Here is a 69,251-nt window from a genome sequence, read left to right as displayed (position 1 = left end):
TTAAAGGTCACCAGGGGCCACACTAAAGGCCACCAGGGGCCGCACTAAAGGTCACCCGGGGCCGTACCTAAGGCCACCAGGGGCCGTACTCAAGGTCACCAGGGGCCGCACTAAAGGCCACCAGGGGCCGCACTAAAGGCCACCAGGGACCACACTAAAGGTCACCAGGGGCCACACTAAAGGCCACCAGGGGCCGCACTAAAGGCCACCAGGGACCACACTAAAGGTCACCAGGGGCCACATTAAAGGTCACCAGGGACCACACTAAAGGCCACCAGGGGCCGCACTAAAGGCCACCAGGGACCACACTAAAGGTCACCAGGGGCCGCACTAAAGGTCACCAGGGGCCGCACTAAAGGCCACCAGGGACCACACTAAAGGTCACCAGGGGCCGCACTAAAGGTCACCAGGGGCCGCACTAAAGGTCACCAGAGACCACACTAAAGGTCACCAGGGGGCCACACTAAAGGTCACCAGGGGCCGCACTAAAGGCCACCAGGGACCACACTAAAGGTCACCAGGGGCCGCACTAAAGGCCACCAGGGGCCGCACTAAAGGCCACCAGGGGCCGCCAGTGACCCGCAGGGCCTTGCAATGAAGAGCACTGCCCGAGAAAGAGTCTTGAGACTCCTCTTTGGTTATTTCGGTAAAGTCACGTAGGTCTCAAATAAAATCAATCGCGACGTTTCGATCGCAACACAAGCGACCGTCATCAGGTGGAACCGATACAGCAGGAGAACTGCTCAAGTTCAAGTTCATTAATTTATTAGGTGTAGCCCTGTGAGCCATTCGGCTCTTGAATCGGGTGCAACCGCAACAAAAAAAACATGAACAAGAACATTTTTTTTTTTTCGCTGACTACGTTCTCCTGCTGTATCGGTTACACCTGATGACGATCGCTTGTGTTGCGACCGAAACGTCGCTATTTGTTTTCTACCGACGTGATTTTACCGAAAGAACCAAGGGTATAGATTCCTGCAATCACGAAAGCTTCACATCAAGATTGTCTTGACACTGGCTAAACGTATCTGAGGTGTGCCTCCTAAGTTGCGGAACGTCAGGTTGGGATACCTCTGCAACCGCCTCTCCCGTTCCATTCGTCGCATCTGCAAAGTGACTTTGGGGCTGATTTGTTTGACCTCTCGCGAGACATCAGCAGCAGTGGCAGGCTTCGGCGACCCGGTGTGTCGCCAGACGTTGCTGGGCCATCAGCTCCGGGGCCTGTTGCTGTAACACAACGCAGGACGGCGACATGGTACAAAATGTGTCTCCTACTCATCAGCCATGATCTATCCACTGCTGCATGAAGGCCCCCCCCCCCCCCATAGCGACGTACACACATGTTTTATGTTTGATACATACCCGCGTGTGCGTTGTTCGCGTGCACACGGTAATATTTTTCAATTTCCCAACGGAGTGGCGCTTCCATTTAAAGGTCGCCATGTGCCAGGCGTCCGATGAACTCCGTTATTTTATTTGATCGTCATAACTGGCATGTTTCGGCTTACATTAGGCACCGGGCTGCCGTGTTGTGGTGGTAAGCTGCAGTGAGTGGCCCTTCGATTCGTCTCAACCCACCCAGCGGTCTGCAGTCATTCCTCGTTTAAAGCGGTTCGACGCCCTCCGGGGAAAGCACCGCGGTTTAAGCGAAACCCGCGTTACATGCGGAGTGACTGGACACTGCTGACTGGCTGCACCTTGAACTAAAGTACGAGTTAACCACACATATTTGTACCATCTTATTTGGCGGGTACTATTCTACTTTACCGAGTGTTGACATCCCCAGCGTTTAACAGTACTGCCTTTCTTGTATTTGGATTGTCAGCCAACACTGGTTACAACCCCGAGTTGAGGTGCACCGATTGTTCTCTTTTAGCCCCCCCCCCCGTTCCATTCCCTGGCTACCACATTCAGATAAGCCCCTCCCCCCCCTCCCCCTTAACTTGTATTTAAGAGCTTGTCTCTTGGATTTTTCTTCACTTGATACGGTAAATTTAGCTGTGACGGTCCCACCTGATGACGGAGACTTGTGTTGCCTCCGAAACGTCGCGATTTATTATTTGATTTCTATTATTATGTCTATTATTTCTATTATTTATTTTTACCTACGTGACTTTACCGAAAAAAACCTAAGAGTTATGAATCATTGCAGTCACGAAAGCTTCAAATCTAGAATTTAAAAAAGTTCGAATTACTTCCCGAGGCGTCTGACCAACGTCAGAGTGGCGGCCAAATAACCCTGAAGCGAAATCTAGATCTTCTTGGTTCTTTCGGTAAAGTCACGTAGAAGGGAAGTAATAAAATAATAAAAATAAAACCTAATAAAATACAATTCTCACGACGCTTCGGCCACAACGCAAGCAGCCGTCCTCATGTGAAGACAGACCTGCGTTGTGGCCGAAACGTCGTGAGAATTATTTTATTATGTTTTATTTTTATTATTTTGTTATTTCCCTTCTACGTAACTTTACCGAAAGAACCAAGAAGATGAATCCCTGCAGTCACGAAAGCTTTAAATCGAAATGAAATCTTGATTTGAAGTTTGGAACCCTCAAGAGGCTCACGTGCCGCACTACGAACCCGGGGGAGCCGACCACGATTTCCTGGCACGCGGCCAACAACAGCGGCGAATATTTGAACCGGTGCCGGGCATCGCCTAGGTCAACTCAGCCTTAAACGAGTACTGTAACCTGGAGAGACAAGGGAGGCACGGGGCGTGGTGCTGGCCACACCACCCCTTCGCGTGTGGAAGTCATCAGCGGTTGTACAATGGGGAGGTCTAGCCCACGCCATGGGAATGTGGAATTTCCACCGCTGTCTCAGGGCTGTAAATGGGAAATGGTGACTGTGACTTTGATATTTTGTGGACTCTGACCGAATCACGCGGAAGGAGCCCCGGTCCCGACAAAGTTCCCCAGGCTAAGCAGTGTTTGACGGTGTCGACTGTTGGGGCAAGTGCTGCAATCGAGTACGGTGCTCGGTGGGTGTGTTACGTCCAGCGCCACGCCCGGCCGCCTTTGTCTCTCTCTCTAGTGCTGATGTTTTACACGCCGCAGCAAGTCCAGCACAGGACTCATTTATGGCCGAGTCGGCCTTATAGGGGCGCACCCAGGGCCGGTTCGGTTATTATCACTCGCCAATGATGGCCGGGAAATCGATCTCGGCTCGTCGGGTTTAGTCACCGCGCACTGCGCTCACCGCTGCGCCACCGCTCCACCCACCCACCCACCCGAACACAAAACAATATCCCCCGCATAGCCTCAAAAAGGCTGTTTGGGGCATGTGCTGTTGGTGAGTCCATCACCTATGAAGGCCGCCTGTGTCTCCCTCGCGACTGGGATAACAAATCGCAGCAGCTACTCATTGGCGGTTGAGTCAACCTAGGGGAGGACCACAGGAGCGGTTCAGACGATCGCCACTTGTGTTGTTAGTTGGCCGTGAGCGGGAATCGAACTCGGCTCCAACGGGTTCGTAGCTTACGTGCGGTGTGCTGACCGCTGTCCCACCACTCCATGCCCGACTCTTTGCTCATGTACCAGCTTCACATTCCCTATTGCCGCACAAACGCTGGAGGAAGGGCCTTTGCTGTTGAGTCCCCCAGGGTCTGGAATTCAATTGCCAATAAACTGCAACTTGAATCACTACCTATGAGATCTTCACTCAAAATTGCTCTAGAGGAGTTGTACACCGCTAGCTGCCACTGCTGTTCAGCGGCCTAAAATCAAATGTACGATCTTGTGTTTTGATTTAGTGTGCTGATTTTTAAAGGTGCATTTGAATTTTTTTTATACTCCTACTGATGCTCCTGCTGTTGTGGAGTGACTCATGCAGCCAGCTATGGCTGCAGGGTTTGTTGTTTATGTCGTTAATTGTGAAATTTCGGTTCCTATGATCACTGTTACATTGCTTTTATGGCTTTATTATGGTGATTTCGAAACGTTTTTTGGTTTGGCCATGTTTGTTTGTTGTCGTACGGAGTTAGAATGATGGCTTTAATCTAAGTTGTCTTGTGGTTGTTGTTGTTGTTGTTTGACTTGCATCCCACTGGGACTTTTGCACAGCGTTGGTGTACGGTGCTTTTCTGGAAGACTTTGCAGTTTTTTCCTGGATTTTTCTGTTTGCGCAAAGTCACTTTAAGATGTTTTCTTGTTCATGTTTTTGTTTTTTGTTGCGGTCGCACCCGATTCAAGAGCCGAATGGCTCACAGGGCTATACCAAATAAATGAAACTTAAAAAAAACAATCTCCCACCGGACACATCAACCTTTAATTACGTGCAGTTAGAAACCCGTTTAATAATAATAATGTGCACGTATTACCACATGCGGCGGTCACGCTTAGCCGAACCTAATCAGGGGGAACCGAGCGGGTTGATGTTCCAAGAGAAACAGCATGTGAGAAGTTCATTAAATGAGCAAAGCATCCACAGGCACGCCACGTAAGAGAGTGTCAACGTCTCCAGGGGTTGTGTGAATTCCTATCTCGGGCACAGAGAACACCGGGGAACAGCGCGTGTCCCACGTGGTGGTTCCAGTCCCTGACGTATCATCATGCGCCACGGTGGTGAACCATTAACTACCTCGCCTGGTATACAGGATGGTCGTGGGTTCGATCCCAACCCTGACGCCTGCTGTAAAATTGGAGTTTGCGTGTCTCTCTCTATCATCATCACGTTGGCTAGGAGATGTTAACTCCCTCGCCTGGTGTGCAGGAGGTCGTGGGTTCGATCCCAACCCTGACGCCTGCTGTAAATTTGGAGTTTGCGTGTCTCTCTCTCATCATCATCATCACGGTGGTTGAGATGTTAACTACCTCACCTGGTATGCAGGAGGTTAGTGGGTTCGATCCCGATCGTGATACCGGTTGTATATTTGGAGTTTTGCGTGTCTCTCTCTCTCTCTCCCGTGGTCGCGTGGATTTTTCTCCGGGTCCCCGGAGTTTCCCCATGCACATTTAGAAACGACGGCATCCGTTTAGAGTGTGTGGCCTGCTTCAAATGTCCACGTGATGACGAACCAACGCCGTTCAGCTACCATTCGTGGCCAGGCCGCTTCAGAGAAAGAGCTACGCAAGCTCAAGTGGCCTCTTACACCCGCTGAAATAAAATGTATTTTAAAAAACCTAGTTTGTTTAAATACTAGTTTTTTTTTATACGAAGGTATGAAATATTACAGTTATCTTACGTACTGGAATCGATTCCTCTGTCGGCTATCGGTTCAAATACTCGAACTGATCAATTGGATAGCACATTCCCGCGTGTGCCGCTGGACGGGAGGTGGATGGGCGTGGCTTTTATGGGGTGGGGGGGGGGGTTTCCCGCCTTCGGGAGGCGGGATGTCGTGTTGTTATTGGTTGCTGTTTTTTAAAGGAGACCGAGCCATCGACCACAGGAAGCAGTGGATTACACAAGACAATGTTTTCGTCGATTGATCGATTTTGGCCGATTGGTGGGCCTGGCTCCCGTGAATTCCACGCGTTGCCACCCTGAACAACCAGCGGCCTCGATCCTCACCGTTAACATTTGTATATATATATACACAGACGTATAAACAATCGTTCGTGGGGAAAAAAAAACCCCACGATCGATTATTTACGAGTCGTTCAAATACCGTGCACGTTTTACGTTTGTAACGATTACAGGGGTGGGGGCAAAGCAAAATAACAAGAAGGGAAATTAGTTTTGTCAAATTCGGTTAAAAACAAATAAACGCTCAATATTTCAAGAGGCTGCAATGCGCTGTGGTGGTGAATACGAGACACGGCGGTGGGTGATTGGGTCCTTAATAAAATAAAATAACGTCACGAACAGCATCCAGTTCCCTGCCCGATAGACGAAACGACGCAGGCGAAACGAGTGAGGGGGGGAGTACAAACGAGACGGACGATGCAAACATCACCGACAACACGAATAGGTGTTGGCAAGACCCTCTTGAAAGATAGTCTTGAGACTCACCGATGCTTTCGTGGGTAAGCAAGCCTCGTAATGAAAAAACGGTGATAATGATCGTGTTTATATTATCCATGATAGAAGGGGGGGCTGGGTTTGTTGGATTAGATTTCGTAAATATATACATGTTGAACTCTTCTGTTCTCTCGGTAAAGTCACGTAGGAAGAACTAAAATAAAACAAATCACCACGTTTCGGAGGCAACACAAGCCTCCGTCATCAGGCGAGAAAATGTATAAATGTTGTGTCGTTAAACCCGCCACCACCCGACGCAGTCAGTTGGTAAGGTTTGTCACGTAAACAGAAGATGCCAATTAGTTATTAGTACAGCACTAACCGGTGTGTTGGAGGGTAAATCCGCGAAAGCGAAAGCCCACGTGTTCATCTGACTCGCGTCTCGACGTTACTACGGGAGCGCAATCACCAGCACGAGTCTCGGGCAGAGCGCACGGACTGCGAGTGGCCGTGACGCGGAGCTCCGCGTGGGGGGCACGGAGCTCCGCATGGACCCAGCAGCCACTCAGCACTCACCCAGCACTCACTCACTCACCCAGCACTTACTCACCCACACACTCACACAGCACTCACCCAGCCAACACTCACCCACCCACCCACCTACTCACCCACCCACTCACTCACCCACCCACTCACCCACCTACTCACTCAGCACTCACCCACCCACTCACCCACCCACTCACCCACCCACTCACTCACCCACCCACTCACCCACCTACTCACTCAGCACTCACCCACCCACTCACCCACCTACTCACTGATCCACTCACCCACCCACTTACCCAGCACTCACCCAGCACCCACTCACTCACCCACTCACCCACTCACTGATCCACTCACTCACCCACCCAGCACTCACCCACTCACCCACCCAGCACTCACCCCCGTGTCTACGCGTCTCTGCCTTCGCCTCGATGCAGAACGGAAGGGAGGGAGGGAGGAGACGCCTCGAGGTCGTCTGGACTATGCTGCTCTCGCTCGGCACTAGTTCTCTCAGCGCCACTCCGCCTCCTCCTGCACGCGGAGACTCCCGGATCCCGCCCCGTGCCCCCGTGACACGGGGGGGGGAGGCGGATTCCAGTCCCACGATTATTTATTTATCATCCCTACTGCCGCCACCGTTACTTCTCTTGCTGATGCTGCGTCTGTGCGGACGACGCGAGACTTGCCCTGCGAGCCGGAGGGCTTCGTCGGGGCGCTGCCCTCGAGAGGTTGGGGCTCGTCTCTGTCTCCTCCTGTGTCTCCCTGTCTGTGTCTCTGTGTCTCCCTGTCTGTGTCTCTGTGTCTCCCTGTCTGTGTCTCTGTGTCTCCCTCTCTGTGTCTCCCTGTCTGTGTCTCCCTGTCTGTGTCTCTGTGTCTCCCTCTCTGTGTCTCCCTGTCTGTGTCTCCCTGTCTCCCTCTCTGTGTCTCCCTCTCTGTGTCTCCCTCTCTGTGTCTCCCTGTCTGTGTCTCCCTGTCTGTCTCTCTGTGTCTCCCTCTCTGTGTCTCCCTGTCTGTGTCTCCCTGTCTGTGTTTCTGTGTCTCTCTGTGTCTCCCTGTCTGTGTCTCCCTGTCTGTCTCTCTGTGTCTCTCTGTGTCTCCCTGTCCGTGTCTCCTCGTGTCTCCCTCTCTGTGTCTCCCTGTCTGTGTCTCCCTGTCTGTCTCTCTGTGTCTCTCTGTGTCTCCCTGTCTGTGTCTCCCTGTCTGTCTCTCTGTGTCTCTCTGTGTCTCCCTGTCCGTGTCTCCTCGTGTCTCCCTCTCTGTGTCTCCCTGTCTGTGTCTCCCTGTCTGTCTCTCTGTGTCTCCTCGTGTCTCCCTGTCTGTGTCTCCCTATCTGTCTCTCTGTGTCTCTCTGTGTCTCATCGTATCTCCCTGTCTGTCTCTCTGTGTCTCTCTGTGTCTCCCTGTCTGTCTCTCTGTGTCTCTTTGCGTCTCCCTGTCTGTCTCTCTGTGTCTCCCTGTCTGTCTCTCTGTGTCTCTCTGTCTGTCTCTGTCTGTCTCTGTGTGTCTCCTTGTGTCTCCCTGTCTGTCTTTCTGTGTCTCCTTGTGTCTCCCTGTCTGTCTCTCTGTGTCTCTCTATCTCCCTGTCTCGCTGTGTCTCCCTGTCTGTCTCTCTGTGTCTCCCTGTCTGTCTCTGTGTGTCTCCTCGTGTCTCCCTGTCTGTCTTTCTCTGTCTCTCCATCTCCTCGTATCTTCCTGTGTCTCGGTATCTGTGTGCGTGTCTCTCACCGTGTCTGTATCTCCTCACGTGCTCCCTTCCGTGTCTCTGTCCCTCTCTTTATTCTGTCTCTCTGCGTCTCTCGAATGCTCTCCCCTGCGTCTGTCTACCTCGCTTACTCTGTCGTTCCTTGCGTCTCACCGCGTCTCTCTGCGTGTCTCTCTCCGTGTCTCTCACCGTGTCTCTCTCCGTGTCTCTCTGCGTGTCTCTCTGCGTGTCTCTCTCCACGTCTCTCTCCGTGTCTCCCTCCGTGTCTCTCTCCGTGTCTCTCTGCGTGTCTCTCTCCACGTCTCTCTCCGTGTCTCTCTCCGTGTCTCTCCGTGTCTCTCTCCGTGTCTCTCCGTGTCTCTCTGCGTGTCTCCCTCCGTGTCTCTCACCGTGTCTCCCTCCGTGTCTCTCTCCGCGTCTCTCTTCGTGTCTCCCTCCGTGTCTCTCTCCTTGTCTCTCTCCGTGTCTCTCCGTGTCTCTCCCCGTGTCTCTCTCCGTGTCTCTCCCCGTGTCTCTCTCCACGTCTCCGTGCGTGTCTCCCTCCGTGTCTCTCTCCGTGTCTCTCTGCGCGTCTCTCTGCGTGTCTCTCTGCGCGTCTCTCTCCGTGTCTCTCTGCGTGTCTCCCTCTCCGCGTCTCTACATCTTCGTGTCTTTCTGCATCGTTCGCCGCATCTCCCCGTGCCTCTGTGCCTGTGTCTGTCTCGGGGAGCGGTGGCGCAGCGGTTAGCGCTATGCTGCACTGCGAACCCGGTGACCCGAGTTCGATTCCCGCTTACGGCCAACACCGGTGACGGTTATCTGAACCGGTGATGGGCCTCCCCTAGGTCGACTCATCTTCAAATGAGTATCTGGTGCAGTGTGTAAACATCACAACCAGGGAGACAAAGGCGGCCGGGCGCGGTGCTGGCCACCCACCCCCTCGTGTGCCGTGCCGGCCTTCATAGGTGCTCGCTAACAGCACTTGCCCCTACAGTCTGTCAAAGCTACACGGGAGATCGTTGTCTTCGTGGCGTTTCCCCCCGGCGTGTTTATCGTCTCAACTTGTCCCTTGGACCACTTGTCTAAGTTGTCTAAGTCGTCTAAGTTGTCTAAGTCGTCTAAGTCGTCTAAGTTGTCTAAGTAAGTTGTCTAAGTTGTCTAAGTCGTCTAAGTAAGTTGTCTAAGTTGTCTAAGTAAGTTATCTAAGTAAGTTGTCTAAGTCGTCTAAGTCGTCTAAGTTGTCTAAGTAAGTTGTCTAAGTTGTCTAAGTAAGTCGTCTAAGTCGTCTAAGTTGTTTGAGTAAATTGTCTAAGTAAGTCGTCTAAGTCGTCTAAGTTGTCTAAGTAAGTTGTCTAAGTTGTCTAAGTAAGTCGTCTAAGTCGTCTAAGTTGTTTGAGTAAATTGTCTAAGTAAGTTGTCTAAGTCGTCTAAGTCGTCTAAGTAAGTCGTCTAAGTTGTCTAAGTTGTCTAAGTCGTCTAAGTAAGTTGTCTAAGTTGTCTAAGTAAGTTATCTAAGTAAGTTGTCTAAGTCGTCTAAGTCGTCTAAGTTGTCTAAGTAAGTTGTCTAAGTTTTCTAAGTAAGTCGTCTAAGTCGTCTAAGTTGTTTGAGTAAATTGTCTAAGTAAGTTGTCTAAGTCGTCTAAGTAAGTCGTCTAAGTTGTCTAAGTCGTCTAAGTAAGTCGTCTAAGTTGTCTAAGTAAGTTGTCTAAGTTGTCTAAGTCGCCTTCCCCGTGTCTCTGTCTCCAGCTGGCACTTTGGCTGCTCTAAGAACCGCGTCTCTGCTCAACGACATCGTCCTCGGGTTACCCCGAGTCACAGAGAAGTCTCTCCCGTGCGTCCACTGCAACCAACAACAACAACAGCAGCAGCAGCTCCGATTAGCACGGTTGGCTACGTACGAGAGAAGTTCTACATACAACAGCAGTTGCAGCAGCAGCAGCAGCAATGACACCGAGACAGCAACAACAACAGTAACATCAACAACAGCGGGACACCACCAACAACATTGAGACAGCAAGAACGTTGGAATAGACAACAGCAGCAACAAGGCCGACCACAGTGGCACAACTTGTAGTGGTGGTGGTTGTTGTTGTTGCAGCCAGCAACCTCGACCCAGTAAACGGAGGTTCATACGGAGACGATAAAACACATCACCATCACACCATCATCAACATCACCGCTATAACCATCATCACTACCACTATAACCATCATCATCACCACTATAACCATCAACATCACCGCTATAACCATCAACATTACCACTATAACCATTATCATCACCACTATAACCATCATCATCACTACCACTATAAGCACAATTATGACCGAGTGAAATCATAACCATCACCAAATCGCCCCGGCAATATTGCGTTTGTGTTCCACTATCATCATCATCACTGTCACCACCATCGTAATCATCACTGTCACCACCATTGTCATCATCACTGTAAGCACCGTCATTATTATCATTGTCCAATTGTCGCTCTAGCAAATACCCGTATAGCATTCGTCATCTTCATCACCACCATCATCATCATCATCATCGACCACGGATGCTGACACCACTGATGACACCACTGACGGTGATGACGACGATGATGATGGCGGTGCTGTCGAGTGCGTCACTAATGACAGATGCCACCTCCACCCGCCGTGTTGCCCGCTAATGTTTCTTCTCGCAACTCCGACTGAGATTTTCGACGGCGGTCCCCTTCCTTGTCGGAGCCGGCACGTGGCGCACAGCGTAGACCCCCTTCCGTCTGCAGATAATACACAGATCCACTCCCAGTGCTAGAGCACAGACGAGCAACGCATGCGTATCTCGAGCCGTGCACAGACACACACACAGCATGGGGCAGTCGTCGTGCTTGATGGAGCTGGTGGTCCCAGCTTGACGTCTGGCCGCTTGAGCGTCGCACTCGGTTCACTGCTGCACCGAGATCGTGCCCGTGTGTGAGTGGCATTGGGCCGATTGCAAGCGAATTATATTTGTATAATTGTTGATGTTGTTGATGCGATTAGTATTTGAATTATGATGGACACAAATCAATCTCCGCTCTCCGAATGTTTTTCGCGATCACATTTTTTTTATTTTGAAAAATAATAATAATCATCGGCTTTCGGGTTTTACTAAGTTGTAAAGAATGCTGATCGGATAATCATCTTATATACACTAAATGTGTGTGTGTGTCACAGTGTTTACCTCTCGAGTCCATTCGGAAGGTCATTTCACTTCACATTGTCGGTCGTAGCGGTCAGCGCGCCGCGCTACGAAGATTGCGACCCGAGTTCGATTCCCGTTCACGGCCACCAACACCGCTGACGATTATCTGAACCGGTCCTGGGCCTCCCCCTAGGTCGACTCAGCCTCAAATGAGTAGCCGGTGCGGTGGTGTGTAAAACATCGCTACTCGGGAGGCAAAGGCGGCCGAGCGTGGTGCTGGTCACCCACCCACCCCCTCGTGTGCCGTGCCGGCCTTCATAGGTGCTACTCGCTAACAGCACTTGCCCCAACAGTCTGTTAAGGCCACACGGGGGATCTTTGTATTTGTGCAATACCCACTGGGGCAATACGTCCTTGGCAGCGAGAGCCTTTGTAACACCGCTTCCAACGCTAAGCGATACATCTCCAGAACTTAACCACACTATAATTAGACTTTTCTAGACCTTCCCATTTGGCAAACGTCCAACACTTAATTATAATTAGGCTTCCACCATTGCTCAGTAGAAGATTGACGGAGTGGGCGTGGTGGCTCTGCGGAGTGTGTGAGTGTGTATATCACACACACACACTACACCCACGACACACACACACGACACACACGCAGGAGAATCGAGTCACTGATCATCCCGTGCGCACCGCAGATCACCTCCGCGAAAGGCATCTGTGGGTCTAAAACATCTGCAACTGAAAGCGCATCGCCACTCGTCAATCAATCAATCAACCCCACCGCGCTCCAACATGTGGGACATTCTCAACAACAACTCCTTCACAACCACCACAACAACAACCACCACCACCAACAACAACTTCTGGTCACCCGCTCACGACCTCACCACCCTCCTCAACTGGTCGAGCACCGCAACTCCGGACGCTTCATCAACCTCCTCCTCCTCCTCCTCATCATCATCCTCGACGCCATCCTCCTCCGACGCCGTCGCCACGGCGGTGATGGCCACGGTGCTCTCGCTGCTCTGCGTCCTCGGCGTGAGCGGCAACGTCTACACCCTCCTCGTGCTGCGTCTCCTCTCGCGTCGCCGCAGCAGCCGCAGCAGCCGCGCCTCGGGCTGCCGCGGCGGGGTGGGGTCCTCCGGCACCACCGCGGGCTCCGTCTACTGCTTCGTGCTCAACCTGGCGCTCGCCGATCTCGCCTACCTCTCCACGGTGCCCTTCGTGGTGTGCACCAACGTGGCGCGCACGTGGTTCTTCGGCGACGCGGGCTGCCGCCTCCTTTTCGGCGTCGACCTCGTCACCATGCACGCCATCATCTTCCTGCTCACGGCGATGAGCGCCGAGCGCTACGCGGCGGTCGCGCGGCCCCTCCGCCACTACACGGGGGGACGCTGCGACGCGGCGTCGTCTCGACGAGGCTGGGCCGTGGCGCTCTTCGTCTGGGTCCTGTCGCTGGCCGCGGCCGCGCCCAACATGGTGATGGTCAACCTCGGCGAGCTGAGGCTGCGCGGAGGCGGCGTGGCGCGCATCTGCGTGCCCAGCTGGAGCCCCGGCGCGTTCCGCTGCTACATCACCGTGCTGTTCGTGACGAGCGTCGTTGCGCCGGGACTCATCATCGGCTGCCTCTACGTGCGACTCGCCGTCAAGTACTGGCGCTCGCAGACCGCCACCGCCGTGGCCTCCACGCGCTCCCCGAGGGTCAAGGTGCTCTACATGATCCTCGCCATCGTGGTGGTCTTCTGGGCCTGCTTCCTGCCCTTCTGGGCCTGGCAGCTGGCCAACCTCTACTTCCGAGACCGCCTGGGCATCTCGCGGAAGGCCGTCTCGTACATCAACCACGCGGTCACGTGCCTCACGTACGGCAACAGCTGCGTGAACCCGTTCCTCTACACGCTGCTCACCAAGAAGTACAAGGAGTTCCTGGCTCGCAGGAGGACGCCGCGTGGTGCGGTCGGCGCGGGCAGGGCGCTCGGAGGCTCCAGGGGCTCCACGTCGTCGCACGACGCGCCCTGCAGGAACGTGCGCATCTCCTCGCGGCGGTCTACGATGACGAGCGCTTAGAGGATCTCGGCTTGAGAGAGGGGGACATCTCGAGCGACAGAGAGAGAGAGACATCTGGAGCCAGAGAGAGACACATTTGGCGACAGAGAGAGAGACATTTGGAGCCAGAGAGAGACACATCTGGAGCGACAGAGAGAGAGACATCTGGAGCGACAGAGAGAGACATTTGGAGCCACAGAGAGATACATCTGGAGCCACAGAGAGAGAGACATTTGGAACCACAGAGGGAGAGACATCTGGAGCCACAGAGAGATAGACATCTGGAGCCACAGAGAGGGAGGAAGACATCGCGAGCCAGAGGATTTCTCAAGTCGGATGACGCGGTGAGGTCAGAGGACACATGAATGGAGGTCATGTCGAGTCAGCGGATCGAATGAATGTCAGCACCACGGTGGTGAGATGTTAACTACCTCGCCTGGTATACAGGAGGTCGTGGGTTCGATCCCGACCCTGACGCCTGCTGCTGTGTATTTGGAGGTTGCATGTTATCCCCGTGGTAGCGTGGATTTTTCTCCGGATCCTCCGGTTTTCCCTCCACATGTAGAATAAACACGCGTTTAGAGGATTTGCTTGCGATAAATTTGCACATGTTAAGCCACTGAGTTGAGCTATCATTTGTGGCCAGGTCGTTTCTGAAAAAAACAGATACACGGCTTAATGGACCTTACACCTGGTGAAATAAAAACACATCGTTGTAGTTTATTGTTTTATCTCAAAGGTCAGAGGACATCCGAAGCTCGCGTGACATCTCAATGACGCGTGCTTACATGACCTCATGCCGAGAGACACGTCTCGAGCGCGAAGATTTCTAAATCCAGAGAAATAAAACGTCACGGTGACCAGCGGCAGTTTTTGCTTTTAGTGCTTAGTCCGTTGCTCTCTCCCGCACCTCCGTTGAGCACGGTCAGATACGTACGGTGCGAAAGAAGTTCAACGCACAAACACTGCTCAAGATTGACAACCGTTATATTCATCACCAGCAGCACGTCTTATCAACACCACCACCACCACCATCATCATCACGAAATAACATTGTATCAATGCCGTCATTGCGCTCAAGTTAATACTACTAATAATAGTAACGATGCTATATATTTTACGCGAACAATATTTCACGCACATCGCAAACGATCGGCAGCTTCGAGGCGTCGAGCAGCGTTCCGTGTGGCTCGAACGCCAGGCGAGAGAGAGAGAGGGAGAAGGGTGAGAAGATGATGGGCCATGATGTGTTAGGACGCATTCGTCAAAATAGGCACGCAGATCCGCGGAAACACATCGCGCGGGATAAATGCCCTTACCCAGGAAAGCCTCACAGAGTCTCGTGTTTGGGAGGAGGAGGAGGAGGGTGCTGTCAAGTTTTCGCTGTAGCGGAAGTTGACGATTATTGTTGCTGTTGCTGCTGCTGCGGCTGTGTGTTTCAGTTTTTCAGTTTCATTTATTTGGAATAACCCTGTGAGCCATTCGGATCTTGATTCGGGTACAACCGCAACAACGAATAAAATGACAAGATACATTTAAAATGTGTGATCCCAAACCCCGAGTGCATTTGCGGTGAATATTTAACTTTGTTTAAATTTGGGGGGCGAATGTACTCACTCGTGTAGTGACATCGTCTATGCGATCGGTGTTAAATGTGGTTGTGGTTATTGTTGTGTGTGTGGAGAGAGAGATAGGGATGTTGACGGGTTTTATAAGAGGCGACGGGTTGATGTTGAATCAACGCTTTCAAAATCTGACTGTGGCCATCATCATCAACATATTCATTATCGACATTATTACCAACATATTAATAATTTAATTCAAAATCATCAACATATAAATTATCTAAATCAACATAATCAAGATCATCATCAACATATTAATTATCTAAATCGATATCATCATCAACACATTCATTATCTAAATCAACATCATCAACACATCCATTATCCACATCATCATAAACATATTTATTGTCTACATCAACATCGATGTTATCATCAACATCATCAACACATCCATTATCCACATCATCATCAACATATTGATTGTCTACATCAACATCGATGTTATCATCAACATCATCAACACATCCATTATCCACATCATCATCAACATATTGATTGTCTACATCAACATCGATGTTATCATCAACATCATCAACACATCCATTATCCACATCATCATCAACATATTGATTGTCTACATCAACATCGATGTTATCATCAACACATCTATTATCTACATCATCATCAACATATTGATTGTCTACATCAACATCGATGTTATCATCAACATCATCAACATATTCATTCATCAATATCGTCTACATCAACGTTAATCATTGGTACAGTAATGCCGCCCGTCCACATCATCAACATCAACACCAATCGCTGTTGTAGCAACATCGTTAATGTGTTCCCATCCACGATGTTGTCACAACAAGACCGGTGTGTTGACATCACATCCAAGATCATCGTCAAAAATCACTCTTACGGCATTCCCGTTACGGCGCTAAGACATCATCAACATCACCAACATCACCATCATCATCAACATCATCAAAATCATCAAAATCATCACAGTCAACTCATTTCTTTAGAACTGCTTTTTGTGTTTAGTTTGTTGTCGTTCATCAGCACCTCCGATTAGCACCACGGTTGGCTACGTACGGCGCGAAAGAAGTTCCACATACGTACCAGCAATCACTTCTACAGCAGTCCCGTTGCAGTGTCAAGACGTCATCATTGTTCTGTATTCTCATTCTCCGGATGGCCATCATCAGCATCACTGCGTGTCCGGGACGTCTGTGGCATCTGTAAAAAATAGAGCTTCATAGCTCATCGGATTCCTCCACCTCCAGTATAAATAAACATTCTGATTCGGAACGTTCGTTACAACGTAAGCCCCAAAGTGTCCGCGTGTCTCTGTCCCCCGCCGAAGATTCGCGACTCGGCCACCACGACCCCTGGGATAGCCACGACTCTGATCACGCACGGATCCCGCACGCGCCTTTGTCTTCCTCGATCGATGCAAACCACGTGTGCGCTTTCTGGCTCTTCGGGTTTGAAGCGGCGTGTTGTTCGGCATGATGTCCGACGTTTCGCTCGATTTTTTTGGTGCAACTGTTTCAGCAGAATTGAGTTTATTTTCGTTATTATCGCCGTTGCACGAGCGCACAGATGCAGTGATCCAAAACCACCAAGCCGGCTAGCGACACACGCGTGTGTTGTGTGTGGTGTGTGTTGTGTGTGTTTTGTGTGTTGTTTGGGTTGTGTGTTGTGTGTATGTTGTGTGTGTTGTGTGTGTTGTGTATGTGTTGTGTGTGTGCGTTGTGTGTGTTGCGTGTGTGTGTTGTGTGTGTGTGTTGTGTATGTGTGGTGTGTGTGGTGTGTGTGTGTTGCGTGTGTTGTGTGTGTGCGTTGTTTGTGTGTTGTGTGTGTGTGTGGCCGAACCCGGCGACCCGAGTTCGATTCCCGCTCACGGCCACCAACACTGGTTACGAGTATCTGAACCGGTCATGGGGCCTCCCCTAGGTCGACTCAGCCTCAAATGGCTACCTGGCGTGGTGTGTAGTAAACCTCGCCACTGCGGAGACAAAGGCGGCCGGGCGTGGTGCTGGCCACCCACCCGGCCTGCAGAGGTGCTCACTAACCGCACTTTGCTACACGGGGGATCTTTGTCTTTGTATTTGAGGGTTCGCACGTAAATGTTGACGACTTACTTAAGTTCATAATCAACGTTTTTGAGTTTAGATCGCGTTATTTATAAATGTGTCGTAACCCTCCACCACCAGACACGGCCAATCAGTAAAAAAGTGTCACGTTGACAAAAGACAAATAGTTCACTGCTTTAGCCCACCGGTGTGTTGAAGCGTGAAACCACAACATTTACAATTTGAGTAGCACGACGTTTCGCTGGTAATTGCATCCAGCATCATCGGGCAATTCGCCAGAATTACGACACATTTATAAATAACGCGATCTAAAACCCAAAAACGTTAATTATGAATAATATTGGTCGCGAAAGCCTACGTGTTAAACTGACTTATTTAAGCTTACGCGTTAAGCAACGAATTAAAGTCGTGAAAGACGAGTTGTCACAACAACATCAACAACACATTCCGTGTTAATAGCACTGTGGCCTGAACATAATGTAGATATATAATAGGCGACGTTTCGGACAATGTCCCTTCTTGAGGGCAACATATTGAGGTCACTCTACCGAATGGGACCTTTTTGCCGGCGTCAAAGTACGAAACAATAAGAATAGGTTTGTCATGACACTCTACCTCGCTGGCAACTTTACCTACTGCGAAGGACCATTGCCCGAAACGTTATGTGCTTGTTTTATTTCCGAGGCCAGAGTGTTGTTGTTGTTGTTGGTAGTGTTGTTGACACGGAATGCGTACAATGTTATCTTTGCTGCTTGTGCACCACTGTCCACGTAGCAGCACGGACTATTTTGTCGTTGCAATCGTTGATACCTAGGCCGTAATTATAATATTCAAATATGCTCAAAATGTCCCCCCACCCCCAATATATTGCTATAAAAAATATTTTAAAAAATAATAATTGCGATGCTAAATTTCGATTTAAAGCTTTCGTGACTGCAGGGATTCATCTTCTTGGTTCTTTCGGTAAAGTAAATAAAAACAACAATTTGCTAAACCTTGGCCACAATATCTGGACTTGTCTTGATATAACAACGCATAGATTTCTGTTTATATGATTGTGGTTATGGTTGTGCTTTATGAATCCCTAATCTCTGCCATTACATACAATGAAACAAGAAAAGGTAAAAAAGAAAAAAAACAGAGCAATGTAATACAATACATTATTAGACATTATTGTTAAAAAGAAATTAAAAGTCCATCCTGTGTGTTAGTGACTTTTTTAATATTTTAGGCAGAAAATTTTCAAATTTTTTCTTTTTTTCTGGGGGGGGGACCCCAGACCCCCTGGAAGATTTGGTCCCCCCCCCCAATGTAGACTCCATGGCTACAGCCTTGGTTGACACAAAGATTCATTAGTTTATTTTATCTATAGCCCTCCGCTGCCCGACAGAGCCAGTGAAATTGAAGGGTGATAGTGATAAAAAAAAAGTTACATTCCGCTTGCACGATGATCTAACCGAAAAGAAACGAACTCTGAATCATATTGGTCGTGAAAAGCGACGCGTATTTTAAAAAAATCTATAGAAATAGTTAATAGAGTCGGACGGGATGTCACAACACGCAACACAACTTAGCAGTAACACGCAACACAACACAACTCAACAGCAACACAACTCAGCAGCAACACGCAACAGGGTACACGCAGTGTCTGTAATGAACGTGGATATGCAGGCGCGTGTGCGTGTGTAGACGTGGCGCACGTGTACGGATGCGCTGCGTGTACATTGCACGCGTGGTCGTGCGTACGGACTCGGGCACGATCATACGAGTTGGGGTGTGCACGCTTGCGACTGACCACGACGATGATTGCAGGCACGAGACCATCCTCCCAAAGAGTAATTGCTAAAACCTGTGTAAAAAAAATACACGCGCTGTATTTATATACGTGTGTGTGCATATACATCTGATTTTTTTTTTATATAAAAAAAAAACTACTGTAAGTAGTCATTTCAGCAGATGTACAGGGCTATCCATTTGTAGACGCCCCACTAAAATAGTGCGATGCAGCCGCGTGGCCTTTGCAACGCCGCATCGCCACCGAAGTCCGTGGACTCTTCTAGCTCGCCCGCCCGCTCACTCTCTGCCATGCTCACGCAATGATCACTCTCTGCCAGGTGAGCAAGGCCAGTCGGGATGCAGTCGGTGGAAGCTGCTGCTGGTGAAGATTCGTGTTCGGAGTCGGTGGTGCCATGAGCGCAAAACAGCGACAAAACATCGCAGCAAACAGCATTGCCGCCGCGACTTTTAAAGGACAATGGATCTTTTTGTTTTTCATTGCGAGTCTGATTTCAAGAAATGATCACGATTATCATCATCATTAATCATCATCATCACCATTATCATCATCACCATTATCAACATCATCATCACCACCATTATCACTACCATCATTATCATTATCACCATTTTCATCATCACCATTATCATCATCACCACGATCATCAACCTTGATCATCATCACCATCATCATCACCATTATAATCACGATCACCATTATCATCATCACCATCATCACCATTATCATCAGCATCATCACCATCATCGTCATCACCACCATCATCATCGCCATTATCATCATCACCATTATCATCATCACCACGATCATCACCACGATCATCATCACCATTATCATCACCATCATCTACCCTTAACACAGAAGGGCCATGACGTTTACTTTGCAGGGCCACGGTGTTATTCGCGAATGCGTTGAGGTTTGTGCGGTTCGTTACTTTTTCTTCTTCTTTGGAGAACCAAGAACGTGAAGATTGGGCGACACAAATCGACGAGGCATCTGCAAGAGGCTCGCCGAGCAATGCCGCAGTGAGCGCGGAGAGCGAGCGGAAGACCTTTCAGAAGACTCAAACTCTTAGTTTTTTCGGTAAAGTCACGTAGGTAAAAAAATAAATTAAAATTAATAAAAAGAAAATAATTATTTATCATTTTTTAATTTTATTTTTATTAATTTTAATTTCATTTTTTACCTACGTGACTTTACCGAAAAAACTAAGAGTAGGAATCCTTGCAGTCACGAAAGCTTCAAATCTAGAATATCAGAAGACATTTCACACCGCGCCGATCAAGCACCAGGTTCGCGTTGGGGACACTGGCGGTGCTGGAAGTGTGCGGACCACGGGGGAACGGTGGCGCAGTGGTTAGCGCGCTGCGCCACCAACCCGAAGGCACAGAGCGCGGTGACGTAACCACGGCGCTCGTGCCAGGCTAGGTGCACGTTGAGGCCGTCGCGCGAAGTGTCGAAGGCTCGCTGCTGGCAGGAGGAGGTCACACGGGCACTGACCCAGCAGGTGCCGTGGGTCGACTGGAATGAAGAAGATGCACCACCAGTTGTGCTACACAATAACAACAACCGCCCTTCGCCACTAAGTGGCGGTGACGTCACCACAGCGCTTGTGCCAGGCTAGGTGCACCTTGAGACCACACACACACGGATAACCCTTGCCACCCCCTCCCCACGCCGCGCGGGTCATGGGGGGGGGGGGGGTTAATTGACCATACTTCACCACGCTGGTCAGTAGTTATATAACTATGTACACTCTAACCCGTGGTAAATAATGATTGTGTTGGTCACGGACGAGTTGTGTGACCATACTTCACCACGATTGGACAGCGTGGCTCGGTGAAGGACGGCGCCTCGATTCAAGACACCACTCGCTCCGCTGCTGCTGCTGATGCTGCTGCTGATGATGCTGCTGCTGATGATGATGCTGCTGCTGATTATGATGCTGCTGCTGATGATGATGCTGCTGATGATGATGATGCTGCTGATGATGATGCTGCTGCTGGCATGGAATTTGTAGCGCAGTGGCACCAACCACTGGTCATTGCAGAAGCCGAGCACGACCTCCATCAGGTGACCAACAATAACGCGGTTCGAGTCCTGGCCACGGCTGACGTCATTGCACCAGCCCGCAATGTTTCAACACTCGAATGTGGAAATAATCACTCCAGGCGTTTGGCTTGTACTGAATCAACGCTGCTGAAATTAGTCGCTCGGAGAAGGAACGTGGGGCCGATGTGGAGAGGAATTGACACAATAAACTACACACTATTTGAACACTGTAAGCTGTGTTTTTTTCTGTATTTTATCAGGTTAGGCCCCACTGAGCTATGGAGATACTTTTCAGAAGCGATTTGGCCACAAATGACGGATCAACGAAAGAGGCTTATCACGTGCACATTTATAGCAGCGGCCAAACACTCCGAACGCGTGGCGATGTTGTTTCTAAACGTGGAGGGGGAACCCGGAGGACCCGGAGAAAAATCCACGCGACCACGGGGAAAGAGAGACACGCAAACTCCAAATTTACAGCAGGCGTCAGGGTCGGGATCGAACCCACGACCTCCTGTATACCAGGCGAGGTAGTTAACATCTCCTCGCCACCGTGGCGAGATGTTAACTCCAAAGGATGCGTTAGTGCCAGCTTGTTTATCTCGTTATTTATATTGTCCACAACGACCCGAATAATGATTTCGAGCATGGCCAAGGGAACCCCATGGCCGACACGGCGTGAGGAGGCCGTCCTCTACCAGTAGATTCACAAAGTGGTGTAAACTCGGCACGATTACTGGGCAAATGTAATTGTCGTCAAGTAGCCTTGGGCAAGCTGTCCGTACAACATTCGGTCTGACATAGTTTCGCTGTTTGTCCAACAGTGTGTGTGTGTGTTGGGGGAATGGTCAATCTAAATTGGCCCTCCTCCCACGGCACTGCCCACCACAGCGTTGCCGTCCGGCACCACGAGGAGGTAGGGGGTTGTTTTTGCCAGACATCACCGCCACTTAGTGGCGAATGGCGGTTGTTGTTGTTGTTGTGTGTTGGGGTTGTGGGTAGGGTACTATGTTTGCAAAACAAAGTACCTGCCTGGGTATTTGATGTCATCCAACACTCACCTCCCCACGAGTGACGGGCAGTTGTGGAGAGAGTGGAGGAGTTCCCATACTTGGGCAATGTGCTCACAACGAGTGCCGGTTTTGGCAAGCGGAGGTCTCACTCCGAATCGGTCGAGTGGGATTACCATTCCATCGGTTGTGTAACGCCGTGTGGAAGCGACCTGCTCTGTCGCTCCGTACAAAGCTCCGGGTCTTCTCGACCAAGAGTTACGCCCTCCCTCATCGATGCTTGCGAAACGTGGATTGCCCTTAAAAGGAAGATCGGCGCGGTTTTGAAACATTCCGGCTGGTCCGTCTACGATCCATGCTGGCTGGGTTCAACCAGCCTGGATTGTGATTAGGAGATCCTTTAAAGGGCTGGACACAAGCATGCCCCATCGTTGAGATCTTCCCTTCACCACTCTGGTCAGTACGAGGAGCTAAATAAACGACTATTTTTTTGGTTTTACCAGGTAAGGCCCACTGAACTATATCGCTCTTTTTCAGAAGCGGCATAGCCACAAATGATAACTCCACGAGGTGGCTTGTCACGTGGAATGGTAGAGCAGTCAAATGCTTTAAAGACACGTTAATTCGAGATGTGGAGGGAAAAACCGGAGGACCCGGAGACCACGGGGAGAGAGAAATACAAACTCGAAATATACAGCCATCAGGGTCGGAATCGAACCCACGACTTCCTGCATACCAGGCGAGGTAGTTAACATCTCCTAGCCACCCTGATGATGATGAGAGAGACACGCAAACTCAAAACATACAACAGCAGGCATCGGCAGGGTCGGGATCGAACCCACGACCTCCTGTATACCAGGCGAGGTAGTTAACATCTTCTAGCCACCGTGGCGCACAATCAAACGTGCTAAAGTGACGTCCTGCTCGAATGAGCATTGAGGCATTGTTCGTGCTCATTCACTGTGTTACCAGCCATCCTGAGCCAGTGGTGGAATTTCCACGTTCCTATGGCGGGAGGAGGGTAAGGAAAGTTTATTTATAGGACGTCCGCTTGTTGACTTCCCCCACAAAGTGGTACTCATTGTATCGACCCCGGAAGGATGATGGGCTGAGTCACCCCCCCTCCCCCCACCGCTCAACCAGGATTGATGAAGTAATATATAATAAACTCGCACGAAATCTGTGAAATTTCTGACTCCAAAAATAGTTTCGTAAGGTTTGGAGCCACGCCACCAAGATGCACGTACGGGTCGTGTTAACAAACCATCTCATGGGCCCCAGGCATCCACTCTCATCCCTGCGCGCCTCTCCCGCTCGCGAGCTCGGGTTACCCACGTGTGTTGACCACGTGGCATGGGAAGTCTGTCCCAACGTTGGCCGCTGCTCATCTTTGTCGGCAAAAAACAGGGCAGCCCTGCAAGTGCTTGCTCGCGGCCACTCCGGGCGGAGAGGGAGCCCTAAGACGCGTCGAGAGAAACCCTTCTTGACGGCCTATTGATCTGTGGGTGAAGGGCTCTGTAGCTAATCGGATTCCTCCCAGTATGAATACATTTTCTGATTCACGCTGTCCAGACGTCTTGCAAGAGGCGGGAGTTACCCACATTTTACTCCACCACACGCGACCTGACGCCCATCTGCCAACGTCAATGGACCCCGTTTATAAGGCGGCTGCCGGGTGGACAGAGGCGGGGGCAGGAATTGAGACACGTGCCCACGTTTTAATCGGTGATCTCTGGAAATTCCATATTCCTATGGCGGGTCTGGACTATTTACCGCAAGCGATGTATTATCGCCAATGTGGTACGTATTTTATTGGCCCTGATAATTATGATGATTGATCAACATCATCATCAGCAGCAGCAGCCTTGTTCATCATCTCACGATCCTGTGAGGTTATTATTTACATAGCACCTGCAAGTGAGCTGGTTTCACTGCTCCATCTCCTCGGCATTCATTAGCAAGAGTGATGAACATCGATTTGCATCGTGAGATGAGCGATTTGCCAACCGGTGCAATCCATTTTGCAAATGTGCTTCAAAAAACTAAAATAAACACGAATTAAAAGGAGAACATTGGCACCGGTATAAATCATGAACTTACAAAATAAACATTTGGAAAAAATAAATATAATAATCCCAGGGTTTATCTTTCTCCGTGTTGAGGATGAATGTTTATGGAAATTCCATGGTTGCAAGCAAAGTCAGACGACATTCGCTTGGAGCAGGAGTCGGCAATCAGTGGCAGCTCTTTAAGGACCGCATTGCGGCGCTTGAAATATTGAAAGGCTTTTCTTTTTTTACAAATTAGAAACAAAAAATGGCTTTTCTTGTTATTTTGGCTGCAGACCCCTGACCATGGGAGTTCAGTTCACCATGGGAGTCCAGTTTACCATGGAAGTCCAGTTTACCATGGAAGTCTAGTTCAGCATGTAAATCCAGTTTACCATGGGAATCCAGTTCACCATGGGAGTCCAGTTTACCATGGGAGTCTAGTTTACCATGGAAGTCCAGTTCATCATGGAAATTCAGTTCACCATGGAAGTCCAGTTTGCCATGTGAATCCAGTTTACCATGGGAGTCCAGTTTACCATGTGGTTCCAGTTCACCATGGAAGTCCAGTTCATCATGGAAATTCAGTTTACCATAGGAATCCAGTTCACCATGGAAGTCCGGTTTACCATGGGAATCCAGTTTACCATGGGCAGGAGTCGGCAATCCGCGGCTCCGGAGCCACCACGTGATACTTTAAGGACCGCTTCGTGACGTCATTTATCAAGGACCACCACCGTGTCTCATATTCACCCCACAGTGCATTGCGGCCTCTTGAAATATTGAGGAATTTTTGTTACCGAATTATAAAAAAAAATGTCTCTCGTTATTTTGGTTCCCGACACCCCCGGCTTAAAGTTATCGGTGAGTGGGAATGCACGTTAACACCTTGCAGTGTTACCGCAGAATCCTCGAGCAGTGCGCTAACCACTGCGCCACTGCTCCCCAAAGACAAAGACCCCCCGTATGGCCTTAACAGACTGTTGGGGTAAGTGCTGTTAGCGAGTAGCATCTATGAAGGCCGGCAACGCACGTGAAGGGGATGGTTGACCAGCAATCACCACCTTTGAATCTCTAGCGGTAATGTTTGCACACCGCACCAGGTACTCATTTGAGGCTGAGTCGACCTAATGCACACACAGACGCGCATCGCCTTCTCTCCCCGCAGCACGAAGCGCGTCTACCACCACAGCAGCACGTGTCCCACGTGGTGCTTCCAGTCCCTGACGTATCATCATGCGCCACGGTGGAGAGACATTAACTACCTCGCCTGGTATACAGGAGGTCGTGGGTTCGATCCCGACCCTGACGCCTGCTGTAAATTTGGAGTTTGCGTGTCTCTCTCTCTCATCATCATCATCATCATCGCGGTGGCTGAGATGTTAACTACCTCGCCCGGTATACAGGAGGTCGTGGGTCCGATCCCGACCCTATAGCCTGCTGTATATTTGGAGATTGCATGTCTCTCTCCCCGTGATCGCATGGATTTTCTCCGGGTCCTCCCGTTCTTCCCTCCACATTTAGAAACATTGGTTTAGAGTATTTGGCTCACCTGTCCAGACCCTCACCTGTCAAGACTCTCACCTGGTTCAGTCTCTCACCTGGTTCAGTCTCTCACCTGGTTCAGTCTCTCACCTGTCCAGTCTCTCACCTGGTTCAGTCTCTCACCTGGTTCAGTCTTTCACCTGGTTCAGTCTCTCACCTGGTTCAGTCTCTCACCTGTCCAGTCTCTCATCTGGTTCAGTCTCTCACCTGATTCAGCCTCTCACCTGGTTCAGTCTCTCACCTGGTTCAGCCTCTCACCTGTCTCAGTTTCTCACCTGGTTCAGACTCTCACCTGGTTCAGTCTCTCACCTGTTCAGTCTCCCACCTGGTTCAGCCTCTCACCTGTCTCAGTTTCTCACCTGGTTCAGTCTCTCACCTGGTTCAGCCTCTCACCTGTCTCAGTTTCTCACCTGGTTCAGTCTCTCACCTGGTTCAGACTCTCACCTGTTCAGTCTCCCACCTGGTTCAGCCTCTCACCTGTCTCAGTTTCTCACCTGGTTCAGACTCTCACCTGGTTCAGTCTCTCACCTGGTTCAGTCTCTCACCTGTCCAGTCTCTCACCTGGTTCAGTCTCTCACCTGTTCAGACTCTCACCTGGTTCAGTCTCTCACCTGGTTCAGCCTCTCACCTGGTTTCAGTCTCTCACCTGGTTCAGTCTCTCACCTGGTTCAGCCTCTCACCTGTCTCAGTTTCTCACCTGTTCAGTCTCTCACCTGTCCAGGCCGAAATACGAGGAAGTTTGACCTCTGGCTTCGCGCCTCCGAGACCTCGATCGAACAGAGCATCCGGTTTGCGAAATATGCGCGTGCTACAAACTCGTGTCTATGATTAGGATTGGCAGAATTTTTTTGTTATCTTCGTCCAGAATGTTTCATAAAAATGTGCCGGTTGCCGGAAACATTTCCTTTTACGATATAAAACCATTTCAAGGCACGGGTTAAGATGTTTTTTGTCTGTTTGTTTATTTATTTGAGGGGGGGGCGGGTAGCTGGTGCTAGAAGGAGGGGGGAGTGACCTAGCATCATAAAATATTTCATCGCTGACCGCAGGGGAAACACAGAGCACGATACAAAATACGTAAATAAATGTTCCTTCGTTTGTTCGTTTCTCAATCCGCTTGTCCTGGTGAGGGTCGCGGCGGCAGCGTGTTGAGTCGTAGAGGTCCACACCTCCCTCTCCCTGGCGACAGATTCTAGCACTGCTACACTATACACTATTACACACTACACTATACACTACTATACACTATACACTACAATACACTACACTATACACTACACTATACACTACTATACTACACTATACACTACTATACACTACTATACACTACTAAACACTACACTATATACTACTATACTACACAATACACTACTATACACGATACACTACTATACACTACTATACACGACGATACACTATACACTACTACACTATACACTATTATACACTATACACTGCTACACTAGAAACTACTACACTATTATACACTATACACTACTACACTATACACGACTACTCTACACTACTACACTATACACTGCTATACTATACACTACTACACTAAACACTACTACACTAAACACTGCTACACTATACACTACTACACTATACACTACTATACACTACTACACTATACACTACTATACACTACTACACTATACACTGCTACACCATACACTACTACACCGCGACACTGTACACTACTACACTATACATTCCTAAAGAATATGAACCAAAGAAAATTAATTCCTGCAGCCACGAAAGCTTTAGGTCAAGATTCACGGACAATTTGTTCGTCAGCCGTGGTCCATCCACTGCTGGATCGCAATGGAGGCCCTCTCCAGGTAAACGCCCCCCAGCTGCTGCCGACCGCCTGATGCAATCGTCACGTCCCGGACAAACATCTGAAGATTGAGAGTCGGGGTGGTTTCGATTTAAAGCTTTCGTGACTGCAGGGATTCATCTTCTTGGTTCTTTCGGTAAAGTCACGTAGAAGGGAAGTAATAAAATGATAAAAATAAAACATAATAAAATAATATAATAATATATTATTCATCTTCTTGGTTCTTTCGGTAAAGTCACGTAGAAGGGAAGTAATAAAATGATAAAAATAAAACATAATAAAATAATATAATAATATATTATGTTTTATTGATACAAATAAAACATAATAAAATAATATAATAATATATTATGTTTTATTTTTATTATTTTATTACTTCCCTTCTACGTGACTTTACCGAAAGAACCAAGAAGATGAGTGGGGGTGGTTGTTGCCATACACAGAACAAATTTTGGATACAACTCAACAGCACATCAGTTTTCCATTTGTTGTTAAAATCTGATTGTCTCTGCCCAACGTGGCCCCAACTCTTTAAAAAAAATGTTTTTGCTTAACTTGAATGCAACGAATTTTCACTACCCCCCCCCCACGCTATCAGCAATCATTGCTACATTTCTCACAATTCATCGATAGATTCTATCGCAGCGGAATATAAAGCAGATTTGCTAAAACACATTATTTTAGTTTGTTTACGAAATATGCTTTAACTTCCGAAAGGAGCAGCGTATTATGAGACAAACACTGCACCGGAATGCTCGTCCGTGTGTGAGTGTACACATGTGTGTACACGTGTGTGTACACGTGTGTGTACACGTGTGTGAAGTGTGTGTGTGTACGTGTGTGTGTGTGTGTATTGTACCAGCGGTGTCAGGATCGGCCTCTGTGGAGGAGGCTCGTGAAGGACGCTACTGGGCAGTTGGAGGCAGTCGCCATCCAACAACAACGGAGGGCGGAGGAGCGACGCTCACAACAACGAGCGGAGCGCCGGGTGGCTAAAGCACAGCAAGTTGGCACAGTAGGGGGCACAGGTGGTGCATCAGCCAGTCATCTCGGTCATCTCGGTCAGTCGACCCGTGGCACCTGCTGGGTCTGCCCCGTGACCTCCTGCCAGCGGGCGTTTGACACTTCACGTGGCCTCAAGGTGCACATGGCCTGGCACAAGCGTCGTGGTGACGTCACAGCCACTTAGCGGCGAATAACGGTTGTTGTTGTTGTTGTGTATGTTGGGGAGCGGTAGTGTAGCGGTGAGCGTGCCGCGCTACGGAACCCGGCGACCCAAGTTCGATTCCCGCTCGCGGCCAACAACAGTGACGATTATCCGAACCGGTCCTGGGCCTCCCCGAGGTCGACTCAGCCATAAAATGAGTATCCGGTGCGGTGTGTAAACATCGCCACTGGGGAGACAAAGGCGGCCGGGCGTGGTGCTGGCCACCCAACCCCTCGTGTTCCGTTCCGGCCTTCATAGCTGCTCGCTAACAGCACTTGCCCCAACAGTCTGTTAAGTCCTCACGGGGGATCTTTATCTTTGTCTTTGTGCGTGGAACTTCTTTCGCACCGTACGTAGCCACCCACGCGAATCGAAGCTCACGGAGGAGGAGGAGGACCAAGACCGGTTCAATTATTCACCGTTTTTGGTCGTGAGCTGGAATCGAACTCGGGTCGCTGGGTTCGTTTCGCGTAGTGGGGGCTTCACCAACTTGCACGTTGACACGCCAACGTGCATCTTGCGCGCAAGCGCAACAAGAAGAAGCCGATTTTACGACGGGAAAAAAATTCCTTCTCAGAAAGCATTTCCACTCAAAATATGGAGCCGGTAACTCGAAAAACATGGACAGTGGTGTCGCTGATACGCGTGTGGTGAGTCTCGCAGTGACTTTTATAACGCTTTGGAACAAGCAGCCCTCGTCCTATTTGCATGCGCACGCCTCTGTCCACATCTCCAGGGAGCTCTAGACATCCTCTCTGAGAGGGGTGTTTGTTTTTGGCCTACTCTTCCACGCTGACCACGCGTCTTGGCAGAGGTGGAGTTTCGATTTAAAGCTTTCGTGACTGCAGGGATTCATCTTCTTGGTTCTTTCGGTAAAGTCACGTAGAAGGGAAGTAATAAAATAATAAAAATAAAACATAATAAAACAATTCTCACGACGTTTCGGCTACAACGCAAGCAGCCGTCTTCATTCTTCACCTGAAGACGGCTGCTTGCGTTGTAGCCGAAACGTCGTGAGAATTGTTTTATTATGTTTTATTTTTATTATTTTATTACTTCCCTTCTACGTGACTTTACCGAAAGAACCAAGAAGAAGAGGTGGAGTTCTTCCCCCGCGCGTTTACGCGATTCTGCCGATCGTCTGTGGCAGGTGGACTTCAAAGGCACTGAACGTCCCTTGGCGTCTCAACTGCCACGCCGGGAGATCGAACCCATTGAATGGATCCGCACGTCGAGGGCGCTAAGCATGGCACCGTCACGCACCGCGGAGGCAGCAGCAGCAGCAGCGAGGGGTTGGTGTATCACCACACACGCTCACGTGGTGTGTGAAACTCCCTTCGTGTGATCGACGAGGAGGGAGCCCGACCCCTGGCTCTGCCAGAGAATGTTGACTCCGCCAGTTCCATCCGTACTGGCATCGATGAGTACTGTGATAGAAGATTTGTTTGATTTGATTTCTACCCACGTGACTTCACCGAAAGAGTCAACGAGTATGGATTCCTGCAGTCACGAAAGCTTCAAATCAAGATGGTTGGAATCGTACGAAGTGCGGTGGTGGTGGTGGTGGCGGTGTCGTTTTTTGCTGTTCACGCTCTGCGCTTGGCCGCTCCGCACCATTACGCGTGGTGCCGCGCTGCAGATTGACGTTGTTGTCACGCACGTAACGCATGCACCTGTGCGTTGAACTTCTTTCGCGCCGTACGTTAGCCAACCGTGGCTAACCGGACGTGTGGCGGCGGGGGGGGGGGAAGGATAACAAACTAAACGCAAAGAAGCAGCTCTAAAGAAATGCGTTCGTCAGTCTAGACGACGATGACGACGACGATTTTCAAGTGCAGCGTAGCTCACAGCGGCTTCCAAATATCGGAAGGAGGAGAGGAGCGTTCACCTGAGGACGGCTACTTGTGTTGTGGCCGAAACGTCGTGAGAATTATTTTTAAATGTTTTATTTTATTATTTTATTATTTCCCTTCTACGTGACTTTACCGAAAGAACCAAGAAGGAAAAAAAACATGCTTCAAATCGCTTTAAACTATTGTCATTGTAGTGCGTATTTAATGTGGCGCTGCGCTCTGATGTTGTAGATGAAAACATTTATTAAAACGTCTATTTAATTAAGTAGAACGTGTTGTCTATATTTATTTAAAGTTGCACATTTTGATGTGACGTCACATTTCTCACCCCCCCCCCCCTCGTCACACATCGTCACAAATGTCTGACCCCCCCCCCCTAGGTGCGTGACGTCATTTATGGACGGCCTGTTCTGCTTACGCGACAAACCTTACCGATTGGCCGTGTCTGGTGGTGGCGGGTTTAACGAAACCACATTAATATATTTACGCGATCTAACCCCCCAAACCCACTCCCCCCCGCCGCCCCCTATAGTATGGAAGTAAAACGTAGTTTAGTTTTTAATGTTCTTATACAGATTGCGCGGGTTGCCTCGCGTGCGATGGCGCATTTTTGTGTTGTTCTTGTTGTTGTTATTACACTGGTCAACAAAAAAAAACATTTTTTTCTGGCCTGGACTTTTGCAGCTGTTTTAGACTAATTTCAGGGTGCTGATTCCAAATCTGATCTCAGATTTGCTCTATCACATAATTTTTATGCTATCGGCATACCCCATTTTCATTGATTTTACCCGAAATTAACTCTGTCACTTATGATTGCAAGTTGTTGCGAGTCAGTGACTGCTTCAGTGTTAAAATATGGTGCTGTATTTTTAGAATAGTGTGTTTATAATATCATTTTATGTAGATATCCACATTTATTTAATATTTTTCTTTTGCAGTTTTTATTGAAAATGCAATATTTGATATCTCAAGAACCTGATGTGATAGACAAAAACTGATGCCAGATTTGGAATCAGCTCCTCAAAATTACCTTAAAACCTTTGGAATACCTTATGCCAGAAAAAGTGTGTTGACCAGTGTTATCACTCCAAACATCATGAGCCTCTTTCGAGCGCTAAATTCACGTTGTCGGTGCCTCTGACGGATTGCTTTGCGTCGCCGGGGTGAGGTTCAGTGGCAGTGATTTCTGTCCGTCTGTCTCTCCCTCTGCGCTCAGTCTCGCTACTGATGCTGGTGCCCGCATGCCCTCCACTCACCACCACCAGGGCCGGATTCAGATGTTGTAGGCCCCTGGGGCTACAGGTAATGTTGAGTCCCCCAGTAATATTTTCAAAATGGAAAACAAAGTTAAAGAAAAAAAAAATTCAAGGCTAACAACAAATTAAATTCAGCATCCACAAATGAAACAACTTTCCACTTCAATCTCTGGAGGCCTTCCAGCTGGCTGAGACCCCGTGGGCTGTCGCCCCTGAAGCCCCCACGACTCGATCGGGCCCTGCCTCCACCCTACCTGAGAGGAGGATGACCCCCAACCGCTTGGCCAACACGCCCCCGGGCACATTTTTATTTTTTTTAAATCTTAAATATTTTTATTTTCTTTTATCGCTGTGTTTTCTTCACCAGCTGGCACGGAGGTCGAGAAGCCGTTGCCTGTACCGATTCAGACCAACGCACATCCAACACAAGTGTTCCCTATTAGGATCTGCACGCACATACTCTCAGTGTTCTTTCCTTTTCTTTTCGTTGTTGCAGACTTCATTATTTGTTTCTTTCTTTCCTTCTTTCACCGCAACAATTGCCCGCGGTGGAGTGGTGGTGGTGGTGGGTGGTGAGGGGTGGGGGTGGTGGCGGCTACAATGATTTCATCTCCGTGTTTCATTCAGCCAGCGTCTTGTCGTCCCGATTCAGCGTGTGCCCCCCCCTCCCCCCCAAAAGATGAAGGATCTTCGACTTGCTGCTGCTGCTGCTGTTGCTGCTATCTCTGTGTGCATCTCGCCGGGTGGTAGAGAAGACGGCGCGGGGGAGAGCCACGCCGCGCTCGTTCACTTAGCCCGGCGGGTGTCTATTTGTTAACGGGGGATGATGATGACGATGATGATGACGACGATGATGATGAGGATGATAATGATGATGACGATGATGACAATGAGGATGATGACGACGATGATGATGACGATGACCATAATGATGATGACGATGATAATGATGACGATGATGATGACCATAATGATGACGACGATGATGATGATGACGATAATGACGACGATGATGATGACGATGATGATGTTACGATCTTTAGCGTCCCATACTCGGAGCCACCTCGTGCGGCTGACGAGTTTCATGTTCTCGATGTCAAGAAAAGTGCCGTTGCCCGCCTGGAATGTTGACCCGACTTCTATGAGGACGCTGATGATGATGATGGTGTTTGGTGATGAGGATGGCGCGACGAGCTGTGGTGTTGTTGTGTTTGCTGTGCTTGTACGAAGGTCACGTGAACTCAGACAGCTTGACCGGCACACCCCGGTGTTCCAGAGGAATGCAGGCAGGGCTCTCCTTGCAACGAAACGATACACGGTGTGCACAGGGCCGGATTAAGGCACGGGGGTTCATCTTCTTGGTTATTTCGGTAAAGTCACGTAGAAGGGAAGTAATAAAATAATAAAAATAAAAACATAATAAAATAATTCTATGATTATTATGTTTTTATTTTTATTATTTTATTACTTCCCTTCTACGTGACTTTACCGAAAGAACCAAGAAGATGAATCCCTGCAGTCACGAAAGCTTTAAATCGAAAAAGGCACGGGGGCTTTAGGGGCTGCAGCACAGAGGGCCTCAGCCAACTGGAGTGCCTCCAGAGATGAAATAAAAAGTTATTTCACTTGCGAATGTTGAATTTTATTTGTTGTTAGCCTTGTAAAAAAGTGAAATTTTATTTTTTCTTTAACTTTGTTTTCCTTTTGAAAATATTACTGGGGTGGGGGGGGGGTGCCTCAACAGTACCTGTAGTCCAGGGGCCTACACAATCTAAATCTGGCCCTGGGTGGACGTGACGGACGGTGGGGTGAACCTGTGATCACGTGTGTTGTCACGTGCGTGCATTCGCGTACGCGTTCTCACGTGTTTCGTCACGTGTGTGCACGTGTGCGTGTCTTCGATGGAGAGCGGTGGCACAATGGTTTACGAACCCGGAGAATCCGAGTTCTATTCCCGCCCGCGGCCAACACCGGTGACGAATATCTATACAGGTTTTGGGCCTCCTCTAGGTCGACTCAGCCTTAAAATGAGTATCTGTTCCGGTGTGTAAACATCACCACTGGGGAGACAAATGCGGCCGGGCGTGGTGATGGCCACCCAGCCCCTCGTGTGCTGTTCCGGCGTGAAAAGGTTTTCGCGAACAGCACTTGCCCCAACAATCTGTTCAGGCTATACGGGGGATCTTCATATTCATTGTGACCTATTCCACGACCACTTAAATATTCCAACGTTGTCATTCTCGCTGGCAGCAATATTCGAGCAAAGTTTCAGTTGTTATATTTTTTGTCATCGTTTGGTTTGTCATTGCCTCCGGCGCAGGAAAAAAAGGAAAGCACTGAAACCAAACGAGGTCGTAAAAATCACGTGGGCTGATTTAATGGCACCGTACGAACAGTGGCAGACTGAGAAGATCAGCTTTCACATTTCCCAAACAAAGCCAAAGTGCGTGGAATAAGGCACTTAATGAGCTCCCTAAAGATGAATGTGCTTGTTTATATATCTATGTGTATGTGTGTGTGTTTATACTGCATGTAATAATAATTATTGGGGTGGTGCGGTCGATATAGCTTGCTGGGCTATGAATACCGACTTCTTTGAGTTAGATTCCAAGCCATCGCTCGCGTCGAGTAGAGAGAGAGAGGGTTGCCACTACGGAGAATATTAATTCTAGATTTGAAGCTTTCGTGACTGCAAGGATTCATATTCTAAGGTTTTCGGTAAAGTCACGTAGGTAAAACATTTTAATTAATAAAAGTAAAATAAAAAATAAAATATAAATCAATCAACCAGTATATATACAAGGACTGTTTTCTTGGAATTTCTCATTTACTTGATACAGCTATCGTGCTGTGACGGTTCCACCTGAAGACGGAAGCTTGTGTTGCCTCCGAAACGTCGTAATTTTTTACCTACGTGACTTTACCGAAAACCTTAGAATACGGAGAATATTGTCACAATACTGGAAGACAGGATAAACTTGCATGAAGATGCTTCGTCTTGAGTGGTAATTTGTCGTCGTTGTTGTTATTATTATTAATAAACTCACAAACACCATGACTTTTAATATCCCGGGAGGACTTACAGATTTCCCGGAACGGCTAACCTCAAAGAGAGGACGATCCCGTAAAGACCAGCACAGGTGGCAACTCTCGTGGCTAGTGATATCTGGACCGGTTGTGTGTCCCCGTTCACCAACCAGCTTGGTGAAGTATAGTCAAGCGACTCACCATCCATAATAGAGGGTTTTTTGGGGGTTAGATCGCGTAAATATATAAATGTGTCGTTAAACCCGCCACCACCCGACACAGCCAACTAGTAAGGGTTGTCACGTAAACAGAACGTGGCCAATTCGTCACTAGTACAGCACTAGTGTATAGTGTAGTGTATAGTAGTGTATAGTGTAGTGTATAGTAGTGTATAGTGTAGTGTATAGTGTAGTGTATAGTGTAGTGTATAGTAGTGTAGTGTGTAGTGTATAGTAGTGTAGTGTATAGTAGTGTAGTGTGTAGTGTATAGTAGTGTAGTGTGTAGTAGTGTAGTGTAGTGTGTAGTGTATAGTAGTGTAGTGTATAGTAGTGTAGTGTATAGTGTAGTATACTAGTACAGCACCATCGGTGTGTTGGAGAGCCAAGCCACAATGTTTACACTCTGAGGAGTACGACGTTTCGCCAGTAATTACAACCAGCTTCATCAGGCGACAGCCAAATTTGTAGAGAAGTCCACCTGTTTCGTTCCTTACATAGAGGCGTAGATGTGGTGGCCACACTTCTGTGCTCTTGCGCAAAGTGGAGAGGGGGGGGGAGAGGCATTCATCAGCAGTGGATAGATCACGGCTGATGAAACGCGGATGGCTTTAATGCAGGTATATGAAACACGGCAATGAACTGGGTTTCATTGCCATGCTGGAATGCTTGGAGACTATAAAAGTCTAAATGATGTCCGTGTTAAAAGTTGCGTGGGTCCGGCTCTGCGCTGCCATTACCGTGGATTGACTAAGGGCTGCACAATAATACCAACAATACCCCAGCTGTATATGCAGAGTGGCTGAGCAATTGACTATGTACGTACGCATTTCTAGATTTGAAGCTTTCGTGACTGCAAGGATTCATATTCTTAGGTTTTTTCGGTAAAGTCACGTAGGTAAAAAAATTAATAAAAGTAAAATAAAAATAAATAAAAGATTTTTTCTTTTATTAATTTTCATTTACATTTTTTTACCTACGTGACTTTACCGAAAAAACCTAAGAATATGTACCTACGGTGGACTTATTTCGCACCGTACGTTGCCAACCGCGCTAATCGGACGTGCGGGGGGGAATGCCAACAAACTGAACACAACAAGCATTGTAAAGAAATGAGTTTTCAATCTACCTGTCAGAACGTTCAAAGTTCTCCTCTTGGTCGGGGGTTAAATCAACCCATCATCTCTCCAGAGGCCATAAAATAGAGTACCACTTTGTGGGACCCTCATCAGTGGTTGTTCTATGGAGGGCCTGGCCTCTGCCACAGGAATGTGGAATGCCACCAACGGCTCAGGGTCACAAATGACAACGAGCGCCACTCAATGCTTGTTTGAGCAAGGAGACACTGTCCTTGGCGTCGTCAGCCAGGGTCAACTCACTGCTGGATGAAGTCCCCTCTAAGTCAGCATCATATATCATGGCCCTGCGATCTAACAAGCCGCTCGGCACCTGCACAAGAGCTGATTTCATCGCTCCATCTCCTCGATGGACGGCCTCTTGGACACATTCCGTTCCTTGGCCATCATCGTTTCCAGCGACTTGTCCTGCCCAAGCCCACTCACGTTTCTCAAGAGTTTCAAGCGAGTGTATGTATAACAGGGTAAGTGTGTGTGTGTTTGACCTAGGGGAGCGGTAGTGTAGCGGTTAGCGCGCTGCGCTATGAACCCGGCAGCCCGAGTTCGTTGTGTTTGACTTCTCGAACCGGTGTTACTCTCTCCGTCTCTCAGCGTAATCCCGGGCGTGCATCTTTCCGCACTCTCCCCACGGACGCATCTTTGTTTGTTTCTTTGTGTGTCTGCGTGTGAATCGTAATCCCATGGAATGACGGTGTCGGCACGGCCACGCGCAGGGCAGCGCACTCCACCCACGCGCCGTCCGCTCTCCCTGTCGGGAGAGCGGACAGCGAGGAGCAGCAGCAGCAGCGACTGTGGCCTCCGATCCAGAGGTCGGCCGCATTCAATTCGAACTCGCGGCGTGACAGTCGACACATTGGGCTTGCGGGTTTCTTAAATCCACCCCCACCGAGGAACGCCACGCTGAGTCGCGCGACCCTTTCTCAGCAGTTGTTGAACGCGCGCTTATTATTCACGAGGGAGGAAACCGAACCAGCGCGCAGAAAACCCCCACGAGGATGAGGGCCCCGTCACCCCCTCTCCAGCCCACGGGAAGGGAGTTTCACAACCATCTGTCCGATCCAGCAACCCTCAACTCCACCCGTGCCGGATTACGGGCCAGGTGCAATAGCCATCACCGCCCGGCTAGGCATCTGGCCAGCGAGTTCAGGGTAGGCCAAGTTTCCTGCTAGAAATGTGCTCTCTTTGAAGAAGGCTGCCCCCGAGTGGAAGACCCATCTTCCGCCAACAAGTGGCGCGGGATGCACCATTGCAGGGCCGCTCTTTTATCCTTCGCTGTTAGGGGGGTGGTGGTGGTGTGGTGGTGGTGGTGAATGAACGTTGCCCTGCTAAGTTGAAAGGACGGCAACGCGGTATTTGCGCCACTTCGCCGGAGGCTTGTAGACCAACATGAAAGGGAGCTCACACGCCGGCTCGCCACGCGCCGGGGGACGACACCAAGCCCTCGTGGCGGACACAAATCGCGTCGCACGCTCCGCCGATTTGGTTTTCTTTAAAGGGCGGACCTGTGGAAACGGCGTTTGATTGCGGAAACTTACGACCCAGAAGACGAGAGAGCGAACGGCTCGAGATGGCGAATCACGGATAATACGTGGGGTTGGTTGGTGTGTTTTTTGTTTGAAATACGAACACGTCAGTTTAACACGCAGTAGGTTTTCGCGACCAATATCCATAGTTCAAGGGCTCGGCGTGATTTTCCCGCTGGCGTTCGGCCCACTCAAAGTGTCCGCCGGTACGTGGCCGTCGATTAGTAATTTAACAAAAAGCAAGCACGTGGGCAGAGGGTGGTTGCCATGCGGTGGAAACGCCACGTGCCCATGATGGGAACCAGTTTATACGTAGGACGGCCACTGTTAGCTATCCACAATATGGTACTTATTTTAATGACCCGAAAATGGATGAGTGCCTGATGTTCATTGATAACCAATCTGATGTCAAGTTCTTTTAGAATTGTAAAAAAACGGACTGTCAGTGGTCTGTGTCTCTTATGAAAACGATAACATTTCCCGTTTATATAAATGTGGTGAGTATTCATACATATTTTTAGTTTGTACGTAAGCATGCGTATAGGGGTTAGAAAAGCAATGTGTGCATCATGTATGTTCAGTCTTAACATTAATTTGTTCGTGCAGAAAATTCAACAACTCTCCAAAAAACAGTCTTGGGACTCAGCGAGGCTTTCGTCTGGAAACAGAGGACTATTATACTTTTGTAAATTTACGTACTTTTATTGTTTTTAAAGTCATTAAGGAGCAAAGGCGACGGAGCGTAAAATACTTGAACCCACAATAGGGCCCCCCTCTGCCTTTCCTGGACCCCCCCCCCAACCACCCCCACATTGTTTTTGTTGGCTAGCTACCGCCCCCCTCTAAGTTATAGCCCTGTTGTTATTCAATTATAACTCTTTACTACAAGGCGTGTGTGCGTGTGTGCAGTGGTACCAGCATGCACGTACACGGTGCACAGGGCGCCGTGGTGGCGAGATGTTAACTACTTCACCCGGTATACAGGAGGTCGTGGGTTTGATCCCAACCCCGACACTTTTGGAGTTTGCATTTCTCTCTCCCCGTGGTCGCCTGGATGTTTTTCTCTTCGCGTTTTCCTCTGGTTTTTCCCTCCACATTTAGACATACGGGGTTAGAGCATTTGGCGGCTGTACATTTCCACTCTGTTAAACTATCATTTGTGGCTAGGTCGCATCTGAAAAAGAGCTATGCAGCTCAGTGGGCTTTACCTGGTGCAATACAAATCGTCTCTAGTTTGTGTGCCCCTTCTCGTCCATGAGCCACAGCCCTGGTCATGTTCCATGTGGTGACCACCCGATGTGGCGTAGCTTTCGCAGGTTCCAAATCGCATCGCGACTACGTGCGTTCCGCTACTTTAGGTGGTACCAATTTATACTCTGGCTCATGGACTCTCGGCATCTCCAGCAGAAAGGGCGGTTGGTTTCTGTCCCTATAGTCGTGTTTACATAACTCTTAGATGGGTAGAATACATTCAAATTACACATTACCGGAGGAAATGTCATTAAATGTTCACGTAATACAAATGACCAATTAGTTTAGATTACCAATTACGTTGAGGTAATTTCGAAAGCGATTGACAAATTACAAGTGACATTGTTTGAGTCACACGTAATTCAAAGAAACTGCTCATCTCTGCCAAACCAACCACCCCCACACGTGGAGCAGACAGCCGCCTCTGGGTGGTCACTCCTCTGGGAGAGTGGGCGCCTGTTCCCAGGCTGGCGGGGTCTGTGATGTCACGCTATCACGTGGGGGGCAGGCTGAGGGCAGTCGTCAAACGATGAGAGGACCCCCCAACCACCCCTGTAACGGAATAAGACCGCAGGCCGGAAAAAAAACGTTAGTTTCCAACAACATGGACACGTGTACAGAGCACCCAGCCTCTATGCACCATGCAAGATCCATCGCCAGACTGAGGGTAGGCTGTGGGCAGGATTTGGTTAGGCTGAGGGTAGGCTGTGGGGTGGCTGAGGGTAGGGTTTGGCTGGCCGGTGACTGAAGAGGGAAATCCCAGCTGCAGAGACCTCCGGTGCTGCTGGTGGTGGCGCGGGTGCTGGAGGCATCCACCCTACGATACACGCAGCAGATGAGACGACAACACACAACAAGCACACAACGAACGTGACATCGTGGTGATCCCCACGCTCGGCCTCGTTTGGAGATCGTCAGCGGCAACGGCGCTGCTCGGTTCGTCTACGCCGCCCGCCCAGTTGGGCCGGCCCCGACGTCCGCTGGACGTTCAACCCCGACTCTGTCTGTGTCTGTCTCCTACGCGCATGCCGGCGCATTCTCTGCGCGTGCCTTTTTGGCTCCGTCTATGTTTCTCTGTGATTCTTACCGCTCCGTTTCTCCGCGCGTATCTATCCATCTATGTTCCTTTGCGTCCTTCTCACCGTTTCTCTGTACGCGTTTACCTATAGATACACGCTTCTCTGTATCGACGTCACTCTGTGCGGATGGCAACGTTTCTATGTTTCTATACGCTTCATTGAATCTCCCCTCCCAGCACTCGCCTTGCTTCAGCCCTCCCGACACTCGCATCCTGGCTGATGTCACAACGCTACACTGCACCCCCCCTCCCCCCACCTCAACATCTTATCCTCCCATCCACAGCCTGTTCACGACGATCCTGCATCACGCCCGAATTGTCCGCGCGGCGAAACGCCAAAGCGGCGGCGAAGCCGGTCTCCCAGAATGCCGTGCTCCTGCTCAGGCCATCGACGTTCGCTCTGAGAAAGCGACGCAGCGGTCCAGCGCCCCCCCCCTCCTCTCACCATTCCCCCCCACGACTCCCCCCCCCCCCCCCGGCTCATGAGCCACCCCTCCCGCTTAAAATCTAAATGAATGAAAACACTCCAATTAATCTGTCCCGGCGACTCGATGCGAAATGAGATATCGCCATTTGACACTGTGAAGCCATCAATTCACGTTGGGCTGCTTCTAATGAAGCCCGAAGAAGGAATGTGGGCCGCTTTTTATTTGTCTCGCACGTTGGCGGGGAAAACAAGAAAAAAAGATTCGAAGAGGCGCACAAACATTGACATCAAAAAATTCCTATGCGTGCATTCCCAGCGACGGAAATAAAGTATTTCTTTTTTTTGGAACCTCACTTGCTCAGTCTGAAGCCTGGAAAAATTAGGCCAAGTGTGTGTGTGTGTCTGTGTGCGTTATGCGTGGGTTGGGTGTGTGTGCGTGCGCACGTGTGTAAGTGTGCGTGCGCGTGGGAAGCGGCAGTGTAACGGTTGGCGCGCTGCGCGACGAACCCGACGACCCGAGTTTGATTTCCGCTCACGGCCGACACCGGTGACGATTATCTGAACCGGTCCTGGTCCCCCCCCTCGGTCGACTCAGCCTCAAATGAGTACCTGGTGCGGTGTGTAAACATCGCCACTGGGGAGACAAAGGCGGCCGGGCGCGGTGCTGGCCAGCCACCCCCTCGTGTGCCGTGCGGGCCTTCATAGGTGCTCGCTAACAACACTTGCCTCAACAGTCTGTTAAGGCTACACGGGGGATCTTTTTGTGTAATGCGTGGGTTGGGTGCATGTGTGCGAGTGTGCGTGCGCGCGTTTCACACCGGCGGGGTTGGTGGGGGCAGGTGCAAACCACCGCACGGCTCGCTCAGCTGTTCAAAGTTTCTCCTTCCTGGCCCTCGTCGATTTCCATCGTCGATGTCATGCTCTGTGGCGCCGGCCACACCAACTCTGTGGGAGGGGCGGTGGATGGGGGATGGAGGGGGTGGGGAGTGTGGGGAGGGGGGGGTTTAAGACGCCTGCCCCCCATCGTTTCAACTGGCACGCAGGGAGATTTAAGTCCAGGATCAGAATCTTTATTCAGACTGCAGGAGAAATCCGATGAGCTATGAAGCTCTTTTCCACAGACCTCCAGTGAGGGGGCGGGGTCAGCAGGTGAGTGCGCTGCTCCCCGATACGCCACCTCTATCCGTTTAAAAAGAAAACGTGATCCTGAAGAAAAATCAAGCGGCCCTTTTCTCGTAGACATGCGCACAGGCTGCGTGCCCTGGGCTGCTGAAGGAGACGAAGGAGGAGACGAAGGAGGGGATGAAGGAGCAGACGAAGAAGATGAAGGATGAAGGAGAAGACGAAGGAGGAGTAGAAGGAAAAGAAGAACTTAAAAATCATTGTCAAGCGCGCGGCCGTAGCACTCCAGTGACATCGTTGTGGTGGTGATGCCACCGCCGCATCATAATTCACTGACTCTTCATCAGGAGGATTAATAATTTTTTTGCAATCGAGTAACTTGCGGCCAATTATTTTTCCTTTACTCGGTGAATGTGGCCCATTCCGCCAGAAGAGAGAAGGGTGCCAAGAAGTGGATCGGATATCGTGCGTCGCTGATGTTAGCCATGGCCAAGAATCAAACTCAAGTCAACGGGTTCACAGCAAAGCGCACGGACGACTGCACCCGTCACTGCTCTTAGCCCGGCCAATCATATCAACTATATATTTTTAAACTAAAAAAAAATTGGGCTTTTTCCGTAAAAAAACAAATTATAGTTCACATATATACGTGTAATTTTTTTTTTTTACATTTAGAGAAATGAGCCCGAAACTTTGTGAAGCATTTCACAGTTTAACAACGCCCCCAGCTCGTGTTTGTATAAGAGAGGTCGCCCCCACCGCCACCCCGTCCCCACTGCCACCACCGCCACCACCGCCACCACCGCCACCCCGTCCCCACCGCCACCACCGCCACCACCGCCACCCCGTCCCCACCGCCACCACCGCCACCACCGCCACCACCGCCACCACCACCGCCACCACCACTGCCACCACCGCCACCCCGTCCCCACCGCCACCATCGCCACCACCGCCACCCCGTCCCCACCATCACGCCGGCCCCACCACCACGTCGTCCCCCAGTAGCGAGTAAACGGGAAAGGGGCTAATCTTAATTTTGGAGCTTTCGTGACTGCAGGAATTATTCTTTGGTTCTTTCGGTTAAGTCATGTCTAAAGATAAAATAATAAATTAAATAATAGCATATTACGACGTTTCGATTGCAACACAAGCAATCATCATCAGGCATAAAAGAAATAGCAACAAAATAGCAACAAAAATCTAAATCTAACTAGAAAACTATAGACAGACATACAAGCAGACAGAATGGGAAAGGGGCTCTCCGCTTGGCACATGAGCCACCCCCCGCTCGCTGAAAGGCGCACAATAAGTGATTCCTGATGCGGCTTCATGAACTGTCCCAATCGGATTTTAAATTGAATTTAATCATAAATTCGCCTCGTTTGTTCCGTCTAATTCGTACTATCCGCGTTTCTGTTTTGTCCACCGATTCATTCTGCACTGCCCGGGGCCCCGTGCTGTGTGTATCGCGTGTCCACTATATGGTGTCCGTTCAAGTTGCACCGTCTGCTTTGCCTCGTTTGTAACCCTCTCGGTTGGTCTCGTTCATTCAGACGGTTCGCCTGATGGACAAGGACGCATTATGAGTTTCACAATGTCAACGTGTAAATATGAATGAAAATGTTTTGTACCCAGTCACAGACTGTCCGGGAGAGTCTACACCAAGTCGTAGGAATTTTTTTCATGAGGGTCCTCGCATTGAGTCTTCAACATTTTGAAGACGTTTTCAGCCAATTAACGATGAGTGTTTATCCAAGTGGGAGGAAATCAGAGGCCCGCCCCCGATGAAAACCCACACGTGCAAGGGTGCAACACTCGATCCCCGTACAGATGTAAACAGGTGGCGATTAGTCCACTTGCTGTCCCGCCTTTTCCTGGTGAGCCAGGGTACGGCTCCTCCTCGACGCCCACGGGAAGGGAGTTTCACAACTTTCGTGCGATCCACCAACCCTCGCTGCCTCCACGGTGCTGGTTTACAGGCTACGTGCAGATCCACCACTGCCCAGTTACCACGCCACTCACAGTCTGATACGGCACAACAATCCCATTTTGTGTTGATTAATTTACTAATTGTTACATGCCTGGTCGTCACCTTCTGGTACACGGGGCAATGGAGGACCGAGTGGGGTGGGGAATTAGACTGAGCTACTGAGTGGGCCAAGGGCAGGGCAATGGATCAAGAGAGATGCGTCGTCAATTGACCACCAGCGCGTTTACAGCGACGACAACTGGACATCTGCACCTCCGATTATCACGGTTGGCTACATACGGTGCGAAAGACGTTTAACTTACATACATACCATCTGCGTTTCTTTATTCCTGTAAATCAGCCTATTGCTGAATTGTCATGATGATTATTAAGTAAGTCCACTTGTTTGTCCAGGAAAGCCTCACTGAGTCTTATGACTCTTTTTCCGGAGAGTCCTGCCCCGTTCTCGCAGTAGCGGGGTGCGCGATGATTGCCACGTACAATCCCAATTGAGTAAACTTTGGGTAACTTCTCATCATTAGTAAATCTCGTCCATCAATTCCCTGTTGGTGCAGACAGAGAGAGATGGAGACGGAGACAGCGGAGAGTCGGAGAGAGTGTGGAGTGGTGTAAGGGCCAATCGTAGATGGTGAGGAATTCGGTCGAGGTGAGGAGTCCATAGCAGCCAGAGAGAGAGAAACGGAGAGCGAGAGCGTGGCATGCACTATTACCAGAGTCCAGGGTGAGATGGAAGGGGCGATCGTAGGCGGTGAGGAATTCCGCTGGGGTGAGCAGCCCGTGACAGCAGAGTAGGTGCGCCAGCGTGTCTTGCGGCAGAAGAAGATCCGGGTGTCTCTCCCGCACGCTCTCCAGTGCCTGACGCATGCTCACCTGGCACGTGCACAGAGGCAAAAGACAAAGTACCGCCCCCCCCCCGCCCCCCCAAACTGCCGTTAGCGAGCACTTATGAAGGACGGTGGGTGAGTCGACCTAGAGGAGGCCCAGGTCTGGTTCAAATGTTCGCCGCTGTTGTTGATCGTGAGCGGGAATCGAACTCGGGTCGCCGGGTTCGTAGTGCGGTTGCGCTTAACTCCTGCACTACCACTACCCCCCACTGGCACGTACACAATGCACATCAGCACATAGTTGCCCATAGAGTCCCGGGTCAGCCAAATGATGAGTGACTGAGCGCATGGGTGAGTGTGCGCTTGGAGTGAGTGTGTAGTTGAAAGTCGATCACCCTCCAGCCACAACGGAGGGCGGAGGAGTGACGCCCACAACAATGAGTGGGGCACCGGGTGACTGAAACACAGCGAGTTAGCACAGTGGGGAGCACAGGTGGCGCATCTGCCAGTCATCTCTGTCAATCAACCCATATTACCTGCGCTTGTCCCATAATCTGCCAGCGGGCCTTCGACACTTCACGTACCTGTGCCAGTCTAGACTGCACCTAGCCTGGCACGTGCACTGCGGTGATGTCACCGTCACTCAGTGGCGAATGAATGGATTTTGTTGTTGTCATCGTCGAGTACATAAGTTAAGTCATGGACTCAGTGTAAGTTTGCGGAGGTGAGCGTACATGCAATTTTGTGGGTGAGTGCATCGGTTAGAACACGGGTGAGTGTGTGCAGATGTGGCTGAGCGTGCGGTGAGCGTGTCGGTGAAATCACACCGGGGGCCAACGCACCAACGCAATTCGTGGAATAGCTCAGATTGGACGAGAGTAATATCAATGTCAGGGTCAGTATTCCTGTTGCTACATTCACATTGCGCCATTATAATGGGGGGGGGGGGGGGGGGAGCAGGGGAAAACACTCCGCTTGCAGCATTCTGCTCTTAAACTGCAGGAGAACCGTTAAATTCAAAGTCAGCGCCGGCTGCTTGAATGAGAATTGGAGCGGTGCTCCAATACCGTTAGTCGCCCCGGGGCCCACATTCTTGAGGGTAAGGGGCCAGTCTCTCTGCAGGATAATTACGATTGGCTTCCCACAACGCGGTAATCATTTTTATCAACCCCGAGGGAAGAGGAGCTGAATTGACCCCCTGAATGGGATTTAATTTCCGAACCTTTCGATCGCAAAGTCGCGCACTCTCTACCAACCGCTCCAGCCTATCAGGTTTTATAATAATCCGAAGTAAAATACGAACGACACGAAACACGAGCAATTCGGCCACACGATGCTGTGGCAGGCAGAGTGCTCAACTCCCGCTTGGAGCATCGACTTAGCCCATCTTCCTTTCGGGGATGGATAAAATTGGTACTACTTCGAAGGAATTCAACGTTACATCAGGGTGTCTTCTTCTTCTTGCTCAAACGAGATTCTGGTCGGAATGCCGATGCAAGCAATTCCACGTTTCCATGGCAGGGGCCCAGTTTATCCATAGATCAACCACTGTTGGCATTGAACAAAGTGTGACCCGTCACGAATACCGCGCGAATTCAGCGGCGTATGTTTGTTTATCACGTTTTGGATCCAGCTGGCCAGGAATAGCCCACTTTTCACCCTGGCAACTGGAGAGCACAAACTAAGTGTTTCTGACATAACATCAAAACTAACGCTCACATATTACAGAACCACACTGAAGAGACAAACAACATATATACTATAAAAATTAATTCAAATAATTTTTTATACTTCAAATCTCATCAATGGGACACTGTTCCAGTGCGCAACCAGGCTATTATAATTGAATTTAAAAAGCCGTGAGCACCAACTGGACATCTGTGAAAAAGAGCTTTATAGCTCATCAGATTCCTCCAGGAAAAATTTATATTATTATGATTCTGTAAGGAATTTAAAAGCAGTTACTTGAACGCCACCCCCGGTGCAGTTTGACCGCCGGGACGCCCGACAGCTACGCCACGGGACGAACGTTCTTGACGCCGGGTCAATCGCTACGATCGCAGGGCGGCTATGAGGCACCGCGTGAAGCAGCGCCGTCGTCGGGGCTACGGTACCCGTGTTTGCCAACAATGCCAACGTGGTCTCCGTAACCGCACCCCTCCAACCCGACCGCAAAGCGCGCTCGCACGCACGCACGCTCGCACGCGCGCTCGCACGCACACGCGAACGCACGCACACGCGAACGCACGCACGCACGCTCGCACGCACACGCGCTTGCACGCACACGCGAACGCACGTGCACGCGGGGCAGACGGCAGACGATGCCCCTAATGAGCACGCTGGGTCCCGTGTGCGTCTCGGGGCCGTTCTCCTCCACGACGCATTTCACACAAAACGTACATATTAGTCACGTTTGATGGTGTGTGTATATATAACTTAAATGAACTTCTTCTTGGTTCTTTCGGTAAAGTCACGTAAAAGGGAAATAATAAAATAATAAAAATAAAACATAATAAAATACAATTCTAACGACGTTTCGGCCACAACGCAAGCAGCCGTCCTCAGGTGAAGAACAGGTCTGTCGGGAAGACTGCGTCCGACAGCCGACAGCCCTGTTCTTCACCTGAGGACGGCTGCTTGCATTGTGGCCGAAACGTCGTGAGAATTGTATTTTATTATGTTTTATTTTTATTATTTTATTATTTCCCTTCTACGTGACTTTACCGAAAGAACCAAGAAGATTAATCCCTGCAGTCACGAAAGCTTTAAATCGAAAATTAAATGTGCTTATTTCACAAATTCACTCTTAAGTGGTGTAATCTCGTTTGGCTCGTATTAATGATTTTAATTTGCGAGAGCAACGTAATATGCGTTCCTTATTTTGTCACAGACCCCACCACCGCCACCACCACATGCTGGGCTCCAGCCAATTTGGGAAGGGTTGCTAAAGTCTTTATTTTTATATATATAATTTCGAGCATGCAATCACTTGTTTGCTAGTTTATGCTCACTTGAGAATTGTGGATTTCACCAGCCTCTACTCAGTAACGTCCCCTAAGTTACATCTTGAATTTAGGAATGTTTTCAAAGTATGTTGTGCACCTAAAAGGACGTGGCATGTAACCCGGGTCGCCTTTGCTAAGGAGGCTTTGTTTTATGCGGCATCTCAATCGGTGTATTTTTCTTCTATCTCCGAGTTAAATAAAGGATCCTGGCTCACGAAGTGAAACCTTAGAGCGAGCGTCACGGAACAATGATATTCGTATTAATAATGTATTTGTTGACGCTGCTGCCGCGTTGGTAGCGGCTCGCGAGTACGAATAACACAAGAAAAAACTCTACGCCATCAACAACAACACTATTGAGCATTGCCTCAAAAATAAAAATGTAAATTTTTTTTTAACCCTTTATAACCTGTGCAACGTTTCGGGCAATGGCCCCGTCCCCCATTCGTCTGTACGAATATTAACGATCGGCGAAAATAGTAATCGCTGCCACATGCGGCGCTGGAGCTTAATGAGCGGCCGTCCGTTCGTCCGTGCGACCGACCGACCGACCGACCGGATGCGCCGCACCAGCGGAACCCCGCGGTTCGATGTCGCTCCGCCCCGCTCGTTTCGTTACGTCCAACAGATGTGGCCGAGTGAGTCCGTCCCGTGGGAGCGAGAGGTTCTCGCGCCACGTCCACATTCACAAGCGCGGCAGATTTCATTTCGGCGGCCGATTCATCACACACCCCCCCCCCTGCCTTTCCCGAGAAGAAAGTTTCTCGCGAGCGGCCGCGCGGGCCGGGGGGACGCGTGCGGCCTTCGGAGTTGAAGCGCCGTCTCTTACCCCTGCCCTTGCTCGCTCCATCGAGAGGAAAGCGCTGCTGCTTCTCCCCCATTGGGGGACCCTGAGCCCGTGGTGAAAATGTGAGAATTTCTACTTCTGGGGGGCAGGAGACAATCGCTGCGGATATGGGGCTTCCAAAAAAAAAAGCAGTGATCAATTTTATCGGTCTGGGACGGATGATGATGGTGTTGATGATGATGATGGTGTTGATGATGATGATGGTGTTGATGATGATGATGGGCTGAGTTTGTCCCTCCCCACTCAAACTTGGATTTTAACTTGGGACCCATCCTGCCCTAATTTACGTTTAAGTTTCAAACATTTGGACAGTAAGATATATATCAAAATCTAAATAAAACGACTTGAGTGCTCTCATTAGCGGCACCAAATTTAGAATTAACATTCTTTCATCGGTGCGCTCCACGCTCATTTGTCAAATCTGCACAATACTTTGCAGTTGCCTTACTTTTTAACTCAACTCTGAGCGTCTGGGATACAATCTGCTCTGTTGTTGTTGTAATGGTGGTTGTGGTGGTGGTGAAGCGTCATAAGCCGAGGCACGCTGTCTGATACGCATGGCAGAATTCCGACCCTCTCGACAGAATGCGACGTGTCTGCGGAGGGGGAAGTTGGGATGCCCGTGCCAATCTTGACAACGCTCGGCCAAAATCACCGGTGCAGTGGCAGACCCCTCAACCCAGCAGTGGAAGGTCACGAGTTTAAAATATCGGTCAGGGGTCAACTCCGCCCATCATCCCCGTGAGGTTGGTGAAATTAAAACTATTAATGTAGCAAACCATAAGTGGATGCGTTATCAATATCACTGCTGCGGACGATCAGAATTGGCGTTGGAGTTTACAGGGCGGTAATTAACGTGGAGATCGGCGTAGTCATAACTCTGGAATTGGGGCCAGATATGATTGGGGTTAGTGATAGGGTTGGGTCTTTCAATTGGGGGTATTGTGCACTACAGCACCACCCAGCACCTGTGATAAGCGTGGTTGGCTACGTACGGTGCGAAAGAAGTTCAACATGCGTACATACACGAGTAAGGCGTTCGTGCGATTTGACCGCGACGTGACGTTGAAGCTCTCAACCGATATTCGTTGACTATTTGGACACAATTTGACCCCCTGCCAAAACACGAGCCGGGCTCTCACGCGGGAGACGAGAGATGAATGGTGGTGGAATCACCGCTATGCACCAATTACACTGCCCAGCAAAAGTCTGCGGGCCAGAACTGCGCACAGAAGAATTAGCTATAGACGAGTGAAGACGTAGCGGCTGCCAATGTGACGGGCCGGCGATGACTTTCGTGAGAAGATGATAATGAGTCGCCCAAAATTGCCTCACGGCGAAAAACGAGTGCGCAAGTCGAAAATCCAGCGGTCTTTTCGCCACCGACGTTACACATGCGCACGTGCCAAGATTTCCACGTAACATTTGGCGCACGCAAAACAAAGGTGATTGGTTCGCCTCCGCGTGCCAGGAGCAGGAGAGAGGTCATTCCCGATGGGCTCGAAGTGTTTTTCACAAGTGGGTATGAGCACTTGCCATTGGCCGTTTCAGCGTCGCAGTGGTCAGTGGACGACGTCAGTTATTTTCGCGGGAAAGAGGGAACAATGTGGTGCACAAACCGAGTTCTAGAATATTTTTTTTAGATCAGGCTCGTGAGCAGGAGACAGTCGTCGTGACACTGAGGGGTTGGCGACTGCAACAGTCATGGAAAGAGGCCTTCTTCATCCAGCAGTGGATAGATCGCAGCCGATGATGGTGATGAACTGAGTCTTGTTTTATTACTCGGGAGTTTTGTTTTAGTCGTCGGTAAAAATGAAAACTAAGGTGTCTTATGCTCTTTTCGCGAAGCGATTTTTTGTCTTTTTACGAGTTGTTTTAGAAGTCACACTGTCTCAATGATGCAGAGGAAACCGAAAATTTAGTAACGCGTGCTTTAAATACTGGGGTCCGCGTAATTTTTGCAAAGATTTCATCTTTTTTTTTAAGGACGAATTTTTTGTCGCTGACATGTTTTTGGCAACATTTAACATATTTTTGGAAGACCCGGGCCACCGCTTCCTGTCGAAGTCACGCCAAACTGTACCGACTTTAGCTCTGGCTCCTGCTCATTCCTCGCATCATGAAGCTCCACCGAAAACCGCAAACAAATAAAACAGCCGGCGACATGACGAGGCAAACGCACAGGGAAGCGATCTGTCCGCCCGAAATGTCAACGCGTGATTGTGAAAATACGATTTTTTTTCTCGATGCCACGTGTGTTTTTGTTATCGACTTCGGAAAACCTGCCCTCCATCAACAGCGCTTGCTTACGGCCTGGCAATAACGGCTGTGCACATACGGCTTCGCGAAATATAAATACACGACACATATAAAAGACAGAGATCCCCCGCACAGCCTTGAACAGGCTTTTGGGGACAAGTGCTGTTAGTGAGCAGCACCTATGAAGGCCGGCACGGCACACGAGCGGGTGTGTGGCCAGCACCACCGCCCAGCCGCCTTTGTCTCCCGAGTGGTGATGTTTACAGACCGCACCATTTGAAGCTTAGTCGACCTAGGGGAGGCCCAGAACCCGTTCAGATAATCGTCACTGGTGTTGGCCGTGAGTGGAAATCGGCATCCTGGGTTTGTAGGACACCGCGTGAACCGGTGCACTATACACACACACATATGTATTGCCCTCTAAGTCACGGTCGTTGAGGGGGAAAATGTAACTCTTGCTTAAAAAGCCCTCAGAAGCTGCAAGCACCGTCGTGAACATTTTTTCCGCAAATTACACAAAGTACCCGATGGTCTGCATGTCACTGTCGATTTCACAATGGGAACGCGCAAGATCGTGGGAACCGAGGCGCGGACCGATCCGTCACCATGTTTCACAGCGTCGTTTGAAAGACTTCCCCTCCATCATGTCCAGTTTCCCAAGCAGCTGCCTCAAGTCTCTAATCTCCCCTACAAACTTTACCCTTGAACCTTCTCCAACTTACAAGTTTTAATACGTTCGTCCTCTTCCTCCATGTCGCTTCCCCCCCCCCCCCTCTCTCTGCGTCCCCACGGTATTATTTTGGTGTTGTGTATTTTAGCTTTGAAGTTTGCTTTTCTTACCCCCCCCCCACCCCTGCACCCCCCCCCCACCCAGCCTTAGAAACCACCACAAACCTTAGGGGAATGGAGCAAGTGCAGTCCCAGCTTGAGCACGTGAGTGATGGCCTCCGACGCCAAATTCACGGTGGACTCAGTGGCTCCCCCGTCTCCCTCCAGTCGCGTGGCAGGGAGATTCAGCACCTTCACGCGAGCACAGGGACACCATCTCCCCGTTTAGTGTCCCAGGCTGTCAGGGGCACAAGCACTGTCGGTGAGGACCTATTAACCCTTTCCCATTCCGAGGACGTACGTGTACGTCGTCAGTTTTAATCCTTCCGATTCCGTTCCGATGACGTACACTTACATCATCGGAACGGACGTACACTTACGTCACCGGAAGGGAATCGGAATAAAAACTAAAATAACTTTATCGGTCCATCTTCAGGTTGGAAGACGTACCGAGGCTTCCACAAGGCCGAGCGGGAGGGCGTGTGGAACAGTTTGGCGGCAGCGGGTTGGTGAAGACAGGGCGCATAGATGCGAGAGCATATAAGTACGGTACAACTATGGCTTTTCGCCGCACCGCCCTCTGCTGCCCATCACGTAGGCCCGCAGCCTGCAACAGCTATTTTATGCGTGGTTGTCGCCCGCCCAAGGCCTATCTAGGCCGGAGCGTTGCTTCGCTGCCTAGAGGCAATGCAATTGTGCGCATTCCGGGTGATTCGATCATGGGCTCGTGCAGGTAGCCCGAGGGAATTCTGAGCCCGCATTGTGAACGCCGTATTCTGACAGCAGGTCTCCAACTGGAAACATTTTCTTTTCCATTGAATGACTTTGAAAAAATTGTACGGACGTGTGTATAAGTTCACTGCAGATGTGTTTTTCTTTCCGTACGTGCTCTCTATAAATATATAAAGTGGACGGTGGAACCCAGCAGTGAACCTCACCAATGTCACGAGTAGGCTAGTATTTTCCTACATCACTGCTACATAAATCTCTTCGTACACTGAATGTCCTTTTATTAATTCGTTAATTCATTAATAAGCCAGGAATGTTAGCGCTCGCCTGTGAACCAGCGGTGCGAAGGCGAGGAGGGTAAGTGGATCACAGGGATATGAGAAACTCGCAAAAGCCACTGGGCGACACAGTGGCCAACAGACGACAGCACATCAGGTGGAATTACGAATGCATCTGTGCGGATCTTTGTGCGCTATTTCCTCGAACGTGTGAGATATCTCTGGGCATTCCAGTTTCCTCTCAAAAGCAAATGCTCTCTTTTAATTGGAATTGGCCAAAGATCCCAATGCAGAACCCTCCTGAAAAGAAGTCTTTAAATACAAGTGAAGCTTCTCTGGATAAAAAAGTTGTAAACATGTTAATTTTGACACGCTTAAGAATCCATCGGTGCCAATTTTCAGGTATGCTACCACAGTGCTGTTAATGTTTAGCACAGTGCACTTGCAATTCAAATGTTGTCGGTTTGATCTCATGGCACATTAGGTAAAACAGTGTCGACAAGAGGCATGGACATGTGATATGTGTATCCTTGCATGACTAACCTTTCATAATAAAGGTTTTTGGGTCAGATCGCGTTATTTATAAATGTGTCGTAACCCTCCACCACCCGACACGGCCAAACAGTAAAAAATGTGTCAAGTTTTTCAAAGGACAAAATAATTAACTTCTTTAGCCCACCGGTGTGTTGAAGAGAGAATCAACGGCATTTTAAAATTTGAGTACGACGTTTCACTGATAATTGAATTAAATGATGACGTCACCCTGATGCTGCTCTATTTAAGACTGGAAGCAACAGGAGAGCTTCACCATTCTTGCCCGATGAAGCTGATTGTAATTATCAGCGAAACATCGTACTCAAATTTTTAAATGCTGTTGATTCTCTCTTTAACACACCGGTGGGCTAAAGAAGTGAATTATCTTGTCCTTTGAAAAACGTGACACATTTTTTACTGTTTGGCCGTGTCGGGTCGTGGAGGGTTACGACACATTTATAAATAACGTGATCTGACCCAAAAACCTTTATTATGAATAATATTGGTCGCGAAAACCTACTACGTGTTAAATTGTTTACTAACCTTGGGGGGATAGCGCAGAGGTGGGGAAAGGGGGGCGCTGGGACCAGTGGTCTTGATTGGGGGGGAGGGGGGGGGGGCTATTGAACTTTTAGACATTCAAGCCAATTTCTTCCTGCTCACACAAGCGTATGTATGTATGTATGTTGAACCTCTTTCGCACCGTACGTAACGCCCATACCTGCCAGAACCACTGCTGAAAGAGCCTGTTGGGGAGGTCATGTGACACCACCACAATCTTGACTCCTTGCAGCAATGCCCTGGACGAGAAGTGAAGGGGGGTTGCGCAACAGTAATGCATTGCAACGCTCCTGACGGACGTGACACGAAGCCAGATGGGCAAAGTCAGCGGCAGAACCGGCGGAGCCGAGTGCCCATGCGCTCCCAAACGAGAATTTGGCAGTGCTACCCTCCATCGGAAAGCGACGCATTAATCGACACGTTATTAAAACAGAACAGTAAATTTCGATTTAAAGCTTTCGTGACTGCAGGGATTCATCTTCTTGGTTCTTTCGGTAAAGTCACGTAGAAGGGAAGTAATAAAATAATAAAAATAAAAACATAATAAAATATTGTTTTATTTTTATTATTTTATTACTTCCCTTCTACGTGACTTTACCGAAAGAACAGTAAATCGCAATGGTTATTTATGTATATAAGTAAGGCTCCATTGTCAATCCACTGCTGGATGAAAGCCTCCCCCAAGCTGTGTTGTTTGAGCGTACAGTACTTCACGACCTGCGGTGGTTGGCACAGGTTGCCGATAAGTGGGGGGGGGGGGGCTACATGGCCAGTTTCAGAAGTCACCAAGGCTAGCCATGGTCGGGAACCAAATATCATGACGCCACTGCCCCCGCCAGCTGCTTCAACACTTTACTTTTCGACGCCAGTGATTGCAGTCGGCGCATTTGGTTACACAATCGTAGAAAAAAACACGTCAGCATGTTAAAATCCTGGCCAGAAGAATACCCGGCCATATCATCCGTCCGAGGTGGGTTGCTGCGAGTACCGCTCTGTAAAAAAAAGTCATCGAACGGAGAGACTGCTGCTCCCCGTGTGAGGAATGCTGAGGCTCTGCCACCTCTTGGGGACCACCAACAGAGAAGAGCGTTGCTCAATTCTCACTTGAGTGCGGAGGCATTCAAAATATTTATATTTTTTTCTTCACTCAACATTGTAACCCATCTTATTCATTCATATTTCACAACAGCCAAGTGACGCGGTTAGTCAAAGTGGGGGGGGGGGGGGGGAAGGCAACTTCATCCGCTCGGAGTGCAAACCCGGCGTGCATTTAATTCTGCGGACGTTGAGGCCGTGAGGCCGTGAAGTCGGCTCCACTGCCACCACCGCCGCCGTGTCGATGCCCGCGCGCCGTGCACTCTCTCTCTCCGTCGCTGCCCCGTCCCCTACCTCTCCTCTCTCTGCTCCATGTCCCTGAGGTCTCTGAGGATGGCGTAGATGGACTCGCTCCCACACTGCACCGCTCGACAGACGGAGGACGATTTGAAAACCAAAATCAAAACACGCAAAAAACACGAGCAGCAAGGTCAGCAGAGGGCCGGGATGCCCACGGCCACGGCCGGTCACGCAGCCCGCCAGCATTTTCCTGTGTTTTGTTCGCCGAATGTTCTACTCCCAAAAATCCCCCCCTAAATTGGCATGGGACCATTGAGGACAGTGCAGGAAGCTGCCGTCAATTACTGTCAACTTATAGAATAGCGGGGGGGGGGGGGGGGGAGCAAGCTGTATGCTGTGTGATGTGAGAGCGGAATGATTAAGCCCAACGGCGAGTCGATTAAATCGTTACGATTTAGGGTTCTGCTTTAAGAAGCAATCGTTAACCTTAATTATTGCGTAAGCAGTTTTTTTTTTATTGTGGTTGCCCTGTACGACTCGCCGATGCGTCTTTGGGTCGTACGGTGCGTTGTCCGGCAAGACGTCCGACGTTTTACTCCACGCACTGCGAGCTTCTTCAGCAGTAGCAATGAGCAGCCCGCGTTCGAGCCTATTACCTGCTGCTGAACCGGCAACGCCAACACCAGCAGCAGCAAGCAAGCAAGCAACGCTCGTATCGTCGGGAGAAATTGAGCTGCTCCATTCGGTTTCTTAAAGTAGCTCCCAGCACTTAGAGCAAACGTCGGAGCTTGTGCCGAAGAACCCGTGGCAAGACACGAAAAGACATCGGTGAGCAATTTTTTTTTCCTTAACGATGCGGCAGCCTTCCGGGGGCTAACCCGCCTCTGGTTTTATTCCTTAAAAGGAAGGCGCAACGCAGCAAAATACATTGCCCGCGTCTTCTAGGTGCACACCGAAGGCCGTGTGTCCGGGGCTGTGCAAATGTAATCTTTGTTAACAAGGGAAATGAACCGACTCTCAATTCACAATCAGTTACCCCATCGCAGTGCTCTCGTAAGCGGGCCGTTTAAAACGCACGGTAGTAACATTGCAGTGCCACGACTGTAGCGCTAGATCCGCGTGGCCAATTCTGACTTTAAAGCATTTTATGCGGCGGTCAATCTTGCGACAGACAACGCTGGAATGCCCTGGGCGAGGGGGGGCGAGAGGGGAGCAGTAGTCGGAGGGGAGTTGCGTCTTCCTCTAATATTGCAGGAAAGAGCCGCACAGGGGCAGTCAGCGTAGTGCTGAATCACCACCCGCTTGCTAGAGGCCCCCCATCCCCGCACTCTCACTACCCCCCCCCCCGCTCACAATTTTGTCGGCCTCGCGAGCGCTCGCCGCACGGCCCAGGACAAATATTTTTCTCACGGCGCCGCAAGGGGCTCTGACCTCGACGGTGTGGATGACGGCCGTCGGGTAGATGAGAAGCAGGCCATAGGCCGCCTCGCCCTGGTGGTGCTTGTGCAGTCGAGCAAACAGCCGCTCGTAATACTCTGGCCCCAGAGAAGGAGAGACAAACGGGAGGGAGGGAGGCCATTGCGGTACACGCAGAAAGAGAGAAACAGCTCGCTCTCGGCACAGCGTAATTGTTATCGAGTTCCACGGTGCGTTAACCTTTCAGAGTTGTGGGTGGTGGTGGTGGTAAAAGTAGTGTAGCGGTTAGCGCGCTGCGCTACGAACCCGGCGACCCGAGTTTGATTCCCGCTCACGGCGAATTCCAGTGACGATTATCTGAACCGGTTCCTGGGCCTTCCTTAGGTCGACTCAGCCTTAAATAAGTACCTGATCTGGTGTGTAAACATCACCCCTCCAGAGACAAAGGCGGCTGAGCGTGATGCTGGAAACCCACTCCCATCCCCTCGTGTGCTGTTTCGGCTCACTAGCAGCACTTGCTCCGACAGTCTGTTCAGGCTATACGGGGGCTCTTTGTCTTCGGTGCAAGTTAAATGCTTCAATCTGGCCAAAACGCGCATTTGCGTTGAGGTATTCCACCTTTCTCGAAAGCTCTTGGTGCAGAGTTCGGCTTAAGATCGCGGAGACGTATTGGGTTATCACAATTTAGCGCGCTGCGATCACGGTGTGCACATGTACAATGCATTTACAAATCTTAATAGTAATAAAATGTAAACAAACATATGCGCAGTCGTAGTCGACGGGATGTTAAACGGCCAGGGAGAGGAATGCATTGATGCACGACCCAGACTGCGTCCGCAGACTCGAATAAAGACGGCCACTGCATCGCGCGCTTTCAGATGCGCTTCTGCGGCCGTCTGGAACGCTCTTCCTTCCGATATAAGGAAGTTGCTGGAGCTATGCCCTTTTAAATAATCTAGATGAAAAATAACTTCTTTAGAACTGATGTTTGTGTTTAGTTTATTGTCCTTCTCCCGCAACACCGATTCGCACGGTTGGCTACATACGGTGCGAAATAAGTTCAACTTAGATACACACAAACTCTATGATGTCACGCGAATCCTATTTTTCCAAGATATTTCTCGTTTTATGTTCATAATTTATTTGTCTCATGGGTTCTGTTGTAACAACTGAATGCCTGAAGCACAGAATTCTGAGAGAACGTTTTACGCCACCATTTAAGGACATCAATTTTGCATCCTCACCACTTTGAAACTTGATACCAGCCAGAGGCTCATCGAGTGGTCCAAAAAGACTGAAATCGGGCGGAGATGGTTATGCCACAAAAAAAAAAACTGCCTTATGATCATCCCGGGGGGCGGTGTTGGCTGTGCTGCTGCACGTGCCCTGCTATCCAGCACGGTGAAGGCAGCAGCGTAGGTTGGTGGATCAAGGTAACAAATGTTGTGAAACTCCCTGTGGATGTCGTGGACGTGCCGTACGTACCCTGGCTCGCCGGGAGAAGGCCGTGCAGCAAAGTGGGGATCAATATTATCCGTCCCTTCTGTGTGGGATAAAGCGTTGGCCCCTCACATTGGTGCGTCGGCGATTTCCTCCCAAAATTGTATAAACAGTGGCTGCCCTATGGATAACGTTGTGTCTACCGATGGAATTTCCACCACCGTCTCAGAGCTGTCAACAGAGGGTGTCGCTCCGTTGTTCTTTTGCGCAAAGAGCTCCAACTGGTGACAGATAATTCTAAGCATGGGGGAGCTGTGGGCGCAGTGGTTCGCGCACTGCACTGTGAACCCGGCGATCGGCGTTCGATTTCAAGGCCACGACGCACACCAGAGGAGAGTTACATCTGAACCAGTCCTGCAGCTCCCCCTTCACGAACACACGATGACCAGCGTGGTGACGTATGGTCAAACCATCCCCATGACTGAATGGTGTAAGGTAGGCTTCATCCAACAGCAGATTGACAAAGGGCTGTGAGTTATTATTTTATGTTTCATAAGTACGAGCATGGCTTTCGCAATGCACTGTCAAAATAATTAGCACGCAAACTTGCCATGAATGTCTGGAAACTGGTCCCAGACATTGTAATTAACACCACCGCATGAGTGAATACCGCCTTAGCGAACTCCAACATAAGCAACCTATTAATATTAATAACAGTCTGCATCGTAGGCAGGCACACAGCACACTCCCTGTTAAGGTCAATGCATGGTAATTATACCATGGGGAATTCAGGTTTCATGTTGTATTGGGTTTGTAAGTTGCAGTTTAACCATAAAATCCTTTACTGCCAATTTCTAAAGGGATTGTTTTCTGAACATTTCATATTTCATCACAATGTTGGTGGACATCTTCCAATGGATTAATAAAATGTTTTGTGCGCACAATTATCTACATTCCTATTTTACAATATCAAGCTTTATGAACATAATGCATTTTTTAACAGGACATCTGGGTGTTTGCTTCAGCGCTGCCAAATATTTCCCTGCAGATGATCCAACATTTGAGAGTGATTTACTGCCATCGCGATTACCGTATTAGTAAAAAATGCCTTGAAACGAGTTAAAAGCCGACTTTTGAGGCAATGCCCTCTTTCAGGTCACCTCCGAGGCGGAGCGTGTTTACGGCGCTTTAACGACGACCATAAAGTGCGGCACTTTTTGAGAATTGTGTTTCTTTTACAAACGCTGCAAATTTAAGTCTCCAAAGTTTTGTTCAATTTCGCAAGCGGTTGTTGTTGTTGTTTTGTGTGTGTGTGTGTTGAAACTTGAACGGTTACCATATTCCCGGTGCTATAAGCCCGGGCATTAATTTAAGATTAAGTTCAAATAGGCGAAGCCCATGTCAAGTTTAAAGTACTCTGACTGTATTCTCCAAGTTTCTTAAGCAAAAAATTCTAACATCTTTCACACTATACGTAGCCAACCATGCTGATCGAAGGTGCGGGAAGTAGTACATGATCCAGTAGTACTGTCCCTACGACTCTATGCAGGCCAGACTGAGAAAAACATTAACCCTTCACCGTTCCGAGATGCCTGTAAGTTGCAGGGTGGGTGTCCCGTTCACCCCTGAATCTTGGAATGCGCAAACGGCTCAACGTAAATTTTATTTAGAGAGGCGTAGCGCCGCTGTTTGTAAAGACGCCGTGCTCACCGCAGAGAACCGTGGCGACACGACCGCCGCACTCTGTGATAGCTGGCGCCAAACTGTGCCACGCGCCCTCCCGCATGGCTTTTCACTTCCGAATCAAACTCGTGCCGCACAACTAGTGACACCCAGACCAGGCACGTGCCTACGAGGGCTACTTTGTCTGTCGGGTGGCATCTTCATTTGCAGTCGGGTTTTGTAACAGCTGCGAGATGCCGCACAAAGAAGCAATTGCAAAGGTGACGTCACTGGCACCTGGTCATCATGAACTCTTGACCTTTGTTTAATCCCGCACCTCTGATTAGCACGGTTAGCTACGTACGGTGCGAAAGAAGTTCAACATATATACGTATTTACGTAATCCAGTGGTTCTCAACATATGTAGTATTGCAGCCTCTCAATCAAGGCCACTGGTCCCCCCCACTCCTCTCCTCCCCCTCCGCCCCCTCCAGAGGTCACAATACAGAGAGAGACCACACTTCCACTCCTCAGGTCTATGTGGTGTTAGTAAATCGTGTGGGCAATGTCATGTATCGGTGTTTTGTGTTCGGCATTTGTGCCATGTTGTGTATTTGCGTGTGGTGTTCGCAAGGCATTCGCGTCACAATGTGTTTTAGTTTTGTCATCGCAACGGACGTTAACCCCTCCCCCCGCGCACCTCCGATTAGCACGGTTGGCTACGTACTGTGCGAAAGAAGTTCAACATGCATACATTTCTCCTGCACGATATCCATACCGCAGCCTGCGTGCCCTCGGTTTTCCTCCACGACCCCCCCTCCCCCCCCATTTCCTCCCCCCGAAGTCGAGAACCGCTGGTTTAATCGGCCACTTGCTGCCTGCCCACCGTGAGCAGGGCGCTGCGTGTACCTGCAAGCTCCCGCTTGTCCGCCAGATCTGAGTGGAGCTGTCCCACATATATCAAGCGGTGCAGCAGCGACTTCTGCCAAAACAAACAGGGTGAAGATACAAAATAAAAATCACGATGATGATCTACGATTAAAACACGGACACACAGACGACGCTTTGTGAAAAAATGTGTGTGGGCCCTGCAATTACACTGGCATTTGAATTGCACATCTGTTTCAAATAATGGCCATTAAAGTATTAAAAGTGTGATTCCAAAAGCCACTTAAACCTGAAAAATATTTTTATTTTACCAGGTAAGGCTCAATGAGATACGTAGCTCTTTCTCAGTAGTGACTTGGCCACAAATGATAGCTCAACGAAGTGGCTTATCACGTGGAAACGTATAACAGCCAAACACTCTAAACGTATGTTTCTAAATGTGCAGGCGTCAGTGTTCGGATTGACCCCACGACCTCCTGCATACCAGGTGAGGTAGTGAACATCTTGCCACTGTGGTGCCACTTGATACGCTTATCGGGAATTGTCGGCCGTAGATGATGGCTTTTAAGAAAAAGCGTGGCAGTATAACGTGTAAATGCTCTTCCTTATGTGAACAAAGCCGGATTAATCCATCAAGAGTGAAAGTGTTTAACTATATTATTTACGAATCATAAGATGAGAATGTACTATAGCTGTACAATACATTGAATGTACTCCAGTATATGTGTGCAGGAAATCCTTAAGGACTCCAAAGTCTTTTCAGGAGGGTCCAGCCACATCGCAAGTTTGTATAATCCCATTAATGAGTGTCTGACGTTGTGTGGGAGTACCCCGAGACAATTACGTAGATAAAGATCCCCCATATAGCGTGTAACAGACTGTTGGGGCAAGTGCTGTTAGTGAGCACCTATTAAAGCCGGAATGGCACACGGGAGGGGGGGGGGGCTAGCACCACGCCTGACCGCCTTTGTCTCCCCAGTGCTGATGTTTATACACACCGAACCAGGTGCTAATTTAAGTCAGTCGACCTAGGGGAGGTCCAGAACAGGTTCAGGTAATCGTCACTGGTGTTGGTCGTGAGTGGAAATGGAACTCGGGTCGCCGGGTTCGCAGCGCACGCACACACGCACACACATATGGGGAGGTAACACTTTTAAAAGCTTTCCACAGATTCAAAATCCCATTGTTGTACATGACCACCCTAAACCTACAACACCTAGCATTCCCAGGAATATCTCACAGCCGAGTGATAACTAGGCTTAAACCCTACTTGCTTCCAAGATCCGTCGAGATTGGGCGCATTCCAAAGGTGATTTGGAAATCTAAGTGCTACTGACAACACTCAGCCGAAAAGACACGCGCGACTCTCAGTACTCGTACTGTGGTACCAGGGCATCATTTCAGCCGGGTTAACGACTTGGGAAAATAATTCCACACCCAAGACATCACACCACACACACATACCTCTCCTTACGACTGTGGCTACACGTCACGACTTTCCACGGCGAACGCTTAGCGAGAAATTGAAACCCGTCGCGGTGTTAGAGATGGAGAGCAGGTTGGGGAGGAGAAATGCTTCATTTAGAATGGAAAAAAAAATCTGAATATATCGACCGGACGCCATTGTCTGAGAGGGAAGCTCGACGAAGGACGTTCTGGAAGGGAGGTGGTTGAGAAGGAGGCCATAGGCAGAGAAAGTTTGAGGCCGTTTAACGACTTGAAGGAAGGGGGACGTACAGTGAAATGAAGGAGGAGGCTCAAGATGGGACAGCGTCGAGTGAGTTTTTTCTTATATCACAGTTGCTGAGCGCAGTTCCCTAAAATGCCACGTGGCCAACAGCAAACGTCACTCTTGAAGTTGCAAGAGACAAGTCTTCATACGTTCCTTGATTCGAGCGATGTTGCTATAAGAACTGGCGAAGCAGAGACGATGGGAAGGGAACTCCAACGTCGAGCAGCGCGAGGGGAAGAGGCAGGAAGAGAAGGGCAGTGCGGTGGTCGACTTCGATCGAGGTGACAGGGAGCAAGTCTGGCAGACCCACTTCCTCAAAACGGGTGAATAAAAGCAGAGTCGCCGTGGCAGTAGCCTTAGAAGAGTGACAAGGAGGTAAACCGAGCCAAAGATCTTTAGTTATCGGCTAATTAGCAGAGAACTCAAGCTGAACTATAGAGAAGTTTTACAAAGCGGGCGGTGGTGGTGGCGGCAGCGGTGGTGGTGTTGGGGCAGGCTGCTCGCACACCGCCTCGCTGCCTTGAGCCCGGAGGGCACGCCGTTCCAGTAGTCGCTCGTACAGGTTACCCCTGGGCGCCGCTGGGGCCACAGGGGCGGCGTGGTGGTCCCGCGGTGGCGGCTTCGTTGGCTTGTGAGCCATGGCGGTGGCGGACGGTGACAGTGGAGGAGCAGGAGGATGATGATGATCAGCAGGAGGAAGGCTCGTTTTTGTAAAGTCCTTCTTGTAAGCGTGCGTGCATGCAGAACTGAAGTCGCTTCCAACCGTACAGCCGACCACAAACTCTTCAATGAGGGTTTGTTGACTCCGAACAAAATTGCTTCGAGTTGCCCGACCCACGCACAACTTTATTCCCACGGGTGTTGCACCCTTAAGATGAATGGAGCAATGCGGATTAAAGCAACAACAACAAAAAAGCCTATCGCCTTGTTGGGATGCCGGGGAGGGGGGGGGTGGGGGGGACGTTGGATCGTGTAACTTCAACTTAACACTGCCGTGCGTGTCAATTCCAAGTCGCCGACTTTCGTGTAATGAGACCTGACTGAGTTGGGGACCAGCAGCCCCCGTTTTTTTGTTTTGTTAACCGTGCAAACAAAGGCCGCCGCCACCACCTGTGTGTGTCTGTTGTACATAGTGACCGCTTGGTAGGGCTTGTGTGGGTTGAGCTTGTGCTTTCATGCGGCACAACGGTCACACAGAAGAGCGGACTACCTCGAGTGCCTGCTGGTGTGCTCTTGACTGTGCAGGTGTGTTGTGTATATTTGTGGTGTGAATAAGAGGTTTTTTTTGGGGGGGTTAGATCGCGTGAATATGAATGTGTCGTTAAGCCCGCCACCACCCGACACGTTCGATTAATAAGGTTTGTCACGTAAATAAAACGTGACAATTCGACACGATTACAGCACACCGGTGTGTGGGAAAGTATACCCACAACATTTAGGCGATTTGCCAATCAGATGAAGCTGGTTGTAACAAGCGAAACGCCAAACTCAAATTGTAAACGTTGTGGGTTTACTCTCCAACACACCGGTGTGCTGAAGTAGTAACTAATTAGCACCCTTTGTTTACGTGACAAACCTTAATTGGATGTGTACGGTGGTGGCAGGTTTAACGACACATTTATATGTACGCGATCTAACTGAAAAACCTCTTATGCCTCCGTGTTAAACAAACTATATGTAGTGTGTATGTGAGTGGTAGTGCAGCGGTTAGCGCAATGCGCTACAAACCCAGGGGATCCGAATTCGATTCCTGCTCACGGCCAACATCAGTGGCGATTATCTGAACCGGTCCTGGGCCTCCCCTAGGTCGACTCAGCCTCAAATGAGTATCTGGTGCGAAATCTAAACATCACCACTGGGGAGAAGAAGGCGGTCAGATGTAGTGCTGGCTACACCATCCTCTTGTGTGCCATTCCGGCGTTCATAGGCGCTCGCTCACAGAAATTACCCCAACAGTATGTTAAGGCTATAGGGGGAAACTTTGTCTTTGTGTGGATATTTTCTGTCACAGATGGTCTGGCATGCGTATAAACCAGTGCTAATACTCCCATCGCCTCCCTTCTTTAGCCTTTATTAACTAACCACTCAATTATTATATTTGGCCTGCGCCCAGATAATCCTGAATGCGCTCTCCATGCCTTGCCATAACTTGGAACACGAGCAAAAGTTGAGCCTGCTTAATTACTTCCAAGGGAGATCTCGCCTGATTAGAACAGGGATTGTAGGCTTGGACTGCAAGATGGGCAGATGTTAATAGAGAAAATTATTGAATTGATCTGTGCGGAACTTTGAATGCGTGTTGTGTGCGGTGGGTTTTCTCCCAAGCCCTCCAGTTTCCTGCCACGTGAAACCAAACTACAATTCACGTAATTGGGAAAACATGCAAATGTGCCACGAAACGTGCAACGTTGGGCCTGACGTTGGCCCAACGTTCCACGTTTACAGGGGTAGCAGCAGCAGGAGCCACCTGAGAAAAAGTCGCAGGACTCCATGAGGCTTTCCTGGACATCTGTGAAATACTGGACGTCTGTGAAAAAGAGCTTTGATAGCTCATCGATTCCTCCAGTATAAATACATATTCTGACCCTGATTCCTGGTTAAGGGCATTATCACTGCGTATGTTTTCGGCGTTTTTGCAGTCCTTGCAACTAACCCATCCATGTGTTATTTTGGCTTGTACCAAAGTTGTGTTTGGCGTCATGTCTGACGTTTCGCTGCACGTGTTGGGTGGGACGCACCTCACCTCCCATCACCCTGAACGTGCCCCCTATCTCGTCAACAGATCTCGGAAGACGAGCGAAACGTCGGTTACGCACATCGGAGAGAACGGTACGGTCATTACGTGCGTGGAGTACGTGACTCACATGCGTGGTTTGTTTTTCCTACTCTTCGTTTTCTTTCCCTCCCGCTGATGTGTGTTTACACGCGACCTCCCCAGAGTAAACACGTTGTTCAACGGCGACTCAAGATAGCCCGGTGGATTAATAGGGCTTGATAATAATCATCACCGGCCAAGTTTAGTGAAAGGCAATTTTGGTCCATTTTCTCCAAATGCAGAACAGCATTGAGGGGTAGAGCGGTGGTGCCGTGGTTAGCGCACCGCAAATGTGGGTGGTCACGTGGAACAGAGATAGTGCATTGGCCGCTGGTTAGGGGCTCACGGTTTTTCTTCCAGCGGCCGCCTTGATTAATACTGCGGCTTTATTAGGTGACCAGAGAATATATATTTCTCGTGCAGTATAGGAGCCGTCTGTTTCCCAGTGGACATTAATGATCTTAATGGCGTCGTTCGCAAGAGTAGGCCTTTGTATGTCGGAGTCATGGTTCAAATTTGCTTAGTAAAATAAATAGCTGCAGGTTACTGAATTGGGATTATAGAGCAATAATCGTTGTCCCCTCCTGCTAAGACCTGACAGGACTCACCAGAAAAAGAGCAATGAGACTCAGTGAGGCTTTCCTGTTTAAAGGATCAGAGTAACAATAATAATAATGGACGCGGTGACCTGAGTTTCAAATACCGGCCACAGATAACATCAATGGCCAGCTATCCGGGTCAATCCCGGACGGGTGGCAACCTTTCGTGGTGGATGATTGAGTGGGTGAGTGAATCAGTGGATGCATGAAGTGGATGAGTGGGTGAGAGAGTGCTGGGGTTGACACTTTTCCCACAAACCAACCGGGACATATTTCTCAATAAGCCTCGGTCAGGGGTTGGCACCAAAAATAACAAGAAGAGACATTTTTGTTATTCCGAATTAAAACCTGTCAACCCATACGGTTTAGCCGTAATCTTGTAAGGGAAATTTAGTTTTCAAGTCCATACGGCCGTTCCAATACGGGTAAAAAAACGTTGTTTATTTGTTTGTGTTTCTCCCTTGTGATGGGACTTTGTAGAATACACGTTGAGATGTATAAGGGGCACGGGGTGACCAATAAGGTCTGAATTGGTCTGTAATAAAGTAGGGGACACTGATAAGGCAGTGACAGGTTTTCATAAACTCGGTGTTCAATCTCGGAATTCGCACAAAGCTTCGGAGCGCTTAACACGCAAGCCCCTTAAGTGGAGGTTAGCAAGCCTGTTGTAAAACCGGGCGAGTTATATTTTAAAGACGCGATTTAAAACAAAGAGTAAGACACCCCCCCCCCCTCCTCGTGGACCGATGTACACAGCTCAGTTAGGCTGACCGGAATGCGAATTCGGTAATAAAAAAAACACTCAATAGTTCATCTTCTTAGCTCTTTCGATAAATTCACGTAGAATGGAAATAATAAAATAATAAAAAGAAAACATAATAAAATATTCTTATTTTACTATTATTTTATTATTTCCATTCTACGTGACTTTACCGAAAGAACCAAGAAGATGAATCCCTGCAGTCACGAAAGCTTTAAATCGAAACTCAATAGTTCATGAAGCCGAAATGCAGTGATGGTGAATATGAGACGACGGCGGTGTTTGCTTCCCGGCACTGAAACTACGGGAAAGAGAAGAGAGGACGTTGATGCTTAACAATCGGCGATGTTTGTGTGTGTATCTTATGATTTAAAGCTTTCGTGACTGCAGGGATTCATCTTCTTGGTTCTTTCGGTAAAGTCACGTAGAATGGAAATAATAAAATAATAAAAATAAAACATAATAAAATAATACATTTATTATTTTATTATGTTTTATTATTATTTTATTATTTCCATTCTACGTGACTTCACCGAAAGAACCAAGAAGATGTGTTATCTTGTTGGGAGCCGCGTGCGTTGTGCGTTATGCGTGTGCGTTGTGTGTGTTCGTGTGTTCGTGCGATCTGATCGACCGGGAGTGAGTGAGAGTGTGCGCGCGTGTGTGTGTGTGTATCCTGTACAGTTCGAGTTGACCTTCACGGACCTGGTTCAATGGTCTGAGCCGCTCTTGAAGAACCGTCAACAAAGTCGCCGCTCGGGGCTCGCCCTCACGCACCACCGCCACCTCCTCCGCCGCCATTGCGCAGCGGACGGGGCCGCCGCCGCCGCGTCGTTGCCATGGCGACGACGACGCGGCGGCGGCAGCCATAGCAACCGCGTCGGCCCTTACCGGGTTACAAACCTAAATTTTTATTTTAAGCTTTTGTGACTGCAGGGATTCATATTCTTGGTTCTTTCGGTAAAGTCACGTAGAAGGGAAATAATAAAATAATAAAAATAACAATTATCACATGAGAATTGATTATTGTTTTATATATTTTTAATATATAAAACAATAATCAATTTACCCTCCCTCTCACTCGCTCACTCACCCACTCACCAATTTACCCACCCAATTACGCACTCACTCGCTCACTCACTCACCAATTTACCCACCCACTCACTCACCCACTTGCTCACTCATCCACTCACCAATTTACCCACCCAATTACGCACTCACTCGCTCACTCACTCACCAATTTACCCACACACTCACTCACCCACTTGCTCACTCATCCACTCACCAATTTACCAATCCACTCACGCACTCGCTCACTCACCAATTTACCCACCCACTCACTCGCCCACTCACTCGCCCACTCGCTCGCTCACTCGCCCACTCACTCGCTCACTCACACACTTGCTCACTCATCCACTCGCCAATTTACTCACCGACCCATTCACCAATTTATCCACCCATTCACTCACCCACTCACTCATCCACTCTCCAATTCACTTTCCCCGCTCACTCTCCCCCTCGCTCAGAAGCAGCTGGGTAAACAGCCAGAAATAGGTGGGGGATAAAGGCCAGTTTAAAGATGTGAGATTTCAAGACAGACTTACATATTGCTAATCACTGATTGTCTTATTAGCAAAGCGTTACAACGCTTGGGAGCTGCACTGGCAAAAATCTGATCACTCACCGACTCATCCACAAGACAGACTTGAATATCTCTCTAACGATTATGATCGTCTTATTAGCAAAGGCACAGCGTTCAAAAGATTGGGAGCTGTTCAGTGGCAAATCCCGATCACCCCAGTAGTGCTTAGACGTACTCCTCGGAGTACTTAGAAGAGGGCGATCCTAAGATCTCAGGGACCACGTTGGAGTTTAAGAATGGATCAGTTCCTGTAAATATTACGGGGCTAACCCATTGAGAGCCTTGCTGTTGCCGCTGCTGCTGCTGCTTCGTTCGCAGTGGTGTACAAACACAAATTATTTTGTGTAACAAAAAAAACCTCCACAATACATTCCGTGTCAATAAAACCGTAGCCTTAAAATAAGATATATATATACTGTATATATTAGGTGAATATGAAACCTTTGGACCACAATGGACCTATGGTTCCAACCAAATGCCAATGTTGGGCCAACGTTGGAATGTTGATTGGGTAATACGTGTCTCTGGTTTTCATTTTTATTACTGCGTGGCTATTAACAGCACGAACCTACCAGTAAACCTGCCAACGTTGAGCTAATATTGGCATGTGGTTGGGACTCTTGAACCAACGTTGGTCCTAAGTTGGCCCAACATTCCACGTTTACTTGGGCCCTCTACAGGGACATGTCCACCGAGGTGGACTGCTTTGATCAGGGTGCCATTATTATTAAGGGGAGACGGGGGGGGGATGATTTTCCTGGCTCTGGATTTTCTTTTTGTGTCCAATGGGACTGCATTATCAGTTGTTATCCCTTGGGGTGCAATAATGGTTGTCTTGACTGTCGATGAATATCGATATCGGTCCAGGGGGGCGGGGAGTTGCTTGTGTTGAAATGATGCGCTCCCAGAAGGCAGTGTGGTTGATGTGATGTGTAACAATTTTTTTTTATGATACGTGAAGGGACAGATATGCGATTTAAGGAGGCAAATTGCCCGCTTAATGAATGTGTTACTTATGTTCTCCACAACGACGCTCGTGTTTATCTTGGTTTGCGACAGTGCCAAGGTTGAGTACTTTAATCACGCAATAAGAAAGTATTTAAATACGGTACCTAAATTGCAGTCGGCAACTTCACAGAACACGCATATGGACTGTGAACTATGTATACTGAGGAGCAATTGTTGCTTTGATCATGCACATTTCGGAAATTTGTTACACAATCGTTGTTTAATATATACATATATACAATCTTATTCTATTTCGTGTAAAAAAAGACCTTATGCTAATATAGTGGGAAATAGATGTGTGATTCAGATCTAACCTACTGTACTCAGAGTTATACTTTGGACTCAAATATCAGAGCGTATGGTTTGTTTTCATGCCCTGTTAAAGCACGGATGTTGTGTGGACACAGCCACCAAACGTCCAACGACCGTTTGCTTTGTCTGCAGAGCTAAAACAATCTTTTGTGCTAATCCAGTAGTGCATTACGCGGACCTATGGGAAGTGATATATTATCGTGCTGTGTGCTTTAAAATATGGACCAAATAAGATGGTCAAACGAATGGTGGGTGCTTTAGTAAAGTTTTTAAAACCTCTTGTGCGTTAAAAATATATGTATAGTATCATATGCTGAACATGATTTTGATTTTCTGTGATGGTCGTGTTGTAGCTGTCTCTGGTCATACATATTTCAAGTGAT

General features: G+C 49.2%; 2 protein-coding genes across 4 annotated transcripts; one reads left to right on the top strand and one right to left on the bottom strand.

Moving 5' to 3' along the window:
• Positions 1-11,969: 11,969 nt before the first annotated feature.
• LOC144944508 (urotensin-2 receptor-like) lies at positions 11,970-13,471 on the top strand. Its single transcript, XM_078872707.1, has one exon. The coding sequence runs from the start codon at positions 12,089-12,091 to the stop codon at positions 13,358-13,360; it is 1,272 nt and encodes a 423-aa protein (XP_078728833.1). The 5' UTR covers positions 11,970-12,088; the 3' UTR covers positions 13,361-13,471.
• A 24,867-nt stretch (positions 13,472-38,338) lies between these two features.
• Positions 38,339-66,738, bottom strand: TEX47 (testis expressed 47). Of its 3 annotated transcripts, none has more exons than XM_078872705.1 (9): positions 66,612-66,738; positions 60,022-60,094; positions 56,026-56,129; positions 54,649-54,713; positions 53,420-53,498; positions 51,224-51,349; positions 44,105-44,264; positions 41,101-41,227; positions 38,339-39,594 (listed from the first exon to the last, which is right to left on the bottom strand). In XM_078872705.1, exons 1-8 carry the CDS (start codon positions 66,705-66,707, stop codon positions 41,145-41,147), a joined length of 786 nt encoding a protein of 261 aa, XP_078728831.1. In that variant the 5' UTR covers positions 66,708-66,738; the 3' UTR covers positions 38,339-39,594; positions 41,101-41,144. The 3 variants fall into 3 exon arrangements, with proteins under 3 accessions (XP_078728831.1, XP_078728832.1, XP_078728830.1); XM_078872706.1 differs by having other exon boundaries at positions 38,339-39,329; XM_078872704.1 differs by lacking the exon at positions 38,339-39,594 and adding an exon at positions 41,406-41,551 and having other exon boundaries at positions 41,116-41,227.
• Between the last annotated feature and the right edge of the window lie 2,513 nt (positions 66,739-69,251).

The sequence above is a fragment of the Lampetra fluviatilis genome, chromosome 35 (assembly GCF_964198595.1).
Source record: "Lampetra fluviatilis chromosome 35, kcLamFluv1.1, whole genome shotgun sequence".
NCBI classification, from domain to species: domain Eukaryota; kingdom Metazoa; phylum Chordata; class Hyperoartia; order Petromyzontiformes; family Petromyzontidae; genus Lampetra; species Lampetra fluviatilis.
This window is presented reverse-complemented; position numbering and strand designations above follow the sequence as displayed.

Bases quoted from the DNA above. Each gene is read 5' to 3' on its own strand.
- LOC144944508 (XM_078872707.1), top strand. From the start codon at position 12,089: ATGTGGGACATTCTCAACAACAACTCCTTCACAACCACCACAACAACA.
- TEX47 (XM_078872704.1), bottom strand. From the start codon at position 66,707: ATGGCGGCGGAGGAGGTGGCGGTGGTGCGTGAGGGCGAGCCCCGAGCG. The intron at 60,095-66,611 runs GTCCGTGAAGGT...TTGTTTTGGCAG, and splicing joins GGCTCAGACCATTGAACCAG to AAGTCGCTGCTGCACCGCTT. The intron at 56,130-60,021 runs GTACACGCAGCG...CTCTGGGGCCAG, and splicing joins GGACAAGCGGGAGCTTGCAG to AGTATTACGAGCGGCTGTTT.